The 72,089-nt window shown below is 34.3% G+C and overlaps 3 protein-coding genes, 1 long non-coding RNA gene and 1 pseudogene across 5 annotated transcripts in view; 4 read left to right on the forward strand and 1 right to left on the reverse strand.

Moving 5' to 3' along the window:
- Nucleotides 1-1,240: 1,240 nt before the first annotated feature.
- LOC146887007 (uncharacterized) lies at nucleotides 1,241-6,557 on the reverse strand. Its single transcript, XM_085671975.1, has 6 exons — nucleotides 6,030-6,557; nucleotides 5,783-5,938; nucleotides 5,568-5,677; nucleotides 4,147-4,397; nucleotides 3,063-3,397; nucleotides 1,241-1,558 (listed from the first exon to the last, which is right to left on the reverse strand). Exons 1-6 carry the CDS (start codon nucleotides 6,555-6,557, stop codon nucleotides 1,241-1,243), a joined length of 1,698 nt encoding a protein of 565 aa, XP_085528101.1.
- Nucleotides 6,558-10,584: 4,027 nt separating this feature from the next.
- Nucleotides 10,585-11,971, forward strand: LOC114180611 (uncharacterized; annotated as a pseudogene).
- A 17,097-nt stretch (nucleotides 11,972-29,068) lies between these two features.
- On the forward strand, nucleotides 29,069-32,188 carry LOC114181572 (uncharacterized). Of its 2 annotated transcripts, XM_028068061.2 has the most exons (5): nucleotides 29,069-29,208; nucleotides 29,399-29,493; nucleotides 29,920-30,022; nucleotides 31,478-31,568; nucleotides 31,662-32,183. In XM_028068061.2, exons 2-5 carry the CDS (start codon nucleotides 29,445-29,447, stop codon nucleotides 31,821-31,823), a joined length of 405 nt encoding a protein of 134 aa, XP_027923862.1. In that variant the 5' UTR covers nucleotides 29,069-29,208; nucleotides 29,399-29,444; the 3' UTR covers nucleotides 31,824-32,183. The 2 variants fall into 2 exon arrangements, with proteins under 2 accessions (XP_027923862.1, XP_027923863.1); XM_028068062.2 differs by lacking the exon at nucleotides 29,920-30,022 and having other exon boundaries at nucleotides 31,662-32,188.
- A 6,511-nt stretch (nucleotides 32,189-38,699) lies between these two features.
- Nucleotides 38,700-48,879, forward strand: LOC146887008 (uncharacterized). Its single transcript, XR_014994625.1, has 2 exons — nucleotides 38,700-47,096; nucleotides 47,536-48,879. It is a non-coding gene; the product is annotated as an uncharacterized LOC146887008 (long non-coding RNA).
- A 16,280-nt stretch (nucleotides 48,880-65,159) lies between these two features.
- Nucleotides 65,160-72,089, forward strand: part of LOC146887009 (uncharacterized) — a 7,582-nt gene continuing 652 nt past the window's right edge. The window contains exons 1-3 of the mRNA XM_085671976.1: nucleotides 65,160-65,198; nucleotides 71,656-71,903; nucleotides 72,031-72,089. The exon at nucleotides 72,031-72,089 is cut by the window's right edge and continues 353 nt beyond it. Of these exons, the coding sequence (XP_085528102.1) occupies nucleotides 65,160-65,198; nucleotides 71,656-71,903; nucleotides 72,031-72,089 (346 nt within the window). The remainder of the gene's footprint in view (nucleotides 65,199-71,655; nucleotides 71,904-72,030) is intronic.

Here is a 72,089-nt window from a genome sequence, read left to right on the forward strand (position 1 = left end):
TGGAAAGATGAAAATTTTCATTAAAATAGTAACATAGGGGTATATCAGGGCAGCTGATACGAATACAAGCACACAAGAATAGAAACAGAAATAACATATACATCATGAAGTTGAAACTAATATAATCAGTCGACTGAAATGAGAAAATAGAAAATTAAAATACTGGGACAGACAAACAGGCACACAAAATGCAACATAAAAATGCAATGCATGACCTATGAGCCATCCCCTTGACTCATTCCTAGGGTTGTCCCTATTGTAGATGATGGAGGCGTGGTTCAGGATGGTCACAAAGATTTCAGAGCAATTGATGGAATCATGTCCAAGACCTTAAAAGAGATCTCGGATTAGCTTCAGATTTTAGAACATGAACTCTCTTATAATTCTTGTAATCTTTTTGTTTGGGCTTTACCGGAACTTTAGTTATGTTGGGCCTTTTTGGTGTTTCGGCCCATAGTATATAAACCATTGTGAGACACATTTGTATTCAGATTTGAGTTTTATGAAACAGTGAGTTTTCTCTCAAGTCTCGAGGTTCTCCTCAGAACCACCGGTCCTTATCTTTGAATCTCCGATTCAAAGTGGCGGATCTTCCTCACTTATCTTGGAATCTCCTCCAAGTGGCGTGATTTCCTTTCGTTCCGCAAAAACCCCCAATCGACGTCCTCCATTTTCCCCCTTTTCATTTTAGGGTTCATACCCATTTTCGTTCTAGATGAATTCCTCCCCAAATCCGAGACGATCCTTCATCAGTAGACATTGGAGAGGAGGTCATAAACATTATGGAGTTGATCATCCAAGTCTTGGAACCTAGTTGTGCAGTATGCATGATGTGCATTTTGTGCCATGTTGAGGTCTTGAAGCTGGTTGAGAACCATTCTCTCAAATTGGGAGTATGCAAGTCTAGTATTCTCAAGAGGGTTATAAATTTCAATTGCCATGGGCAATGGTTCATCTTCCCCTTGATTTCCTCCACTAGTTCCCGCTTCATGTCATTTGCTCCAACTTCAATATTTGCACCTTGATCTCCTTCAACCAGCCAAGTGTTGCCTATCTTGGTGAATCCCATCTTGTGCATATTCAGTGTAGAAACATGATTTAGAAGTCCAGTAGACTCCTCAAGCTCTCTTTCCACATCCACACCAAAATGCTCAATGAACTTGGAGATGAGCACCACATGTGGAAGCTTGAAATTTGTGAGCCTCTTTGCCTTCATCATATGGTCACGAATTGTGTATGTCTAGTCCACCATCACACCATTTTGAATGCAGTACATTACCACAAGATCATCTTCATTCAAAGTTGCATGATTGCTCCCCCTAGGCATGATGATCTTGGTCACTACCATGGCTAGCAACCTTTCCTCCACATGAAGCCTTCCCACATGAAAATTTCTAGTTTGCTCACCTTGATTTCGGACACATTGGTTGAAGTATTGCACGCCTATTTGCCTTAGGCCAGCCACATCCTTCCATGTTTGCCTAGTAATCTTCATCTCCACACCTTTGACACTTGTTTTGAGAATGCCATTGCTGAACTTGAGGTTGGCATAGAACACCTTCACCAAATCTAGATACACTTTGCATGAAAGCTCAAGGAAAGTCTTCAATTTTTGAGCTTTGAGATGTTACTAAAGGTTGCCAAAGTTTTCTTCCCTTAGCTACGACATACGAATCACCTTAGAAAGAATGATTTGCTTCCTATTGATCTCAATCAAGAAGGTTTGAATTTTGTCTTCATGACCTTCAAACCATACCTCAAGCCTTCCTTGATTCATGACATTTGGAGAGGATGGAGTAGGTGGGGTAGAGCTTTCATCATCTGAAGGGGTTGTTCATGATCTTCTAGGCATGGTAAAATGTAGGTTTGGCTCTTACTAGCAAATGAGAATTCCAATGCATGATGCTTATTCAAGTATTTATAGAATCACCTTGTAGATTTTTAAAATCAGTCAATTAAATTGTGCAAATATTCTGTTTTCAATGCAGTACAAGAAATGACAACAATTAAATGTGAGGGAATATGTATCAGAGATGTAGTGATGTGTTTCCCATGCGTTTTATGAACAATCCACTCACAAACAGATCACATCTAATGCATGCTCATTGGAAATCATGTAATTAAAGCACTTTATGGTCAATGCAATCTGAAAAGTTGATTTTAGCTGATGTAATAACTATTACATGCTACTACTATAGTCCAAAAACAATTATGTGATGCATACTTTGACTGGGTCACTCAATTAAAATCAATTCAAGCATATTCACATCAGCACAAGTGATTTTAACACATAAAAATATAGAGTTAGTCGACTAAAACTATACCAGAAAACTGATTTTTGGTGCAGTGGCAGTTTTAAGTGAAATCTATGTGTTAAATTTGCAGTTTTAGCTGACTAAAAATATCAGATTACACAAAATTCACATTAGACCAATTTAAATCAAATATATATGATGTTTTGTGAGATTTAACAAATTGAAACAGTCCAGAATACAAATTATGCAGATTTTGACAATTTAAGTGAAATCTATGTGTTAAATTTTCCTATTTAGCTGACTGAAATTCTAGCAGTTTTCAAATTATGCAGATTTTTATCATTTTAAATGCAGCACACACATGATCTAATAAGATTAACAAGCCAAATAGATATCAACATATATACTTTATGTCAAGAATACCTAATTCAGTTATAAGCTTATTAAATCTATCACGTGCAAGTGGTTTAGTGAATAAATCCGCCAATTGATTTTCAGTTTTCACAAACATGATTTCAATATCACCTTTTTGAATATGATCTCTTATGAAATGATGCCTGATTTCAATGTTAGTTTTAGAATGCTGGATTGGATTCTTAGTTAGGTTGATTGCATTTGTATTATTATAATAAAGAGGTACCTTCTCTAGCTTTACACCATAGTCCATAAGTTTATGCTTCAACCATATGCTTTGAGCACATGCATGTCCAACTGCTATGTACTCAGCCTCAGCTGTAGAGAGTGCTACACATGCTTGCTTCTTACTATTCCATGAAATTAGGCTTGATCCAAGTAGATGGCATGTACCAATTGTGCTTTCCTATCCAATTTGCATCTTGCATAGTCAGAATCTGAAAAACCACTAAGAACAATGTTAGATTCATTAGGATACCATAATCCAACATTAGTTGTTCCTTTCAGATACTTGAGAATTCTTGTTGCAGCTTTGAAGTGCGATTCCTTTGGATTGGATGGAAACCTTGCACACAAGCAAACACCAAATTGTATATCCAACCTACTGACACTTAGATATAGCAAGGAACCAATTAACCCTCTATATTTGGTTGAATCAACTTGTTTTCCAGCTTCATCTGCATCCATAAGGCAGTTTGTAGCAATTAGAGTGGCATCCTCTTTGCAACCTGCATTTTAAACGTTTTCAGTAGGTCAAAACAATATTTTGACTGGCTTAAAAGTGTCCCATGCTTGAGTTGCTTCACTTGCAGCCTTAGGAAGTAGGTTAGCTCACCCATCATAGACATCTCAAATTCTCCCTGCATAGCTGCAACAAACTCTTCACACATGGAGTTATTATTTGATCCAAAGATTATATCATCTACATATACTTGAACAAGTATTACATCACTTGCATGCTTTCTAATGAAAACTGTTTTATCAACAACACCTCTAGCATATCCTTTAGATAAAAGAAATTTGTTTAACCTCTCATACCACTATCGTGGAGCTTGTTTCAAACTATATAAAGTCTTTTTCAATTTGAAAACATGATTAGGATAGAAGTGATCTTCAAAGCCAAGGGGTTGTGATACATACACTTCTTCATTTAAGAAACCATTCAACAATGCACTTTTCACATCCATTTGAGAAAGTTTGAAATTACACATGCATGCATATGCTAATAATAACCTCACAACTTCTAGCCTAACTACACGTGCATATGTTTCATCAAAATCAATGCCTTCCTCTTGATTATAACCTTTAGCAACTAGCCTAGCCTTATTCCTAACAATGTTACCATTTTCATCCATTTTATTCCTGAACACCCATTTTGTACCAATCACATTCATTGCATCAGTTTTAGGAACAAGAGACCACACATCATTCCTAGTGAATTGATTAAGTTCATCTTGCACAACAACAACCCTATTACTATCACATAATGCATCATTCACATTCTTAGGTTCAATTTGAGAAACAAATTCAACATGTCGAAAGAATGCAAGCTTGCGTCTAGTGGATACTCCTTGTTCTATGTCATCAATTATGTTGTCCTTTGATAATCCATTAGGTTCAATCCACTCCTTGGGTAAGTTATTTTCTGCAGCTTTTTCACTCGACTGAATTTGCTTTTCAGCTGACTGATTTTCTGCAGCAGATTCCAATTCTGCAGCAGATTGCTTTCTGCGTTATATCTTCTTCATCTACAATCTTAGGCACATGGTTTTGCAATTTTGGGTTAGTTTCATCAAATACAACATGCATAAACTCTTCAACAGTCATCAATCTCTTATTATAGACTATATATGCATGACTTTGTATAGCACAGCCTAGAAAAATACCTTCATCCATTTTTGCATCAAATTTGCCAAGACTTTCTTTGTCATTGTTTAAGATGAAACACTTACATCCAAATACTTTTAGGTGGCTTAAAACAGACCTCCTCCCTTTGAAAAGTTCATAGGGTGTTTTCTTCAAAATTGGCATAATCAACACTCTATTTAAAACATAGCAAGCAGTGTTGACTGCATAAGTCCAAAAGTACATAGGTAGTGAATTTTCATTTAACATAGTTCTAGCTAGTTCCTCAAGTAACCTGTTTTTCCTTTTAATAACACTATTTTGTTGTGGGGTTCTTGGTGCAAAAAAAATATGCTTAATGTCATGCTTTTCACAAAAGTGTTCAAACTTTTCATTTTGAAATTCCCCTCCATGGTCACTTCGAAGAGACACTATCTTGGAACTCTTTTCATTTTCTAGCATCTTGACAAGTCTTTTAAAGCATGAAAAATGTCATTTTTGGCAGCTAAGAACAAAGTCCATGTGTACCTAAAGAAATCATCAACTATAACTAATGCATAAAGATTGCCACTAAGACTCATGGTTCGAGATGGACCAAATAGATACATGTAAAGCATCTCTAAAGGTCTTTTAGTTGACATGCTTCACACACTCTATCCTTCTCAAAATTGAGTTTTGGTAGTCCTTCAACCAGCTATTTTCTATTTAGCTGATTAAAATGCTGCATGTGACAAAGTCTCCTATGTCATAACCAAGTGTCATCCTCTTTTGTAAGCAAACAATGGATGCTAAATGATGCATGATGCAGATCTAGTAGATATATATTGTTGACTCTTTTTCATATCAAAATAATAGTACCATATGCATCATATATATAAAGGAATTATTTGGTTCAAACATCACTTTAAAGCCTTTGTCACATAATTGACTTATACTTATCAAATTATGTTTCAACCTTTCTACCAGCAACACATTCTTAATGTTGAAAGAGGATCCATTGCCCATGACTCCATTTCCAAGGATTCTTTCTTTATTGTTATCTTCATAGGTTACAAATCCTTCCTCTTCAGTTCTAACTTTGCAAATTTGGTCTTATCTCCTGTCATATGCCTTGAGCAGTCACTATTTAGGTACCATAGATCCTTCTTTTCCTGTTTTATGACCTGCAAAACAATATAGTATTACATGGTACCCTTTGATAGTTTGGGTCAAACATGGTTATGCCTTTCTAGATCCTTTTGGGATCCATTTCATAATCCCTTAGGTACATCGTACTTTCTTGCATAGCAATTCTTAAGAACATGACCCTTTTTCATACAGTAGTTGCAAGAAATGAAGGGCATATCATTTGGCTCACTCTTGGAAAAGAAACTAGAGAACTTCTTGGCTTTCTTTTCATGGATAGGTGTATAACCAAGTCCATCCTTTCCAAAAACATAATTTTTAGAGCCAAGAACAGCTTCCAGCTTCCAGGTTAGGTACATAATACTTTCTTGCATAACAATTCTTAAGAACATGACCCTTTTTCATACAGTAGTTGCAAGAAATGAAGGGCATAGCATTTGGCTCATTCTTGGAAAAGAAACTAGAGAACTTCTTGGCTTTCTTTTCATGGATAGGTGTATAACCAAGTCCAGCCTTTCCAGATACATAATTTTTAGAGCCAAGAACAGCTTCCAGGTTTGGTTTTCCTCTTGTGAACTTTGCACAAGTTTTGAAAAGATATTTCACTTGATTTTTCAAAGTAGTGCAATTTTCACAAGGTTTTATAGCTAGCTGTTTTTCAGAACAATCGATTGAATTACTGTAAATCATTTCCAAATGTTCAAAATCAGTTTTTAAGTCAGTTGTTTCTAATTCTAGTTGGCTAACTTTATTTTCTAGCCAACTATTTAATCCTTTTAGTTGATTGTTCATGACAGCAATTTTGTTTGCCGCACTATGCAACTCTTCAAAGTCATACGACAATTGGTAATAGTCATTCTTATCTTTGGATGACAAGGAACTTGCTTGGCTTGATGAGGATGATTCATATTTGGCCATGAGGTAAGGATTTGCTTCCTCACTTTCTTCTTGAGATGAAGTGCTTCTTGAATCATCATTGTCCTCCCAAGCTGTGTAGGCACGTCTTTTCTTGGCCTTTTTCTCCTTTTTCCTGTCATAAACCTTCTCCTTCTCTTTGTTAACATTAGGACATTCAATCTTGATATGTCTTTGGTTTCCACAATTATAACATAAGAATTTAGAAGAATTACTTGAATCATTTTATTTAGAAATGTACCTCCTTTGATTACCTTTGTTGCATTTCCTCTTGAGATACTTCCCAAACCTCTTGACTAGTAGATTCAAGTTCTCATTATCACTTGTTTCAACAACCTCTTCCTCGGTTTCATCACTCTTCTTGGAGATACCCTTCAATGTTATGGTTTTTACCTTTTTCTCACTTGATTCAAGCTCACTTAGTCTTTGCATTTCAATCTCATGTTCTCTTAGTTTGCCAAACAGTGCAGCTGTTGTGATGATGGATAAATCCTTTGATTCAGATATGGCAGTCACCTTTGGTTGCCAATTTCTATCAAGACACTTAAGTAACTTGATGTTTAGCTCCTCTTTGTCAAATTCTTTGCCTAGACCCATGAGATGGTTGACTATGTGAGTGAACATCTTTTGCACTTCAGCTATGGACTCTCCTTTTTGCATCTTAAAAAGCTCATACTCTTGAATTAAGACATGCTTCCTTGCTCTTTTCACTTCATTCGTTCCTTCATGTGTAACCTCTAGGACATCCCACATTTCCTTTGCACTCTTACATTGGGAGACCCTAAAAAATTCATCCATACTCAAAGAAGAAGTGATGATGTTCTTGGCATTGCATTCATATTGAGCTCTTTGATAACACTGTCATTGACGCGATCAAATTAATACTACTAAACTACAGCAACGTCAGTATTCCTAAGATAGTAGTCAACAAAATAGAAAGGGTAAAGTAACCCAAAGTCGTCTCCCAACGAACACGGAATTGATTTTTAACAAATTAGTTTTTATAAAACTATACAAAAGAGTTAGTCAAATAAAATAATAAAAATATGAAAGATAAAGATAAAAAGATAAAATAAGATACAAACAATAGTAAAGAAAAATAGATTGATTCCATTGCTTTTTCAAAATAGATTCATCATCGGTTATCTAAAGATTATTGCTTAATTAATTATTGTTGTAGATTTACAAATTAATCAATGTAAAGTCTCAATTAATTTGTTGGCGTTCTCACTTTTAACCAATGTACAGTCTCAATTAAAAGTGAGAACTTTTAGATTATACACAGTAAATTCAATCAAAGTACAGTCTCAATCAAATTTTACTATTCCTAATCATGTCTATTCTTTTATCTCCTCGCCAAATAAAAAGCTTAATTAATCAAAGTAAAGTCTCAATTAATTTTCGTTAGAGTAAATAACTTTAATTAAAGTAAAGTCTCAATTATTGGTAAAAACTCATTTAATCACATGAAAGTTTCTAAATAAAATCAAAGTAAAGTCTCAATTAGATTTCAAAACCCTTGAACTCATATGATCAATATGCATATAGATTTAAAATCATTACTTTTTACATGATTCAAAGATAAAAGACATAGATGAATTAAAACCTCAACAATAATAAAAGAACAAAGAAATTAATTGATCTAACCTCAGAATCCAATTAAGAAATTACAATGGAATCAACCCAAGAAGTTTAGAACTCCATGAATGCAAAATAAAAATAGAAGAATGGAGAGAGAGAAAGGAAACGAAATTATGCCCCTCCAATAAGGTTCTAGAAAGAATGCAAAATAAAAGATACCTAAGGATGTCTCTACAAAAACCTAACCCTAGCTTCTAGAAACTAGGTCAAATAAGGTTATAAAAATGAGAGACAAAAGACCTAACTATGGTGTGTGCAAGGGTAATTTCGTTCTAGCACAAAAGAAGACAAAGAATGTGTCTCATATGTCTCCAAAAAGTGGCCAAAGTGTGCTAAAAACAAAGGAGACCAAAGGTACATAGGTACACTTGCTTCATGCCTTTTACTTTATGCTTTATGCCTTTGCTTTACTCTCTCATCCACATCATTTATGCTCCCCAATCACCATGCGCCACCTAGCATTGCTTTCTTACTCTTAATTAACTTACAAAGCAAATAAACATAGATTAGCATGTTGGCTTAAGTCAAGTCAACTATAGTCAACAAGTCAAACCTAGTCAAAGGTCAACAAGTCAACTAAAGTTGATTCAACTAAGTCAACTTAGGGAATCAAAAATAATAAACACAAATGAAAGGGATGAAGGATTAGTGAACTTCCTTTCTAAACATGCTTAGTCTTCTTAAGCATGTGCCTCCATCCTTGTTTGTGGTCAATTCTTCATCAAGAGGTGTATTTTTCCTTTATGGATACGGTGGAATATGGAAGACATTCATGTGGAAAACAATAGCATCTGCCATCAGATCTTAGGGAAAGATTGTGCTAATAGTAGCACCAAGTGGAATAGCATCTCTTCTATTTCGTGGAGGTAGGACAACACATTCAAAATTTAAGATTTTGATCCCTACTAGGGATGACAACGGGGTAGGGTGGGGAGAGGTTTCGTTATCCCATACCCATCCCCATAGAAAAAATTCATACACATCCCCATACCCAAACCCAACGGGTATCAAACTTTTGTCTCATCCCCATCCTCACCAGGTAACGGGTATAATCTCGTACCCATACCCGTACCCGTTTTCTTATTACTTTATATTAATTTTAATTAATTTTTTTAAAATAATATAAAATACGTCAAAGGAAACATAATATTATCAAATATTTAATATTAGGAGGATGATTGTTTCTTCGATATTGAATACTTTGAAATAAATTATAATTGTTTATATTTTAGATTAGAATACGAAATAAAATTTCATTAGAACCAAAACATTTATTAGATTTGCAAACATTAATGAAACATAGTTGATAAAATTTAAAAATATTTTTAAAAAAATATAACAAGGAAAACAAATATTCAAATTAAAATATATTTTAAATGTTTGTTTACTTCATTTTTTTAAATTTTAATGAATCTCTTTTTTATACACTAATAAAAGTTATAATACATCACTTGATCAAAATGACACAAAAAACAAATAATAAACATAATAATAAAATTTTAATATATATCTTGTATCTTTTAAACTCCAATATATATTGGATGATGATAAAAAAAATATCCATGGCAATTACATTAAATTTTTACATTGTGTTAAATAAAAGTTATTTATACAATTATAATGCAAAAATTACAGTATGATTGATAATGAGTTACAAAATAAATAATAATTAGATAAAATATATCGAAATTCATTTCTACATAATGAAAATAAATAACAAATAAAAATATTAAAAAATTAACAAATGTGAGTCTTAGAAACAATTTGAGAGACTATTGAAAGAAATCACATAAAGCAAAACAAATGTATAATTAAGGGTATGATAAGATGACAAATACCTTAGATATCTAAGAAAACTTTTCAAATATCAACATATATACTTAATGGTTGAGAAATAACAAAAATTATTTTAGCGAAACAAAAGAGTTCTTTAAATGAAACAAACATTAATAATAATAAGTAAAGAATTTTTTTATGTTACTTGTAAATGAAAGGTTTATGCAATTAAACACTTAAATTGAGAGTATTAAACATTCTCATGCGAAAGGAAAATATTCAATAAATCAAAATATTAAAAAATAATAGAAATATTCAAATGTGAGACATAAAAAAAATTTAATTGACAAATCATTTTAATATAATTACATAAAGGTTATGATAAGATGAAAAATATAGTGAAAATGCGAATGAGTTTCATGACAAACCAAATAATTAGGAGAAACAAAAAATAAAAAGTATATATATATATATATAGGGTTACTTAATTAATTGTGAATATTTTAATAATTTAAACAAAGACAAAGATATGGCAGGGACGGGTATTATGGCGGGGACGGGTATTATGGCGGGGATATGTACATCCCCATTCCCATCCCCATAACCAATTGAAAAAGTTAGGGATTACCCATACCCATACCCAGTCAATGCGGGGATTTCCCATCAAAACGGAGACGGATTCGGAAAATACCCACGAGGGCGGGTTTATTTGCCATCTCTAATCCCTACACTTGACAATTCTATTTGTAACACTGAACAAGGTTCAGAAACTGCAAAACTTTTAAAAAAATCAGAACTTATTATTTGGGATGAAACTCCAATGGCTCACAAATATTGTTTTGAGGCTTTAGATAGATCATTGAGAGATATAATGAAAGAACACTACAGTGAACAATTAGTATTTGGAGGTAAGGTAATAGGTTTTAGTGGTGACTTCAGACAAATTTTACATGTTATTCTTGGAGGAACACGATCTGATATTGTACATGCAACAATTAATTCTTCCTACTTATGGGACCATTGTCAAGTTTTACGGTTGACCAAAAGCATGCGTATGTTACAAAAGGGATTACAAACCAGTACTGCAACAGAAATTCAACAGTTTTCTCAGTGGATTGTTAATTTGGGTTATGGATTGCTTGGGGAACCAAATGATGGTTTAGTAGAAATCGATATTCCAAAAGAATTATTGATTTCAGATACAGATCCTATACAAGCAAATCGTATCGACGACATATCCATCCCTAATGACAAATTACAACAATGATACTTTCTTACAACATAGAGCAATATTGGCCAGTAGAATAGAGACAGTAAATGAAATCAACGATTATATATTATCTATAATACCAGGTGTGAATAATATAATTTTTCCTTCCTTATAACTATGTTACATTCTAAATCAAATGTATATTCATTGCAGGTGAAGCAAAGGAATATCATAGTTCAGACTCAATTGAAGAATCAGAAGATGGCCAAACGGATTCTTATAATCTTATCACTTCTGAATTTATCAACTCATTGACAACATCAGGAATTCCAACTCACACAATTAAACTCAAAATTGGGGCACCAATAATGTTATTGTGAAACATAGATCAATCAGAAGGTATGTGCAACAGAAACAAATTAATAGTAACAAAGCTTGCAGACCATGTCATAGGAGCAAGAATGATTAACAACAACAAGAATGGGAACGAGATATATAAACCTAGGATGTCTATGTCACCATCCAAGTCTCCTTGGCCATTTAAGCTAATAAGATGACAATTTCCAATAATGTTGTCCTATGCAATGACAATAAACAAATCTCAAGGCCAGTCATTATCCTCTGTGGGGCTTTACTTACTAAAACTTGTCTTTAGCCATGGTCAACTTTATGTAGCAGTGTCCAGGGTGCAGAGTAAAAGTGGTCTAAAGATCTTAATTCATGATAAGAACAAAAATGTATGTCGACTACAACAAACGTTGTTTTCAAAGAAGTTTTTGACAATTGGTAGACATATATGTGCTCCAAACATATTAACTTTTTTGTAAACTCTATATGTTGAGTTGACGAAAGATAATTGGTTTACAGTTCAATATATTCACATCGATCTACATACCTGAATATTTCATGAAACATTCATTATCATGTCGTTGCAGATGAAGAACAACCCTTAATATAGTTTGGAATTGATGATTGTAGACCGAATATGTGCTATATAGACACGAAAATTGTGGCAGACCATTCACACATATTCATATCTACTTTAGGTCCTTCACAACTTTGACCAAGTACTTATAGACAGATATACGCGCCACAGAATAAGCTATTTCCATTGACAACCCTCAATGTACTACATACACCTCTAGTATTTAGTACAAAAAATAAAATAATGATATTAATTTACTTATGATAAAACTGACTTTAACTGTTTTCTAGAAGATTTAACCATATAATTGGTACTGACTTAAAGGTTATTCTTAATATAATACGTTAATTAAAAATAACAATACAGAATCAACTACAATTATTTAAAACATGAACAAATTGTATACATCATCAATAGCTTTGTAGGTTATTACTTATGTTAAAACTAGGTTGATTTCAATTATGTATTATATATATATAAATCAGAAAAAGGAAAATACTATTAAAGCACGTGACAAAGAATGAACAAAAATAATGTACTGCATTAAAAAACTTCAACATCCCAATAATTTATAAAGTTAACAACTATTCATAATGACTATCATGCACAACATTCAGATACATACTACATTTTGTAATTAATCTTTTACAAAACAACAATCTGGAACGTGACCTCCATCAGCTAACTTTAATTATATTCATGAAACCATCCTTCTTCATAGACACTCAAATCTGGATCGTATCTCCTTCTTCAAAATCATTCTTCATGCAAAAAAGTTTCCATCTAGATCCCAGGTAACACACTTTTCTTTGTCTTCCAGACCATCTAACATTGCAAAAGAAAACTCTTCCTTGGTCATTGTATACAATGTATCTAATTTTGCCCTTCTTCAGGGCTTGCCTTACAAATTCAACTTCAAAATATTGACATAATAAAAAAGTTAGTGGTTACACTAGTGAAAAAGTTTTCTCGTATAAATTTGGGTTCAGAATATCTTTTACCAATTGGGAAGACTTAACATCACTGGCAGACAAAGTTTTATCTATTGAATAGAAGAAATCATCAGGGTTGTACTGCTCATTGTAATAACGGCGTTGAACTTCTGGTAGGTTTGAGCAGTAGAAAATATCTTCATATAGATCAGAATATATTCTAAATTGAAAAGTATTAGACGCTATAAATTTCAAATGGATGACATGAGAATTCTTCAACTTATAATAACTAGCCATTCGTAAAATGCCTCTACCAATTTGTAAAGATCCAGAGTCATTTTCTTCAACCATTACAGTATGTTGTTTTCCTGTGGATCTACCATTCTTCCTTCTCCTATTGCTAATTCATGTTTGCAAAAATTTAGGAACAGATCACTTAAAACAATAAAATCCTGCAAACAATTTGTACATGTTAAATCACTACAAAAAAAATGAAATTACCGACGAATATGTTTCAATCGAAAAATTTGAATTACCGACAGATTTAATCGACGGATTTTAAATTTTAATTACTGACAAAAAATTCTGTCGGTAACACATATTTCATTTATCGACAGAAAAATTCGTCGATAATTCTAATTTTTTTAACCGAAAAATTTACCGAACGATTTATCCATCGATAAAAAAGCGGGAAATTTCCCACTCAAATTTGTATTTTTGACGGATTATTCCGTAGGTAAAATTCGTCGATAATTTAAAAAAATTTACCAACAAATTTATCGATGAATAAATTCATCGGCAAAAGAAGCGAAAAATTTCCTATCCAAATTTGCATTTTCGACGGATTTTTTTGTTGGTAAAATCTGTCAGTACTTACGTAATTTAAAATCCGTCGGTAAAATTCGTCGATAATTTAAATTTTTTGTTTGAAGTTTTTTGGTGGTTAATTTTTTTGAGATACTTGATTTAATGGCAGTCTTTATTTTATTTTCTTATCCTACGAATTAGTGTAAATTAAATTTTGTTTACTTGGAAAATTAGTTTTTGATTTAGTTATTTACCATGTTTTCTGATAATTTTTTTAAAATTTATTAAAAATTAAACACGAAATTAGTTATAAAATATAAAATATGAGTATTTGGTATCACTCTATAACGATGGATATTCACTCTAAAGAAGTTTCTCATACATAAAACAAAATGACTATACGATTTTCACCATTTTTACTTAAATAATGAGTTCAAATATATGCAAATTTAATAAAATATTTCTCTCTTTTATGTTAGAAATTATTATAAGCTTCACTGCATTTTTAATATATTTTATAGGTTTTAAAAAATTTAAGATCTACTATATATGATTAATTTATATTTGGAGTATCTTATAATTTTAGGACATAAAACGTTTTGTTTAGTGTTCTTCCAATATTTGAAATATATTTAGTCAAGTAACTTTTTTTTTTTTATAGAAATCAATGTGTTTTCAGTACTCTTCAAATGATTATGCTAATGAATATTTAGAATAACAACAATTATGCTTATGAATATTAATAACAAAAATATGGAAAATATTTTTGATTATATCTTTTGAAACTTATCACCGAACAATAATAGAAGAGGTCTCACAATTGCGTATGAAGACAAATTTTAGTGAAGAAGAAACAAAAGCTCTCTGCAATATTTAGGGTTTTCTGATTCTTGCACTCATTCCAACTCGACCATTAAATGAAGCAATTTTTGATTATCGCAAAAGTAAAAACAGTAGGAAGAGACGAGAAACTAAGTGAATGGCTAATGTATCCTTTTAGGTTTAGGTTTCCAATGAATTTTTGTTTTTTATGAAAAAAGTTTTTCTTTGCCTCTACTATGAACCAATGAGCTGAATTACGATAGAAACTAAGTTTAGATTTTCAATGATTTTTTTTTCTTTGCCTATTTTCTCAACCAATGAGTTCTAGTGGGACCATAGGAATCCATATTTATGCAGAATGACGCAGCAGGTTTTAGGTTTTCAATGAATCTTGTTTTCGTTGAAAATCATTTTTCTTTGCCTCTTTTCTCAACCAATCACCTCAATTGGGGACCGTAGGCTCAAAGCAATTTCAGATTCAGACGACATGTAATGATAGTAAATATGTAGCACTAAGACAAAGTTTTTGAATCTGAATGTTGTTTGTGTTTTTTATGCACATAAGGAATCACATGTACAAAGATTTTGAAATTATAAACGATGTTATGTTTTCTTAAAGTATATATGGAAAGTTATTTATAAGACATGTATAGTTTAATAGCTCAATTCATTAAACAGATATCGTCGTATTTAAAACTTATAACTTTGATACGGTTTAGAATTAAAAGGAAAATTATCTTTAATATCGACTACTAAATAATATAAGTATCAGAACACCAATTAATTTAACTTTTCGTATCTAATATCTTTTTTGTATTTAAAGTTTAAAACAATAAAAAATTAATTATATTTATGTTAGTTTGATTATATCTCTTAGAAACTTATGACCAAAACTTATCACCAAACAATTACAGAAGTCTACCAAATTAGGTTGGGGTTGACTGGTTTGAATTTGGTGTGGTTGAATTTCGGTGACTCGGTCGATTTGACCGAGTTTAAGTCTACCAAATTAGGACTCGTGTCAACCTTGGATCAAAGTTGCTCCATTTGGACCTTTGGTCCATATCAGCCTTCTCGATCTACGACTTGTCCAACTTATCTCGATCTTTGGCCGATGCTCACTAGTTTCGAACTTCGGTCGAGACCAAGCTGTCTCGACCTTTGTTTTGGGGCAACACGTCTCGATCTTCAGTTGAGGCTTGTCCGTCTCGACCTTCGACCTGTCTTGAACTTTGACATCAATCTTGACCTTTCCTAGCAAGGTCATATTGACTTTCGCCACAAATCAACCCTTTTCTTTGGCCCAGTTTGACATGTCTCAATTTTTGTCTTTTCTCGACTTTTGGTTCAATAGTTAGCCCATCTCGACCCTTGGTATGAGAGAGCCTGTCTCAATTTTCTGTTCCAAACAGGCCCTTTCGACCTTGGACCTTGGACCTAGGCCAGCCCGTCTTTGCCTTCGACATGAAATGGCATGACTCGATATATGACCTTCGGTTTGACATGAGTTTGAGTGAGGTAGGGTTGAAAAAATTTAGTTTTTTCTAAATGTTAGTCAACTTGAACCTAACTCATTTAACCCACTAGTTAAACAATTTAGAACCGGATTAAAGATAAATTGACTCGTAATCTACCTTAAAACAAACTCTTTATTAACTTTTTATCAATTTTTACTTATCTTTAATTATAATTATGTAGTTTTTACGAGTTAACTTTCTTTGATGATTTAATTCTAATGTAAAATAAATATAAAAAAATTGAAAAATTGAAACATTCTTTTGAGTGCAATGTATAAGTTTAAATTTATATTAAAAAAATAATTATCCTTTAAGTTCACGCCGTCAGCCACTGTCGAGCCTCCTTCCACGCTGTTGTGATCATTTGTGTTCCATAGTAGCCGCTGGTTCGTCCCACACAACTACCACGCAGCCACCGCGTCAGCCTTTCCACCAGGCACCGCGCCAGCCTCCGTTGTGCCACCATTCCTCCCCAAACAAAGCTTCTCCATTGTCTGTTAGTCTCTCACGCCACCATCGCGCTCTGCCATGTTCTCCCTGTGTGTGGTGGTTAGTTGAAATTCGAAAAATTACGCGATTCCCCTTTTTTTATTTCGTGTTTTGTATAATTGTTTTTGTGATTTGGGTTGTTGTTTTGCGTTTTGTTAGGGTTTTGTTGGGATTGTCTTGGTTTTTATTTTTTTTCTCCTATTTATGATTGTTTCTTGTGTTTTTATGGTTGTATTCTTTATTAGGTATTGCTACATTTGGTGGGACTGTGTAACTTTCGGGAACGTGAGTATCGTTGCATCCTCCCATTGTCATTCGCTTCGCTTTTCATACTCCCATGTTCTTATTTTTTTAATATGAGTCTATAAATTTGTAGTCTATTGAGTATTAGTTTTATTGTATGTATATGTGATTAATTATTTGCTTAAGTTAGTCTCTTATTTCGTAGACATTCAAGAGTATTGCACAAATTATCGCGAAGTCCATAAAATTTGGTAGGATAACATTTGCCAAATTTATAATTCAGATGTACAATGGTATTGATTATGATATTGACTTGTTGTTACAAGACACTTTCAAATGTATTTGGATTGTGGATGATGTCATGTTTCATAAAATGTATAGTTTTGTTTCTGGTCTAACTGGTCTGGTTTTCTGAAAAAATATGCAGGTTAAAAAATGTGGGAATAACCAAAAACAAAAATTTTATGTAAAAAGTTAACAGGACATACGACCTCGGTTCTCATTAGAACCAGGGTAGAAAGGGGGAGTATATGACCTCGGTTCTCATTAAAACCGATGTAGAAAGGTGAGTTTCTGCCGAGGCCAAAAGCTGACCCTTTTTTGCGTCGGCCTTATATGTCTCGGTTGTGAAACCGAGGCAGAATAGCAAAAATAACCATTGTCAAATACCCTTTATGTACTGGTGTTTGGTCCAAGTCAACCCATCTTGACTCTCGTTCCGAGAGAGCCTATTTCAATTTCTTGTTTGAAAAGAGCCTTCTCGACCTTCGATCTAGGTTAGTCCGTCTTAGCCTTCGGTGTGAAATGGCCTTACTTATGTATGACCTTCGATTTACCACGAGTTCAAATTAGATAAGGTTGAAAAAAATATATTTTTCTATCTTTTAAATGTGGATCAATTTTAACCCAACTCAGTTTACCCACTACTTAAACAATTTCGAATCAGATTAAAAATAAGTTCACTCGTAATCCACCACAAAAACTTTTTACCAATTTTTCCTTATCTTTAATTATAATTATGTAGTTTTTACATGTCATACTTCTTTGATTTGATTGTAATGTAAAAAATAGATAAAAAACTAAAAACCCAAAACATCCTTTGAATCAATCCGGTGTATAAGTGTAAATTTATATTAAAAAAGTAACTATCATTTATGTTAATGTAATTTTATAAAATATTTACTAGTAAAATTATAATTTTTATTTTCAGTTTTATAAATGAATTACAACGGTGAGTTATTTCAAAATTAAAGTTAAATATAAATATATATATATATATATATATATATATATATATATATATATATATATATATATAAATTTATATCAAAAGACATTTTGATATATCATTATATAATATATTTTCTTTTGCTCTTTCAAATTAATTACATCCATCACTAATTTCTCAAACTAAATAACAGATAATAAGATGATGATAGTTGTCTTTCTCAACAGTATAAATTTGAAATTTAGTAATAATAATAATAAAATAATAATAATAATAATAATAATATTATTATTATTATTGAAAGGTCTATTAGATTAAATTCAATTTGATTTATATTTAATTTTATATTATTTTGTAATTTTATTTATATTTTATTTTAAAAAATTATAAAATATTTTTTTTAAATATTCGTGAGTATTTACCAGTATCTGTAAGTTTTAAAATACTCAGGGATATTTTTTAAACGGGTACCAAGGGGTAGCAGGTGAATTTTTTGTTGCGGGTCGGGTTGTAGGTAGACATTATGTGCATCTGACCCGACCCTTTGCCATCCCTATTCAAAACATAGAGTTATCCCAAAATTAAACGTAACAAAAGGAAATGCTATCTTTGAACTCAAAATCAAATTCTCATCGTCCCTATGTGCATTAACTTTTGCATCATCTCCTGCTCACATCACAAAATTAATCATTGCAAACGAAGAAAGACTAAAAATGTTTCTTTGTCTCTACAAGAAATTTGTTAATTAGCAACAAAATTTGTTGACGATAATAAATTTATCAGTAAAACATTATCATAGAAATAAACTCGTCAATAAAACAACATTACCAACAAATTTTACCGTGAAAATTAATTTTGTTGATAAATTTGAATTTAAATTATCAACAAAAAATATTTGTTGATAAATATGTAATATATTTGACAAATTTTAGTGAAGAAAAAACATAACATCTCTACAAAATCTAGGGTTTTTCTGACTCTTCCACTCATTCCAACTCACCAATTTGGTGATTGTTGCTTCACTTGGATTCGTATTTGTGCAGAATGGCTACTGGCAACTATATTTAGCCTTTAAACATATAACATCTTTTTCTCATTGAAAACTGTAATTTTTTTGAACCATTAAGTGAAGTAATTTACCATTGTCTTCTCGGATACAACAGGTTTAGGTTTTCAATGAATCTTGTTTTTGTTGTAAACAATTTTTCTTTGTCTCTTTTATGAACTAATGAGCTCAACTAGGATTGTAGGAAGCAATTCACTATGCTCTATTCATATCTAAGGTGAATTCAACGTCCATACTAATACGTTGGTTCATAATCAATGTTGTTTTTATTGAAAACAGTTTTCAACATTATGTCCTAACAAGGTCGTCTCGACCTTTTGTCCTAGCAAAGTCGTCTTGACTTTCGTATTGAGTTGAGCCTTTCCTATATTCGGCCTGGTTTGACATGTTTCAATGTTTTAATTGTCCTGGCTTTTGGTTCAGATTAACTCATCTCGACTCTCGTTCCAAGAGAGCCTGTCTCAATTTCCTATTTGAAATGGCCTTTTCCACCTTCGATTTAGGCTGGTCTGTCTTGGCCTTCGGTCTAGAATGACTTGACTTGATATATGATCTTTGGTTTACCACAAGTTCAAGGGGTTGAAAAAAAAATAGTTTTTTTTTTTAATGTGAGTAAATTTGAAACTGAATCACTTAACCAGCTAATTAAATGTCAACCCGAATTAAAGATAAGTTGATGAATAATTTACCACAAATGCATTATTAACTTTTTACCATTTTTTACTTATCTTTAATTATAATTATGTAGTTTTTCGAGTCATTATTCTTTGATTTGATTGTAACGTAAGAAATAGAAAAAATTGACAAACCAAAACATCCTTTGAATCAATCCATTGTATAAGTGTAAATTTATATTAAAAAATTAACTATCCTTTAAGTTAATAGTGTAACTTTATAAAATATTTACTAGTAAATTTATTAAATTTTATTGTCAATTTTCTAAATGAATTACTTTACGGTCAATTATTTCAAAATTAAAATTATATTTTTTTCTTTTTAATTTATACCGAAATAAATTTTTATATACGATTATATAATATATTTTCTTTTTCTCTTTCACAATAATTACATCCACCGCAATTTCTGAACTCAAATACCAGATAATAACATGATGATGGTTGTCTTTCTCAACAGGTATAAAATTTAGAGGAAATTGTAATTTAATAATAATAATGTTATTATTACGACCACCACTACAACTATTACTATTATTATTATTATTATTATTATTATTATTATTATTAAAAGGTCTATTAGCTTAATCTAATATATTTACCTATTTAAAATGAGACACATTTGAGATTGTAAAAGCAATTTAAAAAAAATTCAATTTCTTTATAAATAATATTGTTTTGGTATTAATTAAGAAGAAATGTTTTTATAGTAGAAATTTTTGAAATAAATTATAAATATGTTTGTAAGTTACTTTTAATTCACTTCTGACGAAAATTACAATATAACACTTTAATAATAAAATTAATTTCGTATAGACAAAAGTAAATAATTTTCAATATATAATATATTTGTATAGTTCTTTAAAAAGGAAAATAATAATATTAACATAATATATACACCGAACCTATCAAAAGTAAGGATGAAAAAAAACATGCGTAGATAAACATAAACTCGTCAATTCGTCAATGAAACAATATTATTAACAAATTTTACCGTTAGAAATAATTCTGTTAATAAATTTAAATTTGAATTATTGACGAAAAATATTTGTTGATAAATATGTGTATATAAATAAATTTTAGTGAAGAAAAAACAAAATCTCAGTGCAAAATCTAAGGTTTTTCTTAATCTTCTACTCATTCCAACTCACCAATTCATATTTGTGCATAACGGCTATTGGCAACAGTATTCAGCCTTTCGATATATACCATCTTCTCTTCATTGAAAGTTGTAATCTTTTTGTTTTATTGCTGTGTTTGTTTCAATATGTATTTTTTATTTATGCACAATAACACGACATGTTTAGGTTTCCAATGAATATTGTTTTTGTCGAAAACAGTTTTTCTTTGCCTCTTCTCTGAATCAATGAGTTGAATTACAGCAGGTTTAGGTTTTCAATAAATCTTGTTTTGGTTGAAAACAACTTTTTTTTGCCTCACCAATGATCTCAATTGGGACCATAGGAAGCAATTAACTCCGCTCTGTTCATATCTAAGGTGAATTCAATGTGCAGACTTATACGTTGATTCATAAATAATGAATGTTGTTTTTGTTGAAAACAGTTTTTCTTTGTCTCTTTTCTGAACCAATGAGCTCAACTGGGACCATAGGAAGCAATTCACTGTTTTCATATCGTAAAAACTTCGCAATTTTTATGCAGTGATTCCAACTAAGCAATTTCGTCATTTACATGGAATCCATACTTATGCAGAATGACGCAGCAGGTTTTAGCTTTTCAATGAATCTTGTTTCCGTTGAAAATCGTTTTTCTTTGCTTCTCTTCTCAACCAATCAACTCAACTAGGACCATTGTCTCAAAGCAATTACAGATTCATGACATGTAATGTTAGTAAATATGTAGCATTAATTCAAAGTTTTTCAATCTGAATTTTGTTTGTTTTTTTTTATGTACACAAGATATCGAAGATTCTGAAATTATTAAAGATATTATATTTTCTTAAAGTATATAATTTATTATTAGTAATATATAAAAGTTATTCATTAAAGTTATTTATAATGTATACTTCAATACTTCTATTCACGGGCACGGTTTGTATGACAAAACAAATATTGTTATGTATAAAATTTGGAACTTTTTCCAGGTTTTATCATTAAAAAACCTTTTAGAGGATTAAAAGGAGAAGATATTTAAATTGTTTATAATTTTGATGGTATAATCATGTAAAACTATTGGCTATAATGAGACATTAAATCAACTTTTTGTATCTATTCAAATATGAAAAAAATATTAATTTTTTACATATATTATTAGACACTTAGTTTAAGACGGTTTTTATCAACTAAAATAAGTTTGTCTCGACTTTCAGTCATACTGGTCAGGGTTGACCTCCACCCTAAGATGACCTATCTTAACTTTCGATCCAAGCCGACCCATCTCGAACTTCATCACGAGTCGGTCCAAGTCGACCTTCAGCCTAAGGTGGGATGACCAGTCACAACCTTCGAGTCAGACTGGCTTGTCTCAACCTTCAACATGTGCTAGCTCGTCTCAACCTTCGGCTTGGGTCGATCCGTCTCGACCATATACTTGACTTGGCCTTTCTCGATCTTCAATGGCCTGATTTTAGCCATCTCAACCTTTGACTAAGGATGGGGCCAAATTTTGGCTAGAACTAATTCAAGTAAAGCATATTTGAAGAAAATTTTAATAGAATCAACCTTTATCCTTTCATGCATCCAAAATTTAGGAAGTCACAAATTGACTATAAGAATATAGAACAACTATCATACCTAAAAAAAGCATATGAGAAATAAACATACATAAATAATGTAGGACATAGTACTTGCAATGATTAACATTGTACCAGTTATATCCCCTTGAGAAGGGAGATTTACTCACAAACATTTTAAAATGACACTTAATACATTTAATGTTTGAAATCACTCAAGTTAGACAGGCAACCGTGTGTAAACAAATGTTGAAACTAATGTAATATTGAAGAGATGAATTAGATATTAAATGTTTCAAATGAATATTTCTAAGAATAAATTATTTGTGACTAGTAAGGTGATAACTCCTTTGTCTATGGCCCTGCAGAGCATAAATAGTACTACAAGTACATGCTTCTAGTGAATTCTATGACATATATCTGAATAATTGAGTTTAATGTTAACTATTTGGTATATATATATATATGATGTACTATATTTTATTCATGTTTAGCTTATATTGTCTTAGATAATTCTTTGCATACTAACTTATCATGTTGTTTCTTTTGTGTTTCTTGTGTTTTGTTTGTCTATTTTGTGATGATCACTGTTCCTGCAGAGAACAAACAAGATAAGTTAGGCACAAGCGTCACCTTACCCCATGTAGTCTGCTATCTCCTTAGTTGGTATATGTCGGCTTGGACTCAGGAGGGGTTACCTGCAGAAGGGACTCCGAAGCTCAAGTGAGTCAAAGCTCTCAAAAGGTCAAATCAGGTGATTAATAGAGTAATGAATGCGTACCTTTAATTATTGGGGTCCACGTGTATTTATAGAGTATTAATTACGTCTGGTTATGCTATGGGTCGGGTCCTGGCTTGGGCCTTAGCTTGGGCTGCAAGTGGGTCTGAGCCCTAACTCAGGCCCTAAGGTGGACCAATTGAATACTAAGGGGGCTTTGATTTTGTTAAGTGTATTGGGGTTGTCGGCCTAAGCCGACTACTTTCCTTTGTGGTTTGTGTTGCTCATGTGCTGTATTAGGCAGATTGTTCCTCTAGGTATTTAAGTTACCGGTTTAGGCCGGTTAAGCTTAGATTAGTCCGGCCTAGGCTGACTACTCGAATTCTTTGGTACATAGGTATCATTTTATTATTATTCTGTCAAGTTGGCTTGGTGTGATACAATCACTTTATGATATGAGCAAATGAGGAGTTTGATGATGATACATCTCTGACAAAAGGAGAAATTGATCCTGATTAGGTTCCTAGTAATTATTCTGTTATTCTGTCAAGGGATAAAAACTCATGTGGTCTATAATTGGTTTGTATATATTTTATTGTTACACTTATTTTCTTTTGAAATAACTATATATAATGTTTATTTAGTAATACTATAAATTTATCAATAAAATATTATAAATGAGGGTCTTCATTTCAAAAGACTTGTTTTAAGATCCAATAATTTATTATATAAAACAGTATAAAACTTTTAATATATTAATATCTCTACACTTTCTTATAGTTGTAGAATCATTCCGAATTTTATAGCAAAATCCTATTATTTAAGCAAAAGAAATAAGGAAAAGACCATTCAATCTTACAAAATTTATCTAAAAACAGTATAAAAATTTAAATATATTGATATCTATACTTATCTTATAATTTTTGTCTCCAAAATAGAATTTAAAAACATTTAAAATCTCCACGGTATTTAAGATTTTTTTCTTTTTAAAAATTTATAAAAAATAGTACATATATTATATTATATATAATTTAAATGTAACAAAAATTTCATTGTCATCATAATATCATATAAATAATTTAACATCATTACTTCTATGTTTTAATATTTAAATTATAATTTTCAAGATGTGATAAAGTTATTTCTTTTATCTTGGGTGTGAATAGAGGAATGGTGGATTATCTTGTACATAAAAATGAATGGCGGAAAATCTTATCTCTTACGGTGGCACATAGTTACATGCAAACAATTTTGTTTTGTATTTAATAGTCTTTTGTAAATTAGTTTCTACTGAATGTTTCTCGCATGAACCCTAAAATCTGCGCAGGTTTCTTGCGGTGACCCTAACCCTCCTTCTTCTGCTACCATCCCCACATCTTTTTTTTTTCTTCTTTTTTCTTCTTTTCCTTTTCTTATTAAGAGGTTTTGTTTTCTTGGCGCAATTTTCTATAAAGGTAAATAAATGGATATTATGAATAATTTCACTCCATTCATTTTTGTGGCTAATCCTAAAAGTTGTGCATGTTTTTTCAACGTAACTCTGACTCTAAGAGTGTGTTTGGATAGAGTATTTTAATGAAGCAATTCATTTTTTCTGAAGAATTTATATTTCTTTGTAATGAAATGCTTTGTTTGGATAGAGAAATTAAAAATCATTTCAAATGCAAGAATTTTTTTGAAGGATTTCAATTAGTTAAATTAGTAGAAATTCAAATACCCTCAACATAGGTGGAATTTGAAATTCTTCTCACTCAACCTCACATTCTAGACGATCCAGACGGGCACGATGACTCGGACTTACCCGACGACCCGGACGGGCCATACAACCCGGACGAGCCTGATGACCTGGACAGACCTGACGACCCAAACGAGCCTAATGACCCAAACTAGCCCTTCCAAATCATTGAGCCCGATGACTCGCACGTGCCCGACGACCGGGAAGTGCGGGACAACGCGGACAGGCCCGACGACCCAAACGAGCCCGACGACCTGGATGAGCCGACGACCCGGATGGGAATGATGACCCGAACGGTCCTGACAATCCAAACGGGCCCGTCGACTCGTACGGGCCAGACTATCCAGACGGGCTGTACGAGTTGTCAGGCTCGTTCGAGTCTCGGGTCCGTCTAGGTCGTCGGGCCTGTCTGGGTTGTCGGACGTGTCCAAGTCGTTGGGCCCATCCGAGTTGTCGGGCTCGTCCGGGTCCTCGGCCCCATCCTAGTCATCAAACTCGTACAGGTCTTTGGTCCCGTCTAGGTGTATTGGCCCGTCCGGGTCGTCGAACCCGTTTGGGTATGCGGCCCCGTCCGGATTGTCGGGCTCGTCCAACTTGTCGGGCCCGTCCATGTCTTTGGGCTCGTCCAGGTCATCGGCTCGTCTTGATCATCGGACCTGTCTAGACGAGTTGGACCAGGCCATATTGACGAACTTGACGGCACAATCGTGCAGTATGGGTCTTCAGGCCTCTAGATCATTAGGTCACCGAGCATGTCTGGGCTTCCCAGTCGGTCCAGCTCGAGTGGGTCGTCGGGTCTAACCAATCCGGTTGCGTAGTTGGGTCTGCCCGACCCATTTAGGTTGTCGAGCATGTTTCCAAATTTATCATGAACTCAAAACATAATTAAGCGTAAAATAAATATTGTTAAAATTAAATTTTATCTCACAATAAATTCAATTTTTTTTCCAAACAAAAAATTGAAATTTCAGGTATTTTAATTTCCTTATCCAAATAAGTTTTAAAAAATGAATGGAATTTAATTACAAACAATTCAAATACAAAGAATTTCAATTTCTAAGCATTGTTGAAATGCTCCATCCAAACACAAGGTAAAAGTCCCTCGAGATTGGTGGAGTTAAAGCTGTTTCAGATCGGAGGAGCGTTATCAATATTCTGACTTGGTGAGCTTTCTATTCATGGAACGAGATGATTGCTTTATTTCATTTCAGATTTAGAAGCTGTTAACTAGTTTTTTGTTTTTTGTATTTGATAGATTTTTTCTCATTATCATGTTTATAGTTCTTTCACCTAATAAATCCTAAATTCTAAGTTAATGCTATAAATTTAAAACCTTATCTTTAGAGATGGCAAATAAATTCATCCCCGTGGATATTACCCGAACTCGTCCCCGTTTTGATGGGGAATCCTCGCATTGACTGGGTATGGATATGGGTATGGGGAATCCCCGATTTTTTCAATTGGGTATGGGGATGGGGATGGATATATCCCCGCCATAATACTCGTCCCCGCCATATCTCCATCCTCATTTAAATTATTAAAATATTCACAATCAACTAAGTAACCCTATATATATATATTCTTTCTATTTTTTATTTCTTCTAAGTATTTGGTTTGTCATGAAACTCATTCGCATCTCCAATATATTTTTTTATCTTATCATAACTTTTATGTAATTATGTTAAAATGATGTATGTGAGTTAAAAAAAATTTATGTCTAACATTTGAATACTTCTATTATTTTTTAATATTTTTATTTGTTGTATATTTTCCTTTCACATGAGAATGTTTAATACTCACAATTTAAGTGTTTAATAGCATAAACATTTCATTTACCAGGTAATATAAAAAAAATTACTTATTATTATTATTTTTTTGTTTCATTTGAAGAACTCTTTTATTTCGCTAAAACAATTTTTGTTATTTCTCAACCATTGAGTATATATGTTGATATTTGAAAAGTTTTCTTAGATCTCTAAGATGTTTTTCGTCTTATCATACCATTAATTATACATTTGATTTTCTTTGTGGAATTCCTTCCAATAGTCTCCAAATTGTTTATAAGACACACATTTGTTAATTTTTTAATATGTTTATTTTTCTTTATTTTCATCATATAGAATATTATTTCGATAAATTTTATCTAATTATTTTTTATTTTCTAACTCATTACAATCATACTTTAATATTTTCAATATAATTGTATAAATAATTTTTATTTACTACAATATAAAAATTTAATGTAATTGCCATGAATATTTTTTATCACCATCCAACATATATTGGAGTTTAAAAGATACAAGATCTATGATAACATTTTATTATGTTTATTATTTGTTCTTTGCGTCACTTTTTATCAACCATTGAGTATATATATTGATATTTGAAAAGTTTTCTTAGATCTCTAAGATATTTTTCATCTTATCATTCCTTTAATTATATATTTGTTTTCCTTTATGTGATTCCTTCCAATAGTCTCCAAATTGTTTATAAGACACACATTTGTTAATTTTTTAATATTTTTATTTTTTGTTTATTTTCATTATGTAGAATACTATTTCGATAAATTTTATCTAATTATTTTTTATTTTCTAACTCATTACAATCATACTTTAATTCTTTCACTATAATTGTATAAATAATTTTTATTTACTACAATATAAAAATTTAATGTAATTGTCATGAATATTGTTTTACTACCATCCAACATATATTGTGGTTCAAAAGATACAAGATCTATGTTAAAATTTTATTATTATATTTATTATTTGTTCTTTGCGTCATTTTAATCAAGTGATGTATTATAACTTTTATTAGTGTATAAAAAATAGATTCATTATAATTTAAAAAATTCAAGTAAACAAACATTTAAAATATATTTTTCCTTTTATATTTTTTTTTAAAAATATTTTTAAAACTTATCAACTAGGTTTCATTAATGTTTGCAAATTTAATAAATGTTTTGGTTCTCATTAAATTTTATTTGGTATTCTAATATAAAATGTAAACAATTATAATTTATTTCAAAGTATTTGATATCGAAGAAACAACCATACTCCTAATATTGAATATTTGATAATATTATGTTTCCTTTACCGTAATTTTTTATTATTTTATAAAAATTAATTAAAATTAATATTAAAGTAGTAAAAAAACGGGTACGGGTATGGGTACAAGATTATACCCGTTACCTGGTGGGGATGTGAATGAGATAAAAGTTTGATACCCGTTGAGTTTGAGTATAGGGATGCGGATGAATTTTTTTTACAGGGATGAGTATGGGATAGTGAAACCCGTCCCCGCCCCACCTCGTCCCGTTGCCATCCTTACTTATCTTCAAGTGACAAAATTTGTAATACTTTGACAAATATATTTTTTTTAATGTATTTTATAGAAAAATCACAAAATTGTAAAAAGAATAAAAATATGTATTTCTACTCATATATTGTTTATTCTTTGTTAGATACTGTAAGGTGAATACGTTTTTTAAATTTGGTATTTTTGTAGTCAAAGATAAAATAAAATGATTTTGGGCTTGCTACGTAGAAATAAAACAGAAAAAGTTTTAGAAGTGTACTAGGAAGTTTTCTAAGAACAAATATATTGTGTTAAAAAATATCTTATCAGATATTGGTAATGAGTTGAATGGGGAAGAACCCAAATATATGTGGCAGGAGAGATGATGTCTCTACCATAGAAATTACAAAATATCCTCAGTTAATTGCTTCCTATGTCCTTTTTTCTTCTTACATATAATTGTCATCACATAATATAAACATATTAAATTGATGAAATGAATGTTTTTTTTAAATAAAAGGATATCTACTTTTCATTTAATTTAATAAATTTTCAAAAAATTACTAAACAGAATTTTAATTTATCGTATGTTTCAAATAATTTTAGATAAAAAAAAAGAAAAGTAAAAGAACAATTTAAAAGGAATAGAAATAAAATAATTAATGAATAAATTAAAAGTTTGTGAACTAACATCGGTATTCAAAACTAAAACACAAAAGACTGTTGCTATAGTGCAGGTTAGTCACGCTTATAACACAGGTGGTCCAACATAAAAGGAGAGGGTTAGGGGTTACGACCTTTAAAAACCCTAACTCATAAGAGACAGTCATTTGCGGCGTTTATTCTTGGAGGTGTTATGAATATGTGTGGCTGTCTTGCAAAAGTATGTTGTTCTCTTCTTTTTTTTTTTTCTTTCTCTTTTTCTCTATTTTCTTCCTTCCTTCTTGCTCTAATGTTGGAGGTGTAGTTTTGCTCTAATGCATGTCACTTATTGCGATATTCGTTTACCTCTTAGAACTTTCCAATACCGTCTATCACTTATTTTGTTTTACCTTTCCTTCCTGCTGTGAAAGTACTGTGAAGGAATGGTTGACTTCATCTCGGCTTATTTTCACTGGAATGAAATTCTATCACGCCTCCTCTTGGTTCAAAGAACTTTTCTGCAGAGGTATTTTTCTTTTTCAACTCCTTTTTCATCTTTACATTTTATAAACAGTGTCTTCAATTAGTGTGCATGCTTTACTTTGTCACATATTTTTGATTTCTTGTCTTGTACTAAGTCATTGGTATCCCTCATGAGATACTTTATCTTATTTAAAATTGTTTATCAAGCTGGATACGTGTCCTACTACAGCAAAAAGACCACCCACTTTGGTGATTTTTGTATGTTTCAACTATAGTTGGAAAGCAATGGAATTTTTTACACACTTGCAATGCAAGAAAAAAACTTAAAATTTTCTAAAAACTATGACTAATATTGTTTTTGTAAATGTGAAATGTTCCAAATGTCAGCTGAGATATCCTGGTATAAAGTACAGTACTTGTATATATGAATATGTTTTCTTGAATGATGATTTTCCTGTGATGAATACAGTACTGGTTTCTTATATCGTAATCTCAAGGAATCTGGTTTCATCCAAACACGGGAATGTGTTACAGCTTTTGGAGTTTTGTAGAGTGTTTGGAAAGGCAAAGGAGTGAGTTATCCCTTTAAATTCTTGTTTGGGGTTTTTTCAGTAATTAATTTTCTTTAGATACTTGAATTAATGTTTCCATATGGATGATTTTGTTGTAGGTCTCCGTCCTTTCCTACTAAGGATTTGGAGAAATTAATTATGGAATCACATCTCATATTAGATGATTTTCCTCTAAATTGGCTAAACTAATGATTCTTCTTTGTGACGAGACTTTGAATACCGAGTGAGTATTTCAAGTACACACTAGTGCAGTGAGGGCTTTTGGCCCCGGTTACTTTCGTGATTCTGCCTCGGTTTTAGAACCGAGGCATATTGGGGCGAGGCCAAAAGGCACTTCCTTTTGGCCTCGGTTATCACCCGAGGCCATAGCGTCTGTTTTCTGCCTCGGGTCTGAAAGAACCGAAGCCATAGCGTCTGTTTCATCTTCGCAGTGGTGGCTATGGCTTCTGCTGCTGTTCTGGCTCATTCTCGCTCACCGTTGCAGTGGTGATGATGACGCGCTGTTGTAGTGGTTTCTGCTGTTTCGCATGGATCTGTGTGGTGCGAAATTGCACGTCTGGTGAAGATGACTCGCGCTCCCATGGTGGTGTTGTGTGAGGGTGCGCTGGTTTCATTGCAGGTGCTGATGGCAGGTCACGGTGGTGCGAGGTGTTGCCATGGTTGTCACTGGTTTTGTTGCAGAGAACACAATGCATTGTGAGGTCCGTGAATGGTGCAGCTGCGGTGGTGGTGGTGGCAGCGAAGTTCGCGCAGAGTTTTCGAACTGACCCGCATCGGGAGGTGATTTGCAATCGGTGAACCTGGACAGCGCGACGGAGGCGACGACGCACGACTATTGATGGCAGATGCTGGTCGGCGACGGAGGCGGAGCGTGATGGTGGTGGTAGAGCGAAGAAATTCGCGCAGAGAGAAGAGAGTTTGGGAGACGATGAATAGTAGTTAGGGTTCGCGAATTGGGAATTTTAACAGACTTTATGGCCTCGGTTCAATTAATAACCGAGGCCAAAAGCCCCCTTTACTGCCTCGGTCCTTAAAGAACCGAGGCCAAAAGCCTGATGCTGACTTTATGGCCTCGGTTCAATTAATAACCGAGGCCAAAAGCGCCCTTTACTGCCTCGGTCTTTAAAGAACCGAGGCCAAAAGCCTGATGCTGGTGGCATTTTTGAAAATTTGAAAACTGGGCTGCCTTATATGCTTCGGTTCATTTGTAACCGAGGCCTAAAGCCCCCTTTATTGCCTCGGTCCTTAAAGACCCGAGGCCAAAAGCCTGACGAAATTGCAAAAATGCCACCGCCTCCTTATAGGCTTCGGTTCAGCTGTAACCGAGGCCTATAAGGCGAAGTAAAATGTCAAATCTGCACTAGTGACAGTTAGAAAATATATATATTTTTATGTATTCTTTCGTTTAATTATTTTCACATTTAAAGTGGTTGAAAACTTGCTTAATATGTCCAGAAAACTAAAGAGATATATTAAAGATGAAAACTCAAGATATGCAAAAGGAGTGAAAGAAGCAAAACTTAAGATTGATGCAACTAAGGAAAAGGTAATAGAAAACAAGGTGTTATGGTTTTTTTATATGGATTACTATTGCTGTTACGGTGTGATCATAATAATTTTGTGTGCATGATGTGTACAGGTAAAGTGTCTTGAACGGAAGTTGTGGAATGAGAAGGCAAAAGTTGTTTCTTCAACTGTGTCTCCCTTTCCAATGGAGGAAAAAATAAGAACCGAGGTTGATGAAGCACACGCTGACATGCTCAGGTTAAAGAGCACAAAATTCATGAGCTCATTTTTGTGATCAATGATACATTATTTGACTTATGCTTTAGCAAGTTTTCTAAACGAAAGCAACATTCAGATATCAAAATAGAAGATGAAACTGCAACTTCACCTGAAGAAAGCTGGTCTGTTTATAGTCCTGCAGAGATATCAAAATATATTTCCTCAAGGTGAGTTCTTTTCTTAAATTTAAGTGGATTGTTCTTTTCAGATACTTTACATTGTATTTCAAAATTTGCATTTTTATATTTTGTCATATTTTGTAAGAACTTTGATATACAGTTTTTGATGTTCTATTCGGATGTTCTATTCGGATGATACAAAATGAAATGATTTTTTTGTCTTCTGTATATTTCTAATAGTTTCAATTTAATAAAAAATTTTAAATTTTTGCCTTCACCAATTGTTAGCTAGAATTTTATTTAATAAGAATTTTATGATTATTAATTTTTGTTGACTGTTCAGCGTATCATCACACATCATTAAAAGAAATTAATAAATACACGAATAACCATGCATAGGTAAAAAGACGTAAATTAAAATATTTGATTTAGAAGGACTGTTGAAAAAAAAATTAATGGACTAAAAAGGTAAAAATGATACACAAATTAAGAACATAAAAAGTATGTAAATCTACTTTTTAACTAAAATTGTTCCTGATAAAAAACGATTAATGTTTGTTTCGGCTTTTGAAAGTTTATAAATGCTGCAGTTTTAAAAAATGTTTTTGAATGGTAGCCTTTATTTTATTTTCTTATACAACGAATTAGTTTAAATTAAATTTTGTTTATAGTTAGTTTTTGATTTAGTTATTTACCATGTTTTCTGATAATTTTTTTTTTTTAAATGTATTCAAAGTTAAACACGAAATTAGTTATAAAATATAAAATATGAGTATTTGGGTATGACTTTCTACTGACGGAGATTCACTCTAAAGAACACCATCTTTACTTAAAGGTTAAATCATACATTTGGTTTCAATTTTCGTAAGTAAATTTGAATTTGGTCGTTTAATTTGTAAAAATTTTAGTTAGGTCCCTAATTTTGATATTTTGTAAGTCTCTTCTGTTAAAATGGCAGAAACGACATTTAGAGTATAGTGACATAGAGATATGAAACTAAAATGTGTCATTTATATGTAAATGCATTTGAAAACAGTTAAAAATTTTCAATATAAATGTGTAATGAATCATCCATAAATACCCCATTGTTCATCATTCTGCGTGGGGGTAGAAATGTTGTATGGGCAATGTTCATCCTGCAATGTTGGGGGAAATCAAAACCCAAGTGCCACTACAAAAAAAAAACTAAATTGCAGAGGTTTTAATTTCGTTTAGTGGAGGTTTTTACCCTCCACAAAATAATTTGCAGAGTTTTTCAAACCTCCACAAATAGGTTCCCCACAAGTTATTTGTCGAGGTTTTCTACAACCCCTAGTACCAGGTTTATATTGTGGAAGTGTTTTAATGGAGGGTTATAACCTCTCCTATTCATGACTATTATTTTGTGGAGGTTTAAAACCTCCTTTATTTCCATAAACCTATTTGATTCCAAATTTCCTGTTTTTATTTTTTTTTTGTGGGGGTTAATACCCTATTCAATTTGAGGATTATACTGTAAAAGTTTAACCTGTTTTGTTTGTATTATTTAATTTGTGGATTTATTACTGTATTTTTCTTCCATTATTCAGATCTCATAAAAAATAATATTTTGTTTGTAATTAGAATTTCCTATTATACTTGACAATGTATGTCACCATTTGAGGTACTTATATTTTTATATCAACAATATTTTGATTAGAGGGTAGGAGCAATGTATAGTGTTTCTCCTAAAAGCTCCTTATTTCTAATAAAATACACTATATCACTATAAAAATCACCAATAACAACATAAAAAGAGTAGTCATGATAACAAATAGAAGGTAGCTTTCTCATTAAGACAGTAAAGGTCTTTGGGGCAGTTTGATCTTTTTAAACAATATTAAAGTGCTGACCTACACATTTAAGATATCGCTATTTTCCTGGTATAGTTGCTTTCAACATCATGATCTCTATCCCATAAGAAAAATGGAAGCAAACATAGTGATAATAATAATAAGATTCTTCTAAGCCCATTGATTAAGTTGCACCATGTTAGGCTAACAAAGATGAAGAGGCACAAAACTAAGTCATGTAGTAGACAACAATACAAATGGAGAAATTGTTTCCCATCTGAGTTTTGGACAATAGAAAATAAAGGCTCGACGGAATTAGTACTAAGAACCCTCCACTTACACCAATACAAGAATTGTTGTCCAATCAGACTCCACTTGCACAACCCTTGCATCCACAATGAACTCACTCAATCACCTTCTCCTCCCTAAGTTGCTTTGGAACTCTGCAAACACAATATATTTTCTCATTTCACAATATCAGAATGAAAATGGGTTAACTTAATTTTGGACAATCTTGACTTTATAATGTTGTTTTTGATTAAAAGCGAGTTTGAAGCAATATGATTTATGTATAAATTTAACCCATATGAACAAAACCAGTATGCTTATTTACATTAGAATCATGTTCATGTGTAATCACAAATTTCTCTTTGAAACATATATAAGATGCTTTTCAGAACAAGTTTACAGATGACAAAATCATGGTTAAAAGTTTGAGAGAAATGCAAGCATGCAACCTAAAGCAATGTAGCAGGATGTGTAACTTTCTCATGGTTTAATGTGGTATGGAAGAGTACTAGCTCAAGTGGTTGAGAGTACTTTAATTGTGTGAGAGGACTTGGGTTTGAGTCCTATGTATGCCAATTGTGTGTATTAATAACATCCCTAAGGAATATTTTACTAATATTTAGATAAACCATTTTCTACTATACACATAAACACTAAAGAAGCCTAAAATTAAAGAGATGATTAAGCCTTCAATAACAATAAACACTAGGGATATAATGAATCTATGATAAAAGAAATAGAAAAAACAAAAGCTTTTTCAAAAATAGAATAAAAACATATTATATTCATTTTTCTTATGATTATGGGAGAAAAATGATTGTACTATGTGTTTTTTCATAACTATCTTTTAATTGAAACTTAATTGTCATTGATTTTTTTTTTATTTTAGTAACTCTTAATTTTTTATTTTTTAATTAAATTATGATAAATTATTTTTCAATCTTAAACTTAAAAAAGAGATAGATATATTGATGAAGAGTAGAATAATATTTTATTTTTTAAAGTGATAAAAAGAAAGTTCTTTGTGACGATAAAAACAATTCAAATTCAATATCTTATCTTTACGTATCCTGAATCATGATACAAATGATCATATTGTTCAATTAGAGGAACATGCTTTATATTAATTCTTTGGAACGTGTTTATATTTACATTGAAAAATAAATAATTGAAAATTTTAGTTTTGATTCAATTATTGATGAGTTAAAAAATTTGAAAGAACGAAGGACAATCCTTTGTATATGTGTGATTTCTTGTGTAGGTACGGTTATACTAAATTATTTATTTACTTTTATTTTTAATGTATTAATGACAATAATTAAATATATAAATTTTGAATTTTGAGTATATTATTTTGACTCTCCCAAAATTATAGGTCAAGATCTGCCACGCTTCTTCCACTTAGCAATTAGTTAGGAGGTAAAAATTTTGAAACTGTATCAATTTGAAGCAGATCAAGCTTCAACGATAGCAAGACAATGATAAATAAAACCCCTTGGTCCCAAAAGATCAATCCTCTTACAGGGAATCCTCGCTAGTTGCAGGTGTAATTACATTAAGGATTCACAAAAATTTTCACATAGATTTGGATTCTCTCATGTGAGATTTTCGTATGAAATATTAATATGGACAATGCTGTGTTCATCTCCAGAAACCATGTTGTGTACCTTTTCCTCTGTAAGTGATTTTTTGGCTTTGCTTTTCTCCGTTTTCTAACGAGTTTAGAGTCTTCTATCAACAAAAAAGGTTACAATAGTTTTAAGTTACACAAAAGCTTAAATAATTCTTTATTTCCTTTTCACATAAAAACTTTGTGAAAAGTTCATTGGACAATGATATTGTCCTTCTGAAAAGATTGGAGATGGTGCAACATTCCGAGCTTGATAAGATAAATGGAACCTAAATATGCCTTTGATCCTAAATTGCATAGTGGAATTGACAACACAACAGATCTGCTGGAGGAACAAATCCTAAATTTTTTAGTTTACCCTAAACAATTTAAATAGCGACCTATGACTACTAGGTCTAAAGACGAGGACCATTTTTTTAGCCTAAAGATGAAGGTCATGCTTTACTAGAAATTGCATACATTCACTAATGACATTGTATGATCAATCATACATTTTAAATGGTTCAACGAGGGTTTAAGTTTAAGAATGTAGTGTGAACCTAATATACAGCTGCAGTTTTATCAAGATTTACATAGATGAGCAACAAATGGCACTTGACAAGTGAATAAAACAAAATAACAGTAACTATGATCTTATTGGATTTAGCCAAAGGATACACAATAACTTCCATTACTCTTCCCCAAAAATGATTTGGTTGCCACCTTACTCTCTCCTATAGTAATATTCACTAGTGCAGAATTCTCATTTTACCTCGCTTTATATGCCTCGCTTGGCCAGGAACCGAAGCATATAATGGCGCGGTGGCATTTTTGCAATTAGAGCCAAGTTTTAGGCCTCGGTTCTCCAAATACCCGAAGCCAAAAAGGGGTATAGGCTCTGGTTCGCCCAAAACCGGTGCCAAATAGTGGTATAGGCCTCGATCCAGTAAGACCCGAAGCAAAAAAGTGGTTGGACGTTAGCTGTTTGGCCTCGGTCCAAGGAGACCCGGTGCCAAAAGGGGGTCTATGGCTTCGGTTCCCCTAACAACCGAAGCCATAAGGTTTATTTAGGGTTCGAATTTCGCGAACCATTTTTCTTCCCCGCGCCTGCGCCTCTACAACTCCTTCCCCTCGCTCTCTCTCTCGCGCTCTCTCTCTCTCTCTCCGCAAAAATGGTGTCCTTGCAGCATCCCACCGCTGGTGACGCTGGTGGAGTTCACGACCGGAAGCTCTGGCAACGACAACAAGGATTTCTACGACGTGAGTCTAGTGGACGGTTACAACGTAGGAATGGGAGTGAGGGCTACCGGGGGAACCGGTGACTGCAAGTACGCGGGGTGCGTGGCGGACCTGAACGGCGCGTGTCCGGCGGAGCTTCAGGTTAGAGCTTCGTGTACCCATCGAGGCCCGATAGTGTGGTTCTGAAGGAGTTTCCCCTGAGGGTTCCTGCAGGGAAAACGGTGGCGCTGGTGGGAGGAAGTGGGTCGGGAAAATCCACTGTGATATCTCTTCTGCAGAGGTTCTATGACCCGGTTGAAGGAGAGATACATGTTGATGGTGTGGCGATTCAGAGGTTGCAGCTGAAGTGGTTGAGGTCTCAAATGGGGTTGATGAGTCAAGAGCCTGCACTGTTTGCGACGAGCATTAAGGAGAATATTCTGTTTGGAAGAGAAGATGCAAGTGAGGAAGAGGTTGTGGAAGCTACAAAAGGCATTCAAATGGAATCTGCCCTAGACTGCGGCTCCTATAAGTGATGATTGCGGAGATGAGGTGGTGGAGAGTGGATTGCCGTCGGAAGTGAAACTGGGTATATGGCACCGGTTTTGAAATAACCGAGGCATAAAAGTGGGTATATGGCTTCGGGTGATAACCGAGGCCAAAAGGGGTACATTTTGGCCTCGTCCTAATATGCCTCGGTTCCAGACCCGAGGCAAAATGTGAAAAATAACCGGAGCAGAAAGCCCTTACTGCACTGGTGATTTCATGCTCGAAAAAAAAAGAGGCATGTACCTCAAGTAAAATTCATGATGAAACATCATATCTCAGATCTTGGAACCTTTTCATCAAGCTCAATTTGAAACCCTCAACTTCTGCATCCTCAAGTGAATTTGGTACAAACCTAATTACTGAAACGGCCCCGACCTGATGCATGGATGCTAGAGCTTCATCTATAACAATGAAGTAATTTATGTCAATAAAAAAGAGACAAAAAAGATTAGCACTAGCAGTACTATTTTGGTTTTGCTTTTGCACATCTTTCAACCTCATAATGATAATTTGAACCGAGTTATTGAGTTCTTAATAATAAAAAAATATTGACAAATATAATGTCCCAAAGTAATGGACAAAATTTAAGTTATCTTTCATCTTTAAAAGTCCATATCTATTGAATAAGGACGACAAACTGAATATTGTACAAATAAATTAATAAAAAGTTAGTAAGTAGTGGTTGAGTACTTTTGGTGTATTATTTAGAACAACAAAAGCACCATCGGTCTTAAATCTACCTCTCTAAGAGAGCATGAACATAAGTATCTTTTAAACAAGTCTACACAGAACACGTAAATAAAAATACTTAAGAATTATGATTCCACCTGAGTGTAATAGTGCATTACAATTTGACAATACAACCTTTACCGTAGTTAGGAGGTAAAAAGCATTAATACTAGGTTTTTATCAGTTTCTTGAAGCAGAACTGTTATTTCTCATCTTAAACGGAGAGGCAGTGTTGATTGCTCTCTTCTAACCAAACCAACAGGTTCAAAACCCAACTTTGATGCTGTTGAAATGAAGACTTACACTGTTTGTCCGAAGTTGACTTAAACATACCGAAGAATTTCAATTCACTTTATCTTCTTATTTTGTTCACATAAAATAGGCAACAGAGCAAAATTAACCTTAATGTTTATCTCCTAGAGAAGTGAATAACTATCGATAAGGAATCTCTTGGTAACCAAAAATTCCAGGTGTACCTTGACTCTACAGAAGCCACTGAATCACAGCCACATGTTGATGTGATCCCAATAAGGCTTATACCATTAGGCCAACGCCTAGGCCCATTCTTTTAATTTCTTTTATTTTTAATTAAATAAAACTTGTTCTAATTGAATATTTTTGTTAAATGCAGCCCATTTTCAAAGGTGTCAATTGATATTGGGCTTATGGCCCAATTCTCACCTCAGCTATGTTTCCAATCAACATGCACACATAGTGGGCAGAATCCTTGCTCCAGCGGCCCAATGATGGCATCATACCATCATGCTTCTTCAAATTGATTCATCCGCACACCAACGCTGATCTGGAGCAACCAATTCTCATGCTTCATCGTTATTGGGCTCAAGCCCAATCTGCATCAACGGGGTTCCAATTCCTTCAAGTGTCCAGAAGTTACCAACGCTTCCAGCCAATTTCCTTCCAGGCATGTCCATAGTTGTGCTAGGGTTCTGTTTCAAAGTGAGAAGCCCAATTTCAGCAAGCAGAGATTGAAGCCCATTACCGTCAAAGCACAAATCTAGTTTGACGCCCCTGGTGTGTTCCAGCCACTAGTTTCTTCATCCCGCGTTGGAACCAGCATTTATTGTCCTATGTGCATCACTTTATTGGGCCTGAATCCAATTGCTTCAGCGGCCCAATGTTTTTCCAATGCAACGAAACAGATCTCACCAACACCTTCATTGTGCTTTGCCATGCAACCCTAACTGCCCTTCTCATTTACGAAGGCCAACCCTCTGCTAGGGTTTCATTCTCAAACCCTCTTGACGGCGTGCAATATCTTCTTGCGTTCGTGCGAGCCTCACACCTTCCATATGTAGCCTTTAGGGTTCTGTTTAGGCAGCCAATATTTCTCTCGCTGTTAGGTCCATGTTAGACAGTGTCTATTTGTTGGTTTTCCGGTTGTCTCTTCACCTATATAAAGGCAAGCCAATCTCATGTAATAGTTAGCTTTGGTGAATGAGATATTTCGGTAGAGATCACTCCCACATTCGTCAGGTCACCCTAAACCCTAGGTTAGGTCCTTACCTACTCGGGTTGCCCCAAACCAGTGAGATTCGAGCATTATTCACCGATTTTAAGCCTTCCGCTGCGTTTTCCAGTCGATTCCACCGAACCATCAAAGATTGGAGGCCGTTCTCTAGCGAACAAAGCACATTTCCGCTGATGGCCTCATTAAGTGGTATTCAAAGCCAATCGGTTCTCGGAGTGTTGCAAGATAAGTATTCACGCCTTATCTCTACTGTTTTCTTCTTCAATGTTTGCTTCCGTCTTGTTTCTCATTGATTGCATTGTTGCTCTTTGTTGATTTTGTGTTGTTGTGGTTTGTTTCATTGAAATTGATTCAAATCTGTTTGTTCCGAATATTCTTGAATCAATACTGTTGATATCATGTCTTAAGCTGCCTAATATGCCGTTCACATGCATGTCTTAGGTTTAATTTCTTTTTCTTACTTAGCTTTAATTTTTTTTTGAATCATGTTTTGTCTTAGGTCATGTTAGTTGCTTTGTATGTCGCTAATTCCATAGATGTGTACCTAAATTGTGTTTTGTCTATTGTTTCATCACTGTTCAGTATATGTTTTAATTTGGATGCGTAGTTTCATGTGTATGTTCTAGAGTTCTTTAATTGCTAGTAGATCAATAACAATTTTTCTGCAGTGCATTTTCCACTGATTCATGTTTTATTCATGCTATTCCTGTTTTCATATTGTTTTCCAGTTCTGTTCTAGTTTCAGTTGTGATGTTTTTCACTGATAGTAGTTGATTATGTTGTTCCTTGCTGCTGTTTTCCATTCACTGTTACTTGTTATTCACATCTTTGCTTGAGTCTATGTTTTAATCATTTTGCTGGCCAAGGATTGTTGTGACCAAAGCATTTAGTGAGCATTCCATCATAGTGAAATCTTATTCATATCAAAATTTATGTGTGGAAATGCAAGCTTGATCACGTGAAAGCATAGATTGCATTAGTGTTGTTTTTATGCCAATTGCATCTGGTGAAGTGTGGATAACATTTTCGTATCTGCTCGTTGCTATATCACATATTTGACTTCTGTGATTAGCTTTAAAAGATTAGTTTCTCGGCCATGTTGTTCTCTCTGGATTTAGTGATGTCTCTTGCTAATCAGTTCTGGACCATTACTTTATATAGTTTTACTCGTCAATTTGGATCTGGATTAATGTCTGCATGCTCTAACTAGACTCATATTCAACTATTTGAATTCAAATACTGTTGAACTTTGTTGATATTGGCAACTGCATTTGTTTTCATTATGTGTCTGCTTAATCACTATTTGTTGATCTGTGATTATCATAGATTGTGTCTCTTATCATATATCTACAGTTCCATATATCTGCCCTGTTGTGCTGGATTTTCATTTGATTTGATTTCAATTTAGTATCTTGAATTAGTGATAGTTTGTGTTATTGAACTTACTAAACTCTACATCAAACTGAGTTATTTTGTTTCAGTTTCTGTTTTGATTCCATGATAGTAGTGTGACATTATGATGCATTGTCTGAAGCTTTACATGGCAGATTATTCATATATGTGATGCAATTTTTTTTATGTTGACTGTTGCTTCTTACTGCAGTGCTGATTTTGGCCATATTCATTGTCTTGAATCAGTTTGAGTTGGTATCTGTCTATTGTTGTTTGATAGTTTCCATTCAGCACTTGCCTTTTTTGCATGCACTGTCTGCGATTTCTTGTCTTGTGTGCTTTTCATCATTGTTTTTGAGTTGAATCATTTGAATCTGTCATATGCCATTGACCATTTGAATGGAATTGGAAAATTGCTTTGAAGTGAACTGTGCTTTAAAAGATTAGTTGCATATGTGATTTATGTGAGTTGAAAGCCAATATGTGGATAAGAATATGATGTGAAAATCTGCCTTGATAGATAATGTTTGACTCATTTGAGTGAACACAAAGAGAGAGAAAAACAAAAGAGAGCACGAGAGAAACTTGAAAAGCTTCGAGAGTTTGAGAGCAAACTGCAACATTCTTTTCTTTTGTAATTTCTATTTTGATGTCACGGACTTTGTGTAAATTTTTTTCAGTTTTATGTTTCTTTTATTTGCTTCATTTGGCTTAGGTGGGAAAATGCTTTAGAGCAATCCCATCCTTAGCATTTAATTGTAATAGTTTTTAAACGTGTAGTGTGAGATTCAAGGGGTTCCAAAGGCCACTTGAATTTTCACTTAGGATTTTCGTCTAGTTTATGTTTTCAGTCTTTATGTTTTATGTTTTTATGCTTTCAATGTCCAGGTTCTGTTTTACGTGCTTTGTATGCTTGTATTTCTGTTTTAGGTCCCGTGATATCTAGGTGTCATCTGTTTACCACCTAGTTGACCTTCTTTTGGTCTTTAGATTTCACTTTCTTCACACACTTTGTCAATTTTTTTTCATACAATCTGTTTCATTTGTATTTTTATTGAGAAATTTTGTGAAAGCATTTTTTAGAGATCTTTGGCTAGGAAAGGCTTGGTTCCTAAGCTTGTCCATGTGACTCACCTCCCTTTCCTGGGAGTATCTCTAGAAATCTTTTCCATTATTTTCTCTTTAGAAATTCATTAACTTCTTTTTGAAAAACAAAATTATTTTGCTAAAATTGTTTCAAAATGAGTTTTTCTTCTTCTAGCCGTGTGCATTTAGGTAGGCATAGTAGTGTGTATTTAGATAGGCATAGTAGTCATGAGTTGCATCATAACATTCATAATGACATTTCATTCTTTGGGGAAGATATAGGACCAATATCATTTAGAGATTGGATGTGGGATACTGAGAAATTGGTGCAACCGTTGTTTAGTAAATATACTCATCTAGATATTCTTAGGCATGTTACATCTAAGTTTGTAGGACGCGCATTTGATTGGTGGTAAGAGAGACAATATAATGTGAAAAAGGGGAGAACATCATGCATCAATACATTTTATGACTTAAAAACATGCATGTGGAAACATTTCATTCCCCCTTCATTTAGGATCACTGAAGCACAACAAGCTAGGATAGAAGACTTCATTGACATTGGGGATGCATTCATCCAAAACATCGTTAAGTTTTCTAGACTAGAAAAAGACTTTAAACATAATTTGGACTTGCTCTTGAGTGAACAAAGACAGAGAGAAAAATACAAGAGAGAGCAAGTTAAACATCAAAAGCTTCGAGATGAAGAGAGAAAAAGAAGAGCATGAGAAGCTTTGTGCTCAACGAGAACAAGAGGAAAAAGAGATAAAAGAGAAGAAAAAAAGAGAGAAAGGAGAAAAGGCTAAAGAGGAGACTCTAAGAAAAGCAAAAGAAGAGAATGAGAGAAAAGACTTAGCAGAAAGAGAGAAAATACGACAAAAGAGTGAGCTTGAAATACAATCATCAGTGGTAGAGTTAAAGATCGTTTCAAAAGCAAAAGGGGAACTAATTGTTAAGGATTTGGTGTTCAATCCTTCACCAATCCCTTCCATTATGTTCCAATTTTCAAAAGGAGTTCTTCCATCTTTCAACTCTATTCACTTTGTCATTAAATCTTTTGTTTTGTTTCCTTATCAAAATTTTTGTTCTCAATCTCATTCCTTTATTTCATCCTCCTCAACATCTTGTGTAAAAACAGACTTTGACTCTAAAATTCTTTTCACAAATCATTTTAGTCAAAGTGTCACACATTCTTTTTATGAAGTGGGCCTAATATCATCTTTTTCAATCTTCAAAAGCCCATTTTCACAAATTTTCCATTCAATTTTACTGCTTGGTCATTTTGATTTTACTTCAATTTTATTTGATGACTACTGCAGATTTGTTTTTGATCCTGGTGGACTAGTCACTTTCATTACTGTGGGCCTTTAATAACCCTTTAGATCTGAGGACCGGTCCTCTTTAAGGGGGAGGGGATGATTGATCCCAATAAGGCTTATAGCATTGGGCCAATGCCTAGGCCCATTCTTTTTAAGTTCTTTTAATTTCTTATTTTTAATTAAATAAAACTTCTTCTAATTGAATATTTTTGTTAAATGCATCCCATTTTCAAAGGTGTCAATTGATATTGGGCCTGTGGCCCAATTCTCACCTCAACCATGTTTCCAATCAACATGCATACATAGTGGGCTGAATCCTTGCTCCAACTGCCTAATGATGGCATCATACAATCACGCTTCTTCAAATTGATTCATCCGCACACCAACGCTGATCTAGAGATCCCAATTCTCATGCTTCATCGTTATTGGGCTTAAGCACAATCTGCATCAACGGGGTTCCAATTCCTTCAAGTGTCCAGAAGTTACCAACGCTTCCAGCCAATTTCTTTCCAGGCACATCCATAGTTGTGCTAGGGTTCTGGTTCAAAGTGAAGCCCAAATCTAGATTGACGCCCCTGGTGTGTTCCAGCCACTAGTTTCTTCATCCCGCGTTGGAACCAACATTTATTGTCCTACGTGCCTCACTTTATTGGGCTTGAATCCAATTGCTTCAGCGGCCCAATGTTTTTCCAATGCAACGAAACAAATCTCACCAGCACCTTCATTGTGCTTTGCCGTGCAGCCCTAACTGCCCTTCTCATTTACGAAGGCCAACCCTCTGCTAGGGTTTCATTCTCAAACCCTCTTGACAGCGTGCAATCTCTTTTTGCGTTCGTGCGAGCCTCACGCCTTCCATATGTAGCCTTTAGGGTTCTGTTTAGGCAGCCAATATTTCTCTCGCTGTTAGGTCCATGTTAGACGGCGTCTATTTGTTGGTTTTCCGGTTGCCTCTTCACCTATATATAGACAAGCCAATCTTATGTAATAGTTAGCTTTGATGAATGAGATATTCCGGTAGAGATCACTCCCACATTCGTTAGCTCACCTAAACCCTAGGTTAGGTCCTTACCTACTCGGGTTGCCCCAAACCAGTGAGATTCGAGCATTATTCACCGATTTTAAGCCTTCCACTGCGTTTTCCAATCGATTCCACCGAATAATCGACGATTTGAGGCCGTTCTCTAACGAACAGAGCACATTTCCGCCAATAAATGGCTTCGATGGCCTCATCACATGTGATGGAGGGCCAGAGTGACAGAGAGGGCGTAACGAAGCTGAATCGCAGAGTCACTGATTCGCTACAAAAGAGGCTACAACTGAGGCTACGACGAAGATGGTGCGACGAAGACGGGGAAACGAACAGCGCGACCGAGATGAAGCGACAAAGAGAACGCCGATGGAGATGGCGCGACGAAGACGGCGCGACGGAGATGGCGTGACGAAGACGGTGCAACGGAGATGGTGCGACGAAGACGGAGCTAGCGCGACGAAGATCGCTGCAACGGAGGCTATGACTTTGCTTAATAGCGGAGCGAAATCGATTGGCACTCTGAACTTAGGTTTTCGAGTGAAAGGGAAAAATTCATTAAGTTTTATGATTTGGGAGGGAATACGTGAATTCACTCAAAGAAGAATGTGTTGCAATCTGCGGAGGTCATAAACCTCCTTAAAAAAATAAAAAACTCCCTTCTATTATCAACTTCTATAAAATCTATCATAATCAGCCCATATGATCTTTATTTGTGGAGGTCTTTTTAACCTCCAAAAAATGACCCATGTTATATATATATATATATATATATATATATATATATATATATATATATATATATATATATATATATATATATATATATATATATATATATATATATATTTGTAGTTTGCATCCTTCTGTGGTGGAAGTGGCTTTATAGATATGGGTGTAACAATGATGTGCTATTGTGGAGAGAAAGGAGCTTTGAGAATTGCGAGAACATTGAAGAAAAAGGGCAAAAAATTTTGGGGCTGCCCTAAGTATAAGGTGAGTTACATGGAAACTTTGGTATGAAGAAGCTCATGGTATTATGTTTCTTTATTTTTTTTCCAAAACATTCTTCATTTTTCTGATATTGAAGCTAACATAATTTGTTATTTTGGAACATAGTAGAAGTGATAAATGTGGTGGGTGCAATTATTTCACATGAAGACAACCCCTCCTTAACTAACTCAGCTTGAGGCACACTATCTTCAGTCTCCATCTCACTCATAATGTCCACCATATTGTTCTCATTACGACCACCTTCAATAACATCTCCATCATGAGAAAAATATTCCAACATCTTTATAATTTCTGGTTCACACATCTTATGCATGACACACAGATGAACCTTACCATTTAGCCTAACTAAGGTAACCATATTCATGGCCCCACGATCATCACACAAAATCGCCAACCTATCCTTCAATACAGAACCACCTTTCACACAGTACCATAGTTCATTCTCTCCCATATACCCCATCTACCTCAAAATACTCACAACCTCAAAATAGCCCCAGCGATCAGGGTCACACGAAAGTCTAGAAACCCCACCCTCATATTTCAGTTTACCATCATTAACGAATTTCCCTCCATGGTGAAAAATGACGTCAAAGTTGTCGTCCCCCATGATGCACAAAAATATATAACCACAAACACCTATACAATAACGCTAAACAATAACCAAACAGATAAGGAAAAACAACAATCAAAGGGGGACCACAAGAGGAACACAAATTCGAACATGGTGGTGGGACACACATCGAACTTTGATAAAGTTACAATATTTAAACCTAAAATACCACATTCATACTTCGCTTTCGCAATAAACAAATAATTAAACAGTGCATGCCGACAAAAATGGGAACTTGGAGCTCAAATAAATAACTCACCTGACAACCCTCTGCTTCCACCGAGATCGCAATTCCACTAACAACACCTATAATTCCAGCTGTTCGAACGCGAACTTTCCATGATTGTGATTCCACGCAGTCGCGGTTCTTCTGCAAACCCCTTGTTCCCCCAATTTCGTCGACGAACACAAACCTTAAATGCAGCTTATTGTGCCACTTCACTGTTCAGTTCAGTCTCATATCTCCACGTCATTGTGCTTAACGTCGTTTCTGCCATTTTAACGAAATGGGCTTCATTGATACAAAATATCAAAATTAGGAACCTAGTTAACACTTTTAAAAATTAATGGACCAAATTCAAATTTACTTACGAAAATTAGGAGCAAATAAATAATTTAACCTTACTTAAATAAGTGAGTTCAAATATATACAAATTTAATAAAATATTTCTCTTTTCTCTGTTAGAAATTATTACATGATTCACTGCATTTTTAATATAAGTTTATAGGTTTTAATAAATTTAAGATCTACTATATATATGATTAATTTATATTTAGAGTATCCACTATTTTTAGGACATAAAACGTTTTGTTTAATTAGTGTTCTACCTGTATATTTGAAATATATTTAGTCAAGTAACTAATTTTAGAAATGAATGTGTTTTCAATACTCTTGAAATGGTTTATGTCATCACATAAGTTAAGATATAAAATATTCAGCAAATTATTTTTTTTAGAAGAAGAAGAAGAAACAGAGGACAAAAGAAGAAGCAAAGGATCAGCGAACCACTGTCTTTGTGGACGCAACAGGTTTAGGTTTTCAATGAATCTTTGTTTTTGATGAAAAACGTTTTTCTGTGCCTCTTCTCTGAACCAATGAGCTGAATTACGATGGGACCATAGGCGACTATGCAATAACCACTGCCTTCCAGATACAACATATTTAGCGTTTCAATGAATCTTGTTTTTGTTGAAAATAGTTTTTCTTTACCTCTCCTCTTAACCAATGAGCTCAATTGTGACCATAGGAAGCAATTTACTATGCTATGTTCATATCTAAGGTGAATTCAATGTGCAGACTATATGTTGGTTCATATCGTAGGTTTTTTGTGCAGTGATTCTAATGTGATCCCAATAAGGCTTATAGCATTGGGCCAACGCCTAGGCCTATTCATTTTAATTTCTTTTATTTTCTTTTATTTTTAATTAAATAAAACTTGTTCTAATTGAATATTTTTGTTAAATGCAGCCCATTTTCAAAGTTGTCAATCGATATTGGGCTTGCAACCCAATTCTCACCATACAAAATCCGTGAATGGTGGGCTGAATCCGTGAATGATGGGTTGAATCCTTGCTCCAGCGGCTCAAAGATGGCATCACACAATCACGCTTCTTCAAGTGATAATCCGCACACCTCATGCATCTGCAAAGTGGCAGCCAGGAGCAGCGTCAATTGGGCCTGCACGTAGCAGCCCCATTCCTTTAAGCGTCCAACAGATCACGTCATTTTTTGCGCCACCTGATTCAGTCTTCAGCGTGTATAATGAAATTGTTTGTGCATCGGTTGATTGGGCCAACAAATTATCTAGCTGCAGCCCAAGTCATCCTTCCCACCAACACGACAATGCCCCGACCCAACCCTTCAGCAACCCTACTAGGGTTCCAAATTCTCGTATCTTCCATTTTTGCCTCACGCGTTTGAAACACCTAGTCGCTAGAGTAGTTCCTTCAACCATCACGCATACATCCGCTTCTGTCTTCTTTGGGAGCGCCATTGGGTTCATTTCACTTTGCCCACCCAAGCCCCTTTTCACACGAGCCCAAATCCTTCCAACCAGCTTTTCTTCACGAGAGAAGGGCGTGCTGCTAGGGTTTATGAGAGAAAACCTCTCTTCCCCACAAACTAAGAAGTGCGTCCTCTGTTAAGGTTAGGGGAAACTGTTAGGGTTTGTTTCTGTTAGGGTTTGCTTCTTCTCCCACACGCGTTCCTCCCGTGTCATTTAACGACATGTTGTTAGTCGTTTCCTTCTGTTGCTTTCTTTTCTGGTTGCCTTCATCTATAAAAGGCAAGCCAACCATTTGTATCGATTAGCTGAGATGAATGATAAAATTTGGTTGAGAACACTCCACTTTCGTCTCTGCTCAAACCCTAAACCTCGTCGGGTTTACCAATCCAGTAAGAAGCCTGAGAGATTCGAGCGTTCACTTCCATATTCGATTACCTGCTGCGTTTTCCAGTCGTTTCCACTGAACAAACGACTACCGGAGGTCGTCTTTGTCGAACGGAGTCCATTTCCTACCGATCAACGGCGCCGATGGCCTCATCAAATTCCAACTTAGGAATTTCGTCATGTACCTGGAATCCATATTCATGCAGAATGAACTCAACACGGACCATAGGCCGAAAGCAATTACAGATTCAAACGACATGTAATGATAGTAAATATGTAGCATTAAGTTTTTGAATCTGAATTTTGTTTGTGTTTTTTATGCACACAAGGAATCACATGTAGGAAGATTCTGAAAAATTAATATGTTTTCTTAAAATATATATGAAAAGTTATTTAAAAAGGTTATTTATAAGACATAGTTTAATAGTTCAATTCATTGGGTCTGTTTGAATGACAAATCGATATTGTCGTATTTATTAAAACTTATAACTTTGTCACAGTTTAAAAGTAAAGGGAATTATCTTTAATATCGACTTCTGAATAATATAAGTATCACAACACCAAATTTAACTTTTCGTATCTATTTTTTTTTTATATTTAAAGTTGAAAACAATAAAAATTTAACTATATTTAGTTTGATTGTATTTCTTGAAACTTATCACCAAACAATAATAAAAGGGATATTACAATTTTTTATGAAAGCACAAAAAAAGAAACAAAATCTAGGGTTATTTTTTACTCTTCCATTCATTCCAACTCTGCAATTTGGTCACTGTTGCTTCACTTGGGATTTGTAATTGTGTAGCATAGATATTGTCAACGGTATTCAGCTTTTTAATAGCACTACTTTCTTTCACCGAAAACACTATTGTTTTAACCAATGAAAGAAAACATTTTACTTGAATGTTGCTATTGAATGTGCATATTGAAATTGTTTCCTTGTAAAAAGTAGCAAAGATTAGGAAGATGAATAATGTTAGCCTAATGGCCAATGACTAATGTAACCTTCAATCTACTTTACAAGAATCATGCATGTGTATGAAAAATTTTTCGCTTATTGTTACGATGACAAAATGTTTTATTATTATTATTATTATTATTATCTTTTTTATAAACTGAATATAAATAATTTTTTTTTAAAATTTGTTTTATGGAATGTTTCTCTTTTATTTGACTTTCGCCTTGAGCTGACCCTTTTCGAAATTTGCCCCGGTTCGACATGTCTCAATTTTTGGCTTGTCCCGACTTTTCACTAGTGCAGTTTTGATTATTTAACTCACGTTATAGGTCTCAGTTATCAAGAAACCGAAACATATAATGACGCAATGACATTTTTGCAATTTCTACAAGCTTTTCTACATCGGTTCCCTCAATAACCGAAGCAGAATCTACTTTTCTGCCTCGGTTGTAGTAGACCTGTTGCCATAAAGCCTTTTAGGCTTCAGTTTCCCTTACCTGAAGCAACAAATTAATTGGGAGAGTGACATTTGGCCTCGGTTATAATTGAACCGACGCCAAAAATCATTGTTCTACCTCGGTTAAAATTGAACTAAGGCCAAAAATCATTGTTCTACCTCGGTTAAAAATTGAACCGAGGCCATATACCAAGTTAGGGATTCAAAACGTGAATGCAATATTCTTCGTCTACTACAACTCAACATTCGCGTTTTCTCTCCTCTGAACGCACCATCAACCATCCACAGCCATTGTTGTCTAGCCTCCATTCACGCTGTCAGCCACCGTCGAGCCTCCTTCCACGCTGCTGCGATCATTTGTGTTCCACAGTAGCCACTGGTTCGTCCCACGTAGCCACTACGCCAAACTTGGCCTCGGTTATAATTGAACCGACGCCAAAAATCATTGTTTTACCTCGGTTAAAATTGAACCAAGGCCAAAAATCACTGTTCTACCTTGGTTAAAAATTGAACCGAGGCCATATACCAAGTTAGGGATTCAAAACGTGAATGCAATATTCTTCGTCTTCTACAACGCAACATTCGCGTTTTCTCTCCTCTGAACGCGCCGTCAACCGTCCACAGCCATCGTTGTCTAGCCTCCATTCATGCTGTCAGCCACCATCAAGCCTCCTTCCACGCTGCTGCGATCATTTGTGTTCCACAGTAGCCGCTGGTTCGTCCCACGCAGCCACCGCGCTAGCCTTTCCACCAAGCACCACGCTAACCTCCTTGCCAGCCTCCGTTGCGCCACCATTCCTCCCCAAAGAAAGCTTCTCTACTGTCTATTAGTCTCACGTGCCACCGTTGCTCACATTCTGGCAAGCCACCGTAGCGCTCTGTCATGTTCTCCATGCGTGTGGTGGTTAGTTGAAATTCGAAAAATTACGCGATTCCTTTTTTTTTTATTTCGCGTTTTGTATAACTAATTTTGTGATTTGAGTTGTTGTTTTGCGTTTTGTTAGGGTTTTGTTGGGATTTTCTTTGTTTTAATTTTTTTCTCCTATTTTTGATTATTTCTTGTGTTTTTATGGTTGTGTTCTTTATTAGGTATTATTGCATTGTGGTGGGATTGTGTAGCTTTCGGGAACGTGAGTATCGTTGCATCCTCCCATTGTCATTCGCTTCGCTTTTCACGCTCCCATGTTCTTATTTTTGTAATATGAGTCTATAAATTTGTAGTCTATTGAGTATTAGTTTTATTGTATGTATATGTGATTAATTATTTGCTTAAGTTAGTCTCTTATTTTGCAGACATTCAAAAGTATTGTACCAATTATCGCGAAGTCTATAAAGTTTGGTAGGATATAATCTGCCAAATTTATAATTCAGATGTACAATAGTATTGATTAGGATATTGACTTATTGTTACAAGACGCTTTCAAATGTATTTGGATTATGGATGATGTCATGTTTCATAAAATGTATAGTTTTGTTTTCAGTCTAACTAGTCTGGTTTTCTGAAAAAAAAAATATGTAGGTTAAAAAATGTGGGAATAACCAAAAACAAAAAATTTATTTAAAAAGTTAACAGGACATACGGCCTCGGTTCTTATTAGAACCGAGACAGAAATGGGGAGTATATGACTTCGGTTCTCATTAGAACCGAGGTAGAAAGGTGAGTTTCTGCATCGGGTAACATCAGAGGTGAAAAGCTGACCCTTTTTTGTGTCGGCCTTATATGCCTCAGTTATGAAACTGAGGCAAAATAGCAAAAATAACTGTTGTCAAATATCCTTTATGCACTGGTGTTTGGTCCAAGTCAAACCATCTTGACCCTCGTTCCGAGAGAGCCTATTTCAATTTCTTGTTCGAAAAGAGCCCTCTCGACCTTCGACGTAGGTTAGTCCGTCTTGGCCTTCGGTGTGTGTCAACAGCCAATTTCGTCCGGGTAAATAAATTTATTTTCGAAAAAAATAAAAAAAAAGGTTTTTTAGTTAATATTGAAAATAAAAAAAAATGTGAAACAAAATTTTCTTCAAAAATATTTTCAAACATCAACTTTAAAAAAAAAAGAAAAAAGAAAAAAAAAGGAATAAAGAGGGAATAGCCCAATTTGTTATTAATTATCGCACTCCTTCTCATGAGCCCATCAACTCAACCTGCTTTTTACCCTTGTTCCTAGAAGAGAAATTAGTGATATGATTCTAATAATTAGAAGAAATATTTCTTCAAATGGTTATAATCAATATTACTAATTAGGATTGATTTTGTGCTCTAATTTGTTAATGGTTAGAATCAATATTATTAATTGGGATTGATTTTGTGCTCTGATTTACTATGATTTGATTCTCATGATGTGTTGCTATCATGACCAATTTCTTCCTTATATTGTTCGTTACAAGTAAGATTGGGATTGCATTGATATTGCAAGGTGTGAGTATAAATACGCACTTTGTCATACCGAAAAAAAATTCTCTACACTACTCTAATTCTTTCCCATCACCACTCCCACATACACACCTCTTTTTAATCTCTCTTTAAAAAAAACATATTGAAGGAGGTAGAAAAAAGAAAAAAAACATTTTCTACACTCTCTCTTTCTCTCATTACCACCCACATAGACAGACACCTCTCATCTTTATCTCTCTAGAAAAAAACAAAAATATTAGAAAAGGAGGCAAAGAATAAGAAAAAGAGAAAAGGTGAGGAGATATTGAACATTTTTTAAGGTAAGTAATTGCTAGTTCATTTTTTTTTCTTTTGATTTATTTTTATCAATTTTTTTATTATTCTTTTTAAATCATTAATTTTTTTTCCTTTTTTTTGGTGTCTGTTCGACCGCTCGCGTTGCATGACACCTATTTTAGACTCTCGTTCTTTTTTTTTCTAAAAAATATATATCAATCTAAGAATAAAATATAATTTTCTTTGTTTACTCTTTTATATCTATTTGGTTGCTCACGTCGCAATGACATCCACAACTACTCTAAAATAACTTTAAAAAAACATTAAAAATTTATAAATGATTAAAAAAATAAAAAATAAAAGATTAGAAAAAAAAGGAATTTATTTGAAGTGTGTATCCGGCCGCTCGCGTCGCGTGACACCAATTTTAAAATAATACTAAAATTTAAATAAATAGATTTTCAAAATTATAAAACAAATTAAATCATTTTCAAATAATTTTCCAAATAGATTTTTCAAAAAGAACTACGTAACCCTGATTCTCCATTATAAATGGAGATACGTAGGAGCGAGGATTAATCCTTGTCGGGCCCAAAAAACCAAAAAATTATTTTTGTTTCTTTTGTATATCCTTTTATATTTTTTTTTGGGAAAATTAAATATTTTGAAAACCACATCCTTTTGCATGTTTAATTAAAGGTACCGTCTTAGGACGGGCGTTGTGGGATGCTAATACCTTCCCCACGCGTAACCGACTCCCACACCCAAACTCTAGTTTTTCGCAGACCTTGCTTTTTTTTTTATGGTTTTCCATAGTTTCCTATAATAACTATGGTGGCGACTCCAAACTCTGTTTTTACAAATTTTATTTTTTTGGTTCGTCGTCCCGTCGCGATTTTGGTTGCGACAGATGGCGACTTCACTGGGGATGCTAGAGAGTCAGACCATTTATTTGGATGTGCAAAATTGATGTGGTTTTTCTTCATATTTTTTCTTTCTTATTTTTTTTTTGTATGTGTTTTTTTTATATTTAAAATAATTGTATGTGTATATTCAATCTCCTTTTTGTATTTGGATTAATTGCCAGGTGTGGGTTTAGGTATACATTGTGTTCTCCCTTCACACACACACATTTTATTCATTACATGAGTGGGACCCTATACCCGGGTCTGAGTTGCTTAGAATTAGAGGGGATTGTGTAGCAGTGTCACAGTGGATGTACTTCGCAAGTGGTCATTGTGAGAACCCCAGCTAGAGTTTGTTTGCTTCATTGGTACTCCCATTTCTTGTTGTTTACCAACTGTCGTGGGAAATGCCATGAAGTGGGCCATAGCTCTAGTGACCTTGATATTTAGGTATTAGGGAACTATCCTTGTGAGCACATATAATTTCCCTTAGAACTTTAAGCATCAAACCCATAAATAAAGGCACTAAAGGGAGACTATTTGCGTCCTTTACCCTCACCTTTCCTTGTATCTAATATTAAATGCATCACAATCACACCATTATTAGCCATAAACATACATTTCATTAGCCATTAGCATATCATGTGAATAAGTGCCCTGTGAGGCACAACAAACATGCATTGCATTCCATTTTGTGGTCATTCATGATACGTTATCCAAAGATTCAAACACATAGCATGCATGAGCATAAATTTTAAAAAAAAAATTTACATTACAATAAGTTCAAATTGTTTCCCAATTCTCACCAAATTCTTGGAATCTTTCTTATGAAAAGTGATGAAAAATAATAAAACATTCTTTGGTCAAATCAGTGGATTGAATAAAAAATTAAAATTTTGTCTTTTGAAGCATCATATAGTCTTGCATACATGAAATTGCTCAAATCTATCTTTCTTTCCATCTCTCTTCCACCATAAACCTTGTTTTCTTTTCCATGGAGAATTATCATAAAGGGGACACATATCTTAAAAAGGATTACCATAAATTCTCTGAACACACACAAAAACAAAAGGAAGAAAAGTTCGCTAGACTAACAACTTTGAAGAACACTCTAGGCAAAACAAAAGTGAAAAAAAAGAACAAAATAAGGGACATCCTGTTACATGAACTAAATTATTTTCCTCTGAATTAATTTTTTTTTTGAGAAAAACAACCATAATTTGAAATGATGTGTGGCCATATTTCTTTATAAAAAAAAAGTGATTATCCTTTGTTATCCAATTTGAGCCTTCCAAAAAATTTCTTTCAAATTACCCTAAACAAGGATCACCCTCCCACTGAGAGTTGACATAATATTTGCATTTGTTTCATTTGAATAGCAGTTCACCAATACAAAAATATCAAAAAAAAAAGAAATATTATTGGTCATATCAAGAAAGATATAAAAAAAAGGTGAACAAGAAGAAGTCAAACAAATTCTGAATGAAACATTATTCAAATATCCTTGTTGAAACAACCCTCACATCACTTGTTTGGGCCTTTACTATCATTCAATTCCATACCCCTAGCCTTGGCCACGATACAAGCCAAATAAAGTCCATACAAATCAAAGATTGGATGTTATCTTTTGAAGGTTTTAATTTAGAAGAAAATTTGGATTTGCTAACAGGTTTGTTCTATAAAAAAGGTAAAAAAAAGATTGAAAAAGTGTGTTCAAAGGTTTTCTTTTAAACACTATGGCAGTTTATGTTTGGTTGACATGTTTTTAAAACTCCAAATTTCCAAAATTAGCATGGGCAATCAGGCAATTACGCTAAACTTCGGTTGTCCCCTTTCAATTCATTCTTCATGAAATTCCATTTTTGCTCATACAGTATCCTCCGCTCTAAGCCTAAACCTTGACCAACCTTAACATAGTCCATCTTTATCAATCCCAAACCCAAACTGGGGCAGTCACTTTGTTTGTGATTTATATATTCCCATCATTCATTCTGAATTGGGGCATTTATTTACATTGAAAACTCTGATCACATTAGGGGCAACTTGTGAAGACCCCGTCATTTTCTTAATCTCCTTATTTGGGAAAAGTCTAACATTCTTTTGCACCCTAAGACCATCCTAGGCTCTGACACTAAGGGCAAATTCTTGAAGTCCCCATCTTTTCCTTCATACCATCAATAACTAGGGAAAGCCCAAACACATTTTTGTGCCCCGAGACCAATTCAAATTGGGGCAACTTCCTAGTTAATCTTCATCACCTCATCCAAACCTTTTCAAGCCCTTGGCAACAATTTCATGCATGTCATTCAAATAGTGTTTCAAAAAAATTATTCAAAAAGTGTTTGTTAGTAAATTGATTAGACTAAGGAAATGATTTAGAAAAGTAAAAAAAAAAATCAAAGTAGAATAACTCCATGAATTAGAAATAATAATGAAATGCGAATCAATTCGAATATTGTTTTCAAAAAAATGCAAAAGAAAAATTCATACATCATACCAAGTCATGCATACATGAGTAATTCATCTTTTTTAATAAAGCAAAATTCACCCATGCATTCACGCATCCACGCATCCATGAATGCATTATCGTCTAAGTTTAAAAAGAAAATCATAGCATGTCATACATCAATGATTCATAACTTGTGCATATGCATAACTCCTCCAACATTTCTTAGATTTATGAAGAAATGAAAAAATGAAAATAGAGCAAATTTCACTCATGCATTCACGCATCCATGCAAGCATATCATATAGTTTCAAAAAGAAAATCATAACATTTCATGCATCATCAAATCATTCATCATACTCCACAAAATCATTGAAAATCATTTACAAAAAAAGAGAAAAAGTCAGAAACGATATTTTTTGTTTAAGTCTCAAAAATGTTAGGCATTCACTTGGTGTGTGTCGACAGATAAAAAGCAAAATTCAGGCTCCTTTTATATATATATATCAAGACCCTCTATGAGGCAATGGTCATTGATTTCTTTTTCTTTACATCAAAACCCTCTACGAGGTAATGGTCACGAGGCCCTCTAAGCGGCAATGGTCATCAATTTCTTTACATTAAAACCCTCTGCAAAGCAATGGTCATTGATTTCTTGTGTCACATCGAGGCCCTCTGCGAGGCAATGGTCATCGATCTCTTTACATCAAGACCCTCTGCGAGGCAATGGTCATTGATTTCTTATGTCACATCGAGACCCTCTACGAGGCAATGGTCATCGATCTCTTTACATCAAGACCCTCTGCGAGGCAATGGTCATTAATTTCTTATGTCACATGGAGGCCATCTGCGAGGCAATGGTCATTGTTTCTTTTTTCGAATCGGGACCCTCTACATGATAATGGTCATCGAATCCTTTAGATATAGACCCTCTCCTCGGGATTGGTCTAATCTCTTTTTCAAAAAGTGAAAGTACAAAAAGAATATGGTTTGTCAAATCGTGACCCTCTACATGGTAATGGTCACTGAATCTTTTGGATATAAACCCTCTCCTCAGGATTGGTCTAATTTTTTCTCAAAAAAATATAAAAAAAAATCAAATCGAGGCCCTTTACATGGTAATGGTCACCGAATCTTTTTAATAAACCCTCTCAACGGGATTGGTCTAATTTGGTTTTTTCAAAAAGTAAAAAAAAAAAAAACAAAAAGAATTAGTGTGTCAAACCGAGACCCTCTACTTGGTATGGTCAAATTTGTCTTCTTTTAAAACTCGAACGAAATTAGTGTTTTTATCTTTACTTATCTTTTATTACGATAATATGAAAAAGTAAAAATTTCAAATTATCTAATAAAATCTAAGTAAAGAGGGGCAGTTGTCAACATCCAATTTCGTCCGGGTGAATAAATTTATTTTCGAAAAAAATAAAAAAAAAATAAAAAAAAGGTTTTTTAGTTAATATTGAAAATAAAAAAAATGTGAAACAAAATTTTCTTCAAAAATATTTTCAAACATCAACTTTAAAAAAAAAGAAAAAAAAAAGAAAAAAAAAGGAATAAAGAGGGAAGAGCCCAATTTGTTATTAATTATTGCACTCCTTCTCATGAGCCCAACAACTCAACCTGCTTTTTACCCTTGTTCCTAGAAGAGAAATTAGTGATATGATTCTAATAATTAGAAGAAATATTTCTTCAAATGGTTATAATCAATATTACTAATTAGGATTGATTTTGTGCTCTAATTTGTTAATGGTTAGAATCAATATTATTAATTGGGATTGATTTTGTGCTCTGATTTACTATGATTTGATTCTCATGATGTGTTGTTATCATGACCAATTCCTTCCTTATATTGTTCGTTACATTTAAGACTGGGATTGCATTGATATTGCAAGGTGTGAGTATAAATACGCACTTTGTCATACCGAAAAAAAATTCTCTACACTACTCTAATTCTTTCCCATCACCACTCCCACATACACACCTCTTTTTAATCTCTCTTTAAAAAAATATATTGGAGGAGGTAGAAAAAAGAAAAAAAAAACATTTTCTACACTCTCTCTTTCTCTCATTGCCACCCACATAGACAGACACCTCTCATCTTTATCTCTCTAGAATAAAACAAAATTTTTAGAAAAGGAGGCAAAGAATAAGAAAAAGAGAAAAGGTGAGGAGATATTGAACATTTTTTAAGGTAAGTAATTGCTAGTTCATTTTCTTTCTTTTGATTTATTTTTATCAATTTTTTTATTATTCTTTTTAAATCATTAATTTTTTTCCTATTTTTTTGGTGTCTGTTCTATCGCTCGCGTTGCATGACACCTATTTTAGACTCTCGTTCTTTTTTTTTCTAAAAAATATATATCAATCTAAGAATAAAATATAATTTTCTTTGTTTACTCTTTTATATCTATTTGGTTGCTCACGTCGCAATAACATCCACAACTACTCTAAAATAACTTTAAAAAAACATTAAAAGTTTATAAATGATTAAAAAAATAAAAAATAAAAGATTAGAAAAAAAAAGAATTTATTTGAAGTGTGTATCCGGCCGCTCGCGTCGCGTGACACCAATTTTAAAATAATACTAAAATTTAAATAAATAGATTTTCAAAATTATAAAACAAATTAAATCATTTTCAAATAATTTTCCAAATAGATTTTTCAAAAAGAACTACGTAACCCTGATTCTCCATTATAAATGGAGATACGTAGGAGCGAGGATTAATCCTTGTCGGGCCCAAAAAACCAAAAAATTATTTTTGTTTCTTTTGTATATCCTTTTATATTTTTTTGGGAAAATTATATATTTTGAAAACCACATCCTTTTGCATGTTTAATTAAAGGTACCGTCTTAGGACGGGCGTTGTGGGGTGCTAATACCTTCACCACGCGTAACTGACTCCCGGACCCAAACTCTAGTTTTTCACTGACCTTTCTTTTTTTTTATGGTTTTCCATAGTTTCCTATAATAACTATGGTGGCGACTCCAAACTCTGTTTTTACAAATTTTATTTTTTTGCTTCGTCGTCCCGTCGCGATTTTGGTTGCGACAGTGTGAAATGGCCTTACTTATGTATGACCTTCGATTGACCACGATTTCAAATTAGATAAGGTTGAAAAAAAATAGATTTTTCTATTTTTTAAAAGTGGATCAATTTTAACCTGACTTAGTTCACCCACTACTTAAATGATTCCAAATCAAATTAAAAATAAGTTCACTCATAATCCACCACAAAAACTTTTTACCAATTTTTTCTTATCTTTAATTATAATTATGTAGTTTTTACAAGTCAATCTTTTTTGATTTGATTGTAATGTAAAAAACAGATGAAAAACTAAAAAACCAAAACATCCTTTGAATCAATCCGGTATGTATAAATTTATATTAAAATAGTAACTATCATTTAAGTTAATGTAATTTTATAAAATATTTACTAGTAAAATTATAATTTTTATTTTCAGTTTTATAAATGAATTACGGTGAGTTATTTCAAAATTAAAGTTATATATATATATATATATATATATATATATATATATATTAATTTATACCAAAAGACATTTTGATATATCATTATATAATATATTTTCTTTTGCTCTTTTCAAATTAATTACATCCACCACTAATTTCTTAAACTAAATAATAGATAATAAGATATAATAAGATGATGATATTTGTCTTTCTCAACAATATAAAATTGCAATTTAGTAATAATAATAATAATAATAATATTATTATTATTATTATCATTATTATTATTTTATTATTATTTACTGCACCTAGGTGACCTAACATGACTATAACGGTAAAGTCCGCTTACATAGCCCGCAAGGTAAAATCCGCCTACATAGCCCGCAAGGTAAAATCCCCCTAACAGCCCACAAGAGCGCAAATAAGTCACCAAATGAATTCACGAACGAGTATAAGCGGACCAGGACGACTACTTCAGAGGACAGGACGACATTTGTCGGCCATTCCAGCCTTAGAACATTGAGACAAACCCCCTAAGACCAACAATCATTGAATTAAGGGGGCCTAGGCCAGGCTCAGGTCCACCTACGACCCAATCAATAACCCAACCCATGACAAGGTCAAACGTAATTAATAAACTATAAATACGCATGGACCTCAGCAATTAAAGGTACACATTCATTAATCCCTTAATCACGAGATTTGACTTTCTGAGCAACTATTGGCTGACTTGATCGTCAGAGTCTTCTCCGCAGGTAACCCCTCATGGGTCCAAGCCGAAGTACCAGCAAACGACATATGCGAGCCGAGAGGAAGCCTACTAGAGGGATTGCGGATTTAGGTAAGGTGATATTTGTGTTTGACATCTCTTATTTGTTCTCCGCAGGAACAATTGGTACCCACCCTAGGGCATGAAACAACACCTTACATATCAACCCGCACACTTTCAACGATGGTTTCCACTCGTAGCAGAGCTAGAGTCACGAAACAGCCCGAAGCAGGTCCTGCATAGCCTACTACCCTCACCCCAGACTTAGCCGCCATCCTCGAAGGCCAAGCCAAGATGCAGCAAGAGCTCGTTGATATGAGAAAGCGCAATGCTGACGAGATTGAGGCACTTAGGCAAGAAAACTCACGGTTGAGGAGGAAGATTGAGGCTGACCCAGTCAGAAGGGGAAAGCCAAGGAAGCATCAGAAACCCCCAAGTCTCCAGCTTACCAACCAAGTGAGGAAGAAAGCGAGTACAATCCTAACCCGCACACCTTCACCACCACTCAGCAGACACCCATCATCTCTACCCATCATACACACTTCCATCCCACCCTCCCAAGACACACCACAACACCTACTCCCTCTACCACCCTTCCCACTACCCATATCCCACCTCACAACTTTACCTCCACTTTTCCTACCTTCGTCCACCATCCCATTCCGCCTCACCCGTTACCACCCCAACCACTCAGGCACCGCCACCCTTTCACTGATTCCATCACCAACACCCTCTCCTTGCCAATGGGAACCCTTCACGCTGGATTGTTATACAGGAGAAACCGACCCAGACGAGCACCTCACAATACACATAACCCACGTCGCCCTCTATACGTCCCATGATGTCGTCTTCTGCAAAGCTTTTCCAACTACCCTCAAAGGCCCTGCCCTTGAATGGTTTATTACTCTCCCGTCGTATTCCATTGACTGCTTTGACACCCTCTCCCACATGTTTACTACTCATTTCGCTGGTAGTCGCCCACATCAAACCACAACCCACTCTCTCCTTGGCGTCAGATAAGAACAAGACGAGACGCTGCGGACCTTCATAGACCGCTTTAGCAAGGCCGCTCTCTGCACACCCCATCTAAACCAAGAGATGATATTGCAATGTTTGGCCCTCACTCTTAAACCCGGACCATTCGCTAACAATGTCTACCTACACCCACCCGTATCCATGCATGAACTCAAGCTTCGCGCTGCAGATTACATCCGCATGGAAGAGATGCAAACCCTCCACACGAAGTTCTGCAATGATTACACTCCCTCCACTGCTAGCCCCGCTAAACCACCCTCACGGCCTGACTCCAGACCTAGGGAACCCAAACAACCGCGCTTCACCAGGTACACGCCCCTAAGTGTCCCCAGATCCCGCCTTCTTGATGAAGCTCTCCAAGCCGACCTCATCCCACCACCTCGTAAAACATCTAACCCTCCCAACGCAGACATGACCATATACTATCGCTACCACTGAAACAGTGGCCATACCATAGACAAATGCAAAACACTCTAAGACAAGATAGAAGAATTGGTTCGTGCTGGCCATTTTCACCGCTTCATCTGCAGAGACGACCACCCACATCCTTCACGATCCGATCACAAATATCCCCCACGCGATTCTTGCCGAGACAAACGCCCCACCCAACCAACCAGCCATGACCCACAACCTGCCCGCACTAATGTTACCCCGTATGATCCCCCACTACGCGGCACGATTAACACCATCTTTGGTGACTTTGCTAACAGCGGGTCCAACTCTTCTACCAGAAAGAAACATCTCCGCCAACTATAGTCCATTAACCACATAACCCACTCCCATCACAGACCCACATGCCTTCAATAACTTTTACAAATGATGATTCTCATGGCGTCGACCACCAACAGGACGACCCCATGGTCATCACAGTCAAACTCGAGAACTACGTGGTAAAGAAGGTCCTTATCGACCAAGGCAGTTCAGTTCACATCCTATATTGAACGACATAACAAAAACTACAGCTTTCCACCATTACCATGGTCCCCTATGATGAACCTATATACGGCTTCTCCGGGGAGAAGGTCTCCACTCGCGGGTACATCGATCTCCACACCATTTATCGCGATGGCAGTCAAACCAAAAGAATCCACACCCGTTTCCTTGTCGTGGACACGCCTACATCATACAATGTTCTCCTCGGCCGACCATCCCTCAACATTCTAGGCGTTGTCATATCTACGCCACACTTGGCCATGAAATTCCCCTTTCCATCTGGTGACATTCTTACCATCCACGACGACCAACGGCAAGCGCACGAATGCTACATCGCCACCCTACGTCCATAACTACCCGTCCTCCAAACAAACAACATTGAACACCCATTCGGCTTTGACAAAGCCTTATCTAAGGATGACTTGGACCCCAGAGTAGGACGCGATGCACGTCTCGAACTAGTCGATGACACTGTACCTTTGGAACTCCTTAATGGATGCACCTTCAAGTTGGGCACCGGTCTTCAACAAGAACAGCGTGACATACTAACACCCACCCTCATCAGTAACACTGACCTCTTTGCCTGGTCAGCCGCTGATTTACCCGGCATTGACCATCAAGTCGCAGTCCACAAGCTCTCTAATTATAAAGAAGCTAGATATGTCTCCCAAAACAAATGAAAGCTTGGCGAAGAACGTTGACTAGTAGCGAAAGTCAAAGCTGGCAAGTTACTCAACACGGGTTTCATCGAGGAAGCCCATTATGCCACCTGACTTTCTAATGTGGTTTTGGTCAAAAAAGCAAATGGCAAATGGCGAATGTGCGACGATTATACAAATTTCAATAAAGCTTACCTTAAAGATGCTTACCCTCTACCCAATATTGACCAACTAGTTGACGGTCGGCAACAAGGTCCTTAGTTTTCTAGATGCATACTCCGGATATACCCAGATCCCAATGGCCACAACTGACATGAACAAGACCGCCTTCATCACAGATGACACCAACTATTTTTACAAGGTCGTGCCTTACGGCCTAAAAAACGCATGAGCAACTTATCAACGGTTGATGGATAAAGTCTTCATCCATATAATGGGCAAGTGTGTTGAAGTATACGTCGATGACATGGTTGTTAAATCCCCAAGTCACCACCAGCACCTCAAGACTTATCTACAGTATTTTTGGCATTACGACAGTACAACCTCATATTCAACCCTGAAAAATGTGTTTTCAGCATCGATCGTGGCAAATTTCTTGGCTTCATGCTAACACAACACACATAGAAGCAAACCCCGAAAAATGTAATGCCATCATTGAAATGCGAAGCCCCAATAATATCAAGGAAGTACAACGCCTTATTGGTCGTCTGACCGCCATCTCCCGCTTTCTACCCAAATTAGTCGAGCAAATCCAGTTCATAATTCAACTACTCAAGAAATTCGCAAAGTTCTCTTGAACGACGAATGTGAGCAAGTATTCCAAAACCTCAAAGCCTCCCTCACATCACCACCTATCCTCCATACTGCAATAGATCACACTGTAAGTGCCATGCTAGTTCAGGACATCGCTGGTACTCAACATCCCGTATACTTCGTTAGTCGAACCTTGCATGATCTAGAAACCAGGTACCAAATGGTGGAAAAGCTGGAACTATCCCTAGTACATGCAGCACGACGCCTACCCCTACTTCCATAACCACAAAATCATCATAAAAAATGATTATCCCATTCAGAAGATACTCCAAAAGCCAGACCTAGTTGGCCGCATGTCATCCTGGGCCATGGAACTATCCGAGTTTAACATACGTTATGAACCCCACGACCCCATCAAAGCTTAGTGCCTTCTAGACTTCGTCAATGACCTGCAACACACCCCAAAAAGGGGCCGATATCATCCTTGAAGGCCCCAACGACATCCTCATTGAAAAATCCCTCCACTTCGCCTTTAAAACCTCCAATTATCAAGCCAAATATGAAGCCATCCTAGCCGGCTTATCCCTCGCACGCGAAGTTGGCGTCAAAACACTCACGTGCAAAACCGATTCCAAACTCATAGTGGGGCATCTAAATGATGAATTTCAAATCAAAGACCCTACCCTCCTACAATACTATCACCTGGTCCGTAACGTCATCCAATCCGCTTTTGAACGTGTGTGCGTCCAACACATCCTAGAAGTGAAAATGTCAAGGCCGACATATTATCTAAACTAGCTAGCACTAAGCTAAAAAGCTGACACATATCCCTCTTACAACAGACATTATTTGCACCATCCATAACAAACATTTACCTAAACCTAGACCAGAACCATGCCGACAACTGGATAACTCCCTACATCCAGTATCTCAAAACTGGTAACCCTTTGCCTTACGCTGACAAGAGCTGGCTGGCTAAAGCCGCTAGGTATATGATGATAGGGGATGACTTATACAAGCAGGGATACGGTCAGCCACTCCTCAAATACATCACAGCCGAACAAGCCCAGTACATAATGAGAGGACTACATGAAGGCATATGTGGATATCACTCTGGCGCGTGAACCATTACCACCAGAATACTCAGAGCCGGTTACTTTTGGCCAACTATGGAGGCAGACTGCCACACCTTTGTCAAGAAGTGCATACCATGCCAGAAGCATGGCAACCTCATCCATCAAAAGCAAGAAAAACTCCACCCCATACTCTCCCCGTGGCCCTTTGCAAAGTGGGAAATGGACATTCTCAGCCCCTTTACTGCGAGAAAAGGCCAAGTGAGATTTTTGATAGTATCCATCGATTACTTCACTAAATGGATAAAAGTCAAACTGTTAGCCACCATCACAACTCAACAAGTCCAGTAGTTCGTCTGGAAAGATATCATATGCTGCTATGGCGTCCCACAAACGAGCATAACCGACAACGATTGATAGTTCGTAGACAAAGAACTCGCTAAGTTCTACATTGGCCTCGACATCAAACATGTAACTAGCTATGTTGAACATCCGTAGACTAATGGTCAAGCTGAAGCAGCCAACAAACTTATACTAGTGGAGTTGTGCAAAAGATTGCATAACGCCAAGGGTCGATGGCTAGAAGATTTAGTGGAAGTCTTGTGGGCCTACAGGTGTACCCCTTAGTCAGCAACAAACGAATCCCCTTTTAGCCTAGTATACGGCGCAGAGGCCATGATTCCAGTAGAAATTAGCGAACCATCTCTGCGTCGAGAACTATACGACCCAGATCAAAACCACCAAAATATGTGCACCCACCTCGACCTCCTACCTGAATTAAAAGACAAAGCGCAAATCTGCAAACCTACTAGAGGGATTTCTGATTGAGGTAAGGTGATATTTGTATCTGACATTTCTTATTTTTTCTCCGCAGGAACAATTATTATTATTATTATTATTATTATTATTGAAAGGTCTATTAGATTAAATTAAATTTGATTTATATTTAATTTTATACTATTTTGTAATTTTATTTTAAAAAATTATAAAACATTTTTTTTAAATATTTGTGGGTATTTACCGGTACCTGTAGGTTTTAAAATACTCACGGACATTTTTTAAACGGGTACCAGCGGGTAGCGGGTGAATTTTTTGTTGCGGGTCGGGTTGTAGGTAGACATTATCTGTGTCCGACCCGACCCGTTGCCATCCCTATTCAATACATAGAGTTATCCCAAAATTAAACATGACAGAAGGAAATGCTATCTTATGAACTCAAAATTGAATTCTCATAGTCCAGATGTGCATTAACTTTTGCATCATCTCGTGCTCACATCACAAAAGTAATCATTGCAAATGAAGAAAGACTAAAAATGTTTCTTTTTCTCTATAAGAAATTTGTTGACGAGAATAAATTCATCAGTAAAACATTATCATGGAAATAAACTCGTCAATAAAACAACACTATCAACAAATTTTACCGTGAAAATTAATTTTGTTGATAAATTTGAATTTAAATTATCGACAAAAAATATTTGTTGATAAATATGTATATATTTGAAAAATTTTAGTGAAGAAAAAACATAACATCTGTACAAAATCTAGGGTTTTTCTAACTTTTCCACTCATTCCAACTCACCAATTTGGTGATTGTTGCTTCACTTGGATTCGTATTTATGTATAATGGCTATTCGCAATGGTATTTAGCCTTTAAACATATAACATCTTTTTTTCTCATTGAAAACTGTAATTTTTTTCAACCATTAAGGGTACCTTCAATGAATTGTTTTTGTTGAAAACAATTTTTCTTTGCCTCTATTCTGAACCAATGAGCTCAACTAGGACTGTAGGAAGCAATTCACTGTGCTTTGTTCATATCTAAGGTGACTTCAACGTCCAAACTTATATGTTGGTTCATAATGAATGTTGTTTTTGTTGAAAATAGTTTTTAACATTATGTCCTAGCAAGGTCGTCTCAACCTTATGTCCTAGCAAGGTCGTATTGAGTTGAGCCTTTCCTACATTCAACATGGTTTGACATGTCTCAATTTTTTAGTTGTCCTGACTTTTGGTCCAGGTTAACCCATCTCGACTCTCATTCCGAGAGAGCCTGTCTCAATTTCCTATTCGAAATGGGCCTTTTCGACCTTTGGTCTAGGCCGGTTTGTCTTAGCTTTCGGTTTGGAATGACTTGACTCGATATATGATCTTCAGTTTACCACAAGTTCAAGAGGTTGAAAAAAAAAATTAGTTTTTTTTCTTTTAAATATGAATAAATTTGAAACTGACTCACTTAATCCGCTAATTAAACATCGAACGGATTAAAGATAAGTTGACAAATAATCTACCACAAATGCATTATTAACATTTTACCATCTTTTACTTATCTTTAATTATAATTATGTAGTTTTACAAGTCATTATTCTTTGATTTGATTGTTATGTAAGAAATAGAAAAAGAAATTGACAAACCAAAACATCCTTTGAATCAATCCATTGTATAACTGTAAATTTATATTAAAAAATTAACTATCCTTTAAGTTAATAGTGTAACTTTATAAAATATTTACTAGTAAATTTATTAAATTTTATTGTCAATTTTCTAAATGAATTACTTTACAGTCAACTATTTCAAAATTAAAGTTATATTTTTTCTTTTTAATTTATCGAAATAAATTTTGATATACGATTATATAATATATTTTCTTTTTCTCTTTCACAATAATTACATCCACCACAATTTCTGAACTCAAATACCAGATAATAACATGATGATGGTTGTCTTTCTCAACAGGTATAAAATTTGGAGGAAATTGTAATTTTAATAATAATAATAATATTATTATTATTATTAATAATAATAATAATAATAATAATAATAATAATAATAAGAAAAGGTCTATTAGCTTAATCTAATATATTTACATATTTAAAATGAGAAACATTTGAGATTGTAAAAGCAATTTAAAAAAAAAATCAATTTTTTTATAAATAATATTGTTTTGGTATTAAGAAGAAATGTTTGTATAGTAGAAATTTTTGAAATAAATTATAAATATGTTTGTAAGTTACTTTTAATTCACTTCTGACGAAAAATTACAATATAACACTTTAATCTTATTTTACTTTAATAATAAAATTAATTTCGTATAGACAAAAGTAAATAATTTTCAATATATAATATATTTGTATAGTTCTTTAAAAAGGAAAATAATAATATTAACATAATATATACACCGAACCTATCAAAAGTAAGGATGAAAAAAAAAAAACATGCGTATATAAACATAAACTCGTCAATAAAACAATATTATTAAAAAAATTTACCGTTAGAAATAATTATGTTAATAAACTTGAATTTGAATTATTGATGGAAAATATTTGTTGATAAATATGCGTATATAAACAAATTTTAGTGAAGAAAAAACAAAACCTCAGTGCAAAATCTAAGGTTTTTCTGACTCTTCCACTCATTCCAACTCACCAATTCATATTTGTGCATAACGGCTATTGGCAACAGTATTCAGCCTTTTAATATATACCATCTTCTTTTCATTGAAAGTTGTAATCCTTTTGTTTTATTGCTGTGTTTGTTTCAATATGTATTTTTTATTTATGCACAATAACACGGCATGTTTAGGTTTCTGATGAATTTTGTTTTTGTTGAAAACAGTTTTTCTTTGCTTCTTCTATGAACCAATGAGTTGAATTACAACAGGTTTAGGTTTTCAATAAATCTTGTTTTGGTTGAAAACAGCTTTTTTTGCCTCACCAATGATCTCAATTGGACCATAGGAAGCAATTAACTCTGCTTTGTTCATATATAAGGTGAATTCAATGTGCAGACTTATAAGTTGGTTCATAATGAATGTTATTTTTATTGAAAATAGTTTTTCTTTGCCTCTTTTCTGAACCAATGAGCTCAACTGGGATCATAGGAAGCAATTCACTGTTTTCATATCATAAAAACTTCGCAATTTCTCTGCAACCAATCAACTCAACTAGGACCATTGGCTCAAAGCAATTACAGATTCATGACATGTAATGTTAGTAAATATGTAGCATTAATGCAGAGTTTTTCAATCTGAATTTTGTTTGTTTTTTTTTATGCACACAAGATATCGAAGATTCTGAAATTATTAAAGATATTATGTTTTCTTAAAGTATATAATTTCTAATTAGTAATATATAAAAGTTATTTCTAAAAGTTATTTATAATGTATACTTCAATACTTCTATTCACTGGCACAGTTTGTATGACAAAACAAATATTGTTATATATAAAATTTGGAACTTTTTCCATGTTTTATCTTTAAAAAACGTTTTGGAGGATTAAAAGGAGAAGATATTTAAATTGTTTTTAATTTTGATAGTATAATCATGTAAAACTATTGGCTATACTGAAACATTAAATCTAACTTTTTTATTTATTTAAATATGAAAAATTATTAATTTTTACATATATTATTAGACATTCAGTTTAAGACGGTTTTTATCGACTTTCAATGTAAATAGGTTTGTCTCCACCTTCAGTCATACTAGTCAGGGTTGACCTACACCTTGAGACGACCCATCTTGACTTTCGACCCAAGCCGAGTCATCTCGAACTTCATCACGAGTCGTCCAAGTCGACCTTCAGCCTAAGGTGGGCTGACCAGTCATGACCTTCGGCTCAGACTGGGCCGTCTCAACCTTCAACTTGCGTTGGCTCGTTTCAACCTTCAGCTTGGATCGATCCGTCTCAACCATATACCCGACTCGGCCTTTCTCGATCTTCAGTGGCCTGATCTTAGCCATCTCAACCTTCGACTAAGGGTGTGGCCAAATCTTGGTTGGAATTGATTCAAGTAAATTTTAGTGGGAGCCGATTGTCGTTGTTGAGGCGACTGAATTTGGCCTTTGGCGATTAGGCTAAATTAGACATTATTTCAACTTCGCTGAATTTCAGGTAGGGTCGACTCAGTTGAATGTCGGTCTTTGCCTACTTGGCTAAATTTGGTCAAATTTTGGTAAAGATCGACTCAATCAAATTTTGTGCGGATGAATTTTGTCGACTCATGATCAATTGAATTTCAGTCCAGGCCAACTTGATCGAATTAGAGCCCGTGCCAACCTTGGGCCCGAGTCGATCCATCTGGACCTTTGCACTGGGTCGACCCATCTCGACCAACGACTTGTCTGATTCTTCCCGACCCTTGGCTCGTGCCGCTTGGTCTCGACCTTCGATTGAGGCCAACTCGTCCCAACCTTCATTTTGGGGTACCACGTCTCGACCTTCGACTCGGACCAACCCGTCTAAATCTTCAGCCTTTCTTGACCATCGACATCGGTCTCGACCTTCAGTCCTAGCAAGGTCGTCCCGACCTTCGCCTGATTCGACCCTTTTCAGCCTTTGGCCCTATTTGACGTGTCTCAATATTTGGCTTGTCCTTATTTTTGGTCCACGTCAACCGATCTCGACCCTCAATTTAATAGAGCCCTTATCAATTTTCTGTTCAAAACAGACACTCTCAACTTTCGACTTGAAATGGCTCGACTCGATACATAACCCAAACTGAAAGTATTATGTTTAAAAGTTAGTTAAAGTATTGTAGAAGGACTAACCCCATCTTAACTCTAACTCTAACCAACTTGAGAGGAGACTTTGGGGTTGGGGCTTTTTCTTGGCCCCATCAATTCAGGCTCCATAAAAGAAACTTATTCAAAGATGGACTAGGACTGGCCATGTGTCATGGATCAAGCGACCATGTGTCATGGATCAAGCTCACAACTCTAAAAAATAGTTAAATACTTTTACATAAATAATAATGATAATTATTGAATTTCTATTAATATTTAAATATTGTTGCCAATTATTTTTGAGCGAAATTAGTTAGCTTGTATTTATTAAAAGAAAACATTACATATTTCAATGATATAACTCAAACTTGAATAATAGAGATGTGAAAATGAGATTCATTCTGTGAGCCAATTCAACTTATCACGAGTTTGAATTAGGTAGGATTGAATATAAATATATATATATATATATATATATATATATATATATATTGTTTTTTAAATGTGGGTCAATTGGAACTCGACTCACTTAACCCGTTAGTTAAATGACTTCGAACTGAGTTAAAGATAAGTTGACTCATAATCCATCAACAATTATTTTATATCCTTTAAGTCAATCCCTTGTATAAGTGTAAATTTATATTAAAAAATTAATCATCCTTTAAGTTAATGTAATTTTATAAAATATTTATAGGTAAAAATAATGAAATTTTATTTTCAATTTTATAAATAAATTACATTTCAGTCAATTATTTTAAAATTAAAGTTAAATTATTTCTTTGGCCTATTGAATACCTCGGTTTATTGGAGATCTTCTCTATATTGGCTCTACGACGATACAACTCTACACCTCTGCTCATCCTTCCTCAAGCATTGGTTATTCGGCAACATAACTCTACACCTGTGCTCATCCTTCCTCAAGTGTCGACTTGATGATGATGCCACTTCATATCTCTATTCTTTGTTGATCATCACCCTATCATCGATAATATAACGACCCTATCATCGATAATATATCGACGCACTGTTTTTGGACGAATACAATATATATATATATATATATATATATATATATATATATATATATATATATATATATATATATATATATTGTTTAACATTAATTACATCCACCACTAATTTCTCAACTCAAATAACAGTTAATAGATGAGTTAATAGATATGATGGTTGTGTTTCTCAACTTAATAATAATAATAATATTATTATTATTATTAGGTTAAAATACTCCGTTGGTCCTCGTTTTGGTTCAGAAATCCCAAATTGGTCCTCGTATTTTAATTGGTCTCAATTTCGTCCTCGTTTTTGTAATTGAGTATTAAATTAGGGCAATCAGTAACAATGTTAAATTTTTTAACGTTAACTTGGTTTTGATTTTCTGACGTGGCGTTATGTATTATTTTTCAGATTGGCAGAGTGACTGTGTGGACTAAATTAGAAATAATAAAGTTTGAAAAACCCTAAATGATGTAATTAGGGAATTAGGGATTGGATTGGGAAAATCAGTGTGAGGCCTGGATTGCGAACCCCGTGTGCATGGACAAAAGTGAAGTAGATCGTTGTCGGAGGTGGGAGCGAGTGCAATCGGAGGTCAAAGCGACATTCGTGTGAGGCATTCAATAATGTGATAGTGAAAACTCGAACAAAGCCAATCATAAGTATGCTGGAGGACATTCGTGTTTATATCATGAAGAGATGGGCGACAAACAGATCTAAGATGAAATCCTTTAAAGGTGCAGTCTGTCCCAGAATTGTTGACATGCTTAAGAAGGAATCAAGCTTAACAAGACACTGGATACCAAGGTATGTCATTAATATATATATATATATATATATATATATATATATATATATATATATATATATATATATATTTATGTCAGCAACATAATCAGATTTGGTGTTTACATTTCTGTTATATTACACGCAGATGGTCAGCTGAGAAGTTGTTTGAAGTGAGGCATGCTTCAAATCTAGGGGAACAATTTG

Source organism: Vigna unguiculata, chromosome 4 (assembly GCF_037176805.1).
Source record: "Vigna unguiculata cultivar grain cowpea cultivar isolate G323 ecotype 2 chromosome 4, ASM3717680v1, whole genome shotgun sequence".
In the NCBI taxonomy this organism is placed as follows: domain Eukaryota; kingdom Viridiplantae; phylum Streptophyta; class Magnoliopsida; order Fabales; family Fabaceae; genus Vigna; species Vigna unguiculata.

Bases quoted from the DNA above. Each gene is read 5' to 3' on its own strand.
- LOC146887007 (XM_085671975.1), bottom strand. From the start codon at position 6,557: ATGGCCAAATATGAATCATCCTCATCAAGCCAAGCAAGTTCCTTGTCA. The intron at 5,939-6,029 runs GTTCTTAAGAAT...GTTTTTGGAAAG, and splicing joins ACTGTATGAAAAAGGGTCAT to GATGGACTTGGTTATACACC. The intron at 1,559-3,062 runs GTACATGCCATC...GATTTGGTGAAG, and splicing joins TGGATAGGAAAGCACAATTG to GTGTTCTATGCCAACCTCAA.
- LOC114181572 (XM_028068061.2), top strand. From the start codon at position 29,445: ATGAAATTCTATCACGCCTCCTCTTGGTTCAAAGAACTTTTCTGCAGA. The intron at 29,494-29,919 runs GTATTTTTCTTT...TGATGAATACAG, and splicing joins CAAAGAACTTTTCTGCAGAG to TACTGGTTTCTTATATCGTA. The intron at 31,569-31,661 runs GTAATAGAAAAC...TGATGTGTACAG, and splicing joins TTGATGCAACTAAGGAAAAG to GTAAAGTGTCTTGAACGGAA.